The sequence below is a fragment of the Strix uralensis genome, chromosome 23, assembly GCF_047716275.1.
Source record: "Strix uralensis isolate ZFMK-TIS-50842 chromosome 23, bStrUra1, whole genome shotgun sequence".
Lineage (NCBI taxonomy): Eukaryota > Metazoa > Chordata > Aves > Strigiformes > Strigidae > Strix > Strix uralensis.
The window spans coordinates 7,786,299-7,842,104 of NC_133994.1; the positions used below are offsets into that span (position 1 = coordinate 7,786,299).

Below are 55,806 nucleotides of genomic sequence, written 5' to 3' on the forward strand. Positions count from 1 at the left end.
ACAAACCAAGGAATTAGTGGCTGTCATGCAGATCATACTTTATATTTGTGTGCAGATAAACACAGATTTTGGCACCCTGCCCAGGCTGGCGAAAGCTTTTATCTCCCAAGAAACACCAGGGACCGGGTGAACTTTAAAAAAAAAAAAAATAAAAAAGCAAGCATCATTTCCCACCTCCTCCTGCCATCTCCCTCCTCCAGCTGGGGAGCGTTGTTGTTTCTTTCTCTGTAGCAAGTTCATTGCTTAAAAACACCTTTTTTTTTTCCCCCAGCTTTTTTATTTTTTTCCCCTTCTTCTCCCCCCCCCCCCCCCCCCGCCAAATTCTTCATGCTAATTTATGGAAATCAAACGGCGCCTGTTCCCAGCCAGGGATAATAAAGGAGAGGTATTAAAAGAGGGAGGAAGCACAGCAAAGGGGGGGCTGTAAATACTAATTGTTCTATAAGGAGAAGGCGGTTTATTTTCTTGTTAAAGGGAAGGTTATGTTTAATTAAATCTGCTTGTTCTCTGCTTTTAAATGAGCTCTGAGCCTCCATTATGGGGTGGGGGGAGGATGCTGTGATGTGCCCTCCTTCCCCAGGGACTGTGGTTGCAAGGGAGAAGGGGGGGATGTGCCGGCTGGATCCTGCTCGCCCCAAGCACGTTGGTACGTGGGTGATCACCCACATGTGAAAGGGGCTGGATTGGTGCAGATTTGATGAAGTATTTTTTGCTGGGAAAGTCGAGCAATCCCCATGCTTAAGCATCATATTTCCCAAACACGCCACTTTTGGACCAGGCACCAGGATGCAAACATGCCCAAGGACCACTCAGAAAGGAGCATGGAGGCAAATCCAGCCAGAAATTGGAGAAAAAGCTCCTTTGCCAGCAAGTTTGGAGAGATGCAGACTATGAAAAGCTGGAGATGCTCCAGAGACCCCATTTACACGTTTCGGTTGCTGCATCCCTGCTCAACCCAGTATCACCACTGCAGATGATGGTCCCTCCCCTCTCATCCTCCTCAAGTCTGGATTTGGGGGGGGTGGGTTTATACCTTTTATTCTCTTCCAGGTAATTAAATACACGCTGCTTGGTGCTGCGAGGCGAGGCATTCCTGCCCTCTCCGATAACATCTCGGATCGTTCAATTCTCATTGCTCCAATAATCCAGATCTAATTTGCTGGGAGCCCGGCGCCGAGTCTTTCGGCACTTCATTAGGGCACGTGAGCAGCATTTCATTACTGCAACCCCCGCCACCATCCTCAGCAATTTTCCCTTTGGAAAAGTCCAAAGTAAAATCCCAAGGGCTTTGGCTGATTTCCCAACCTGATTCTTAGTTGCTTGGGGTGCAAAGTTTCCGCTATCCAGACCTGGATTTATCCTTCGTGCTCCCCCAGCTCAGGCTCAGTTCAAGCTTGTTTTAGCTTTCCCAATGGGTCCAAAAATTACCACACTTTCATCAGGGTAGTTTTTACTTCTTGTAGCTTTATGTGTTCATCTGGACCCAGCAATTATTTCTGTAAATACATATTCCCATGGGCCAAGGGACCCTGTTCATAATCCATGTGCAGCTATTTCCCCCCAATCTATTTGAACCAGGCTCTGTCGTGCACGGGAAAAGACTGAAAAGCATCAATACAATCATTTTCCTTCAGGAAAAGCTCACCTTCATGGGGTTTTTTTGGGGTGGAAAACCAGGCAATTACATGAATGGGGGGAAATCTTAAGGGAGGAGCTGCCTAGATTTGGGAGCATCTGGGAGGATAGAAAGTAAAGTCAATCCCATATACAAATTGATCGTTATGGGGGTTTGGGGAGAAAATTAGAGTGGGTTTTTCCGCGTATAAGCCCATTACAGGGTATCCGCTGTGTGCCTTAGATGCAGCTGATTTAAGGACTCATTGGGGTGTTGGATAAGACGAGTCCCCGCTCCAGGCTCTTACAGCATCTCCTCTCCACAAGTGAAGGGACAGACAAGGCAAGGAGAAAGGAAGATGGAGTGATATGAAGGAGGGGGGAGCGAGCACGAGCGCAGGCTGGAGTTATTTATAGGACATGGTTTTCTGCGGGAGGAGATAGTGATGCCAAAAAGAGATGGTAAAAATAATCCCAGAGACAGGTGCTGCTGCCTTGGGGAGGAGGCTGCTACCCGTGACAGCTTGGGGGAAGTACAAGGTAAGATGAAAAGTCAGTGGTGGGGGGGGGTGGAATAAAAATTTACATTTCTCTACATCATCCCTCACCCACGTACAGAGAAACCCCGTCCTTTGCAAAACTGTTGGGGCACAAAATTGGAGGCTGGACTTTATGGACTTTCCTTCCTGCTGTAAAATTGGGGTGCACTGATGCTTCTGGCTCGGGTTTTGGGGAGTCAAGAGCTCCCTGAAACCCAGACGAAGGACCCAGCAGAGGATTGGACACAGGGCACAACTGCCAACCGAGTCCCATGGGAAGGGCAGGGAAAACAACCCCCCAGATGCAACCGCGATTCCCAGCACACTGTGCCCCACGGATGGAAATCAGAGTCCTGGAAACCATTTTCCACAGCCAAGCTTCTGCTAAAAACTGTATTATTAATAAAAAAAACTTTATTAACTCAGCCTGCAAAGCTCTTACCCTCTCCATGGGGGCAAAAAAAAAGCAAAACATCCACATTATTTTAAGCAAAAGATCCGTTTTGCTTGGTATTTTGCCATCAGCAGCCCTCCCAGAGATATATTTGTGCTGCGTTAGGGCTGCAGGTTTGACACGGGAAAGGGACCACCCCAGACCCAGGTTTGTCCTTCCCCATCCTCATTGCATGGATGCAGCTGGCATTGAGATGACTCTTGTTTTTATACACATATATAAATATATATATAATATATGACTATATAAAAAATATATAAATAAAAACAGGAAAAACCACCAGAAACCTAGGAGGCGATTAATCACACTGCACAAGGAGGGAGGCGGCGCGCACTCCAGCTCCGAAGAGCCGCAATCGGATAATCAAGGCAAGCGCTGGCAGCAAAGTGGCATCTCGACATCTTGTTATTCCTTCCGCGACCTCCTCCCCTCCCCACTCTTCCCTTTTTTTTTTTTCCTGCACGAATCCATCTCCTCGCCCTCTTTCCGGAGCAGCTTTCATCAACTTGTCACCCAGCGACAACAAGCCGGGCTGTGAGTGCGATGCAAAAAAAACATCAGCAAGAAGAGGAAAAAAATAATAATAATAAACTAAACACACCCAAAGCTTGATGCTCCATCCCAATGACATGAAACCTGGGAAGATATCCCTAAGCTGGCAGCATTTTTGGCTGGAAGAGCTAACAGCAGCTTCTTGCACCAAAGTGAGCAAAGGCAAAAACAGAAGCAAGCAAGAATACGAGACAAGCCTTGCTGCAAGCGTGCAAGACATGATGGGCTCAGCTTGCATAAAAAAAAAAAAAAGCCAAGCCAGGCTCTAGCACGTGCTGGGATGGAATTAATTTTATTTGCAAAGTAAAAAAACAAAAAACAACTTGCTTTTATTTTCCTTTCCCTATTTTCTGTTGGCCTGGGAAATGCAGAGGGATGAGGCCATGAGGGATCTCCACTGCGTTGGCTGCACGGTCCCACGCCTTGGCTGACAAGGGGAGGACAAATGAGAGCGTTTAGGCAGTAATTAGGCAGTAATGACCTACTTGGAGGTCTCTACCGTGCAGGAAATAACCTGAGCCGGGACTCAGGCAAAGCGAGCTTGAGTGTACTCAGCAATTTATCAGGTTATTGCTGGCTCGTGGGGAACCAGCAACTGAGTCATTAACCCCATTATGGACTCCTGCTCCTCACAGATACCTCTTAAATAAAAAACATTTTTTATGAAGTCCAAACCCTCAGTTCCCCCAAACTGGGAGCTTCTGGGCTCCTTTAGCCTCTTACAGCAAAGCAAAGGAGCATCACCACAGGTACTAGAGGATGCACAGCCACCTTTGCAGAGCCAGTGTGCAAAAAAAGGGGTCTTTAGCCCCAAAGCTCCAGCTTTTCTTCATGCCTGGTGAATGCACCCACCCCCCAAACAGAGCCTTTTGCAATACTTAAGCATCTTCCTATTGCTATATATAGACGTTCTTACTTAGACTGAAGGAATTGATTGTACTTTGGGGGAAGAACCACATCTTTGTCCAAGTTTCATATTTTTATACTGCCAAGCTCATGCTATTTTAATGAGGGTTTTGGCACACTGACTGATCTGGAGCAAAACCACATGTCGGTTCCTTAAATCCCTCTCTGTCAGGTATGGAGCTCACCTGGCTCCGAGAGACCCCCGAACCCAACTGGAGATGCTCAACAAGGCTCTGGATGGTGGTGAGGGCGTTGGATGAGATCCCATCCTCCTGCAAAGGAGCTGGAAATAACATGAGCCTGTGTGAGGTTTCTAGTAATCCTGGAGGTTTTTTTGGCAGGGAAGACTGCAAAGACAAACCCCCACGCTGTGACAGAAGCAAGTGTTTCCAAGCCTGGCACCAACAGAGCTTGGTTTCTGCTTTGAATCCAAGTTCAAGATTTTGCTTCCTTCCAGTTGACTCACTCCTCAAAGATGCCAGTAGGATACAGACAGTTTGCAAGCAGCAAGGGGAGCAGACCTTTCACACACTGAATTTTTGGCCATCCTGCCATCCAACCAAAAGAGAAACCCAAGCCAGGCTTCACCTTCACCATCCGAGATGTCTTTAGATAGTCACATCTTGGCCATGACCTTCATGCTCTTAATAGTCAACCAGGAAAAAAGGAGATGTTTGAGCAAGAAAGTAAAGATAAAGGACACTAGCCCAAGATAACAGCACCCTAAAGGCACTTATTTCTCTCTGTTGATCCTTAAGAGAAGGTCCACAACCTGCTCTGCTACCAATATCTTCACTGCAGGTATCTAAGCCCAGGCAAAGTGAGTCCTCCTCCCCCAGCATCCCCTTTCCCAAAACTTCAGGGATCGGGTCCTCACCAGGATTTAACAGAGTGTGGCCATCAGAGATGCTTGCAGTGCAGAGCAGCCTTAATTACCTCTACACCTCATTTACTCTCGGGGGTGGTATCACCTTTGCAGCATCACTGCAATGCCTCATCGCAGCGTTAACGCGCTGTGACTTACACGACATCTTCTCTGCCACGCCGCCGTGCCCCACGCCCGTGTATTAACGCAACCGATCCAGTCCTCGACCTGTCACGACGCCTTAAAATCAACGGCAGGACGACTCCGGGTTGCACAAGGCAGCCTGCAAACAGCGTGAATAATTCATGGGCAAGACGCGGAGAGCGATGCGACATCGCTGGCGTGTGCGGCGGGGATCCCGTGGGGTCCGGCAGCAGTGTTGGAGCAGAGCAGGATGAAAAGCACTTGGCAAATAGATCAGTTGCCAAAGAAAATGGAAGGAAAAGATTAAACAATGATAAACTAATAAATATATATAATAAAGCAGGTTTTGGCATGGGGAAGCTTTCACACTGGTTCCCAGAGGTGCATCCTCGTGTCTGGAAGCAATGATCTGGGATGAGCAAAGCTTTCCCTTCTCACAGGGAAATCACTCTTATTTTTGTAGGATGATGAGCATCAAGTGCAGCATGGGGGGTGTGTGTGTTGTAAAAAAAGCTCACCCAAAACCCAGAAACAAGGGATGCTGCAGAGAGGAGAGACCCAGCACATGACGGGGCAGGACCCCAGGCAGCACAAGCCCCATACTGAGTGATTATTCACCAAAAATACAACATTTCACCCTGAATGTTTCCTCCCCCCAAAACCATTTCAATCCACAGCATGTAAAGCAAACAACCATGCAAATCCCAGCCACTAGAGATGGGAGGAAAACAGCCTTGCACAGGGGCTTTGCCTCATGCTGCTCATATTCAAGAGCCTCCCAGTTTAATTTTAATTTATTTTCCCCATTTTTTCAGCATATGCAACCAGGGGTTACATATAAAGCATCATTAATGACCACAGCGCAGGCAGGGATGGGGTTTGCATCACATCCCTCAAGCATCCCAGGGGATACTTGGGTCCTCCTGAAGCCTCCAACTGTGTTAATGGGTTTATCCCCAAATTACAGAGGATTATTTCTCCCCTCCTTTCCTTCCCAGATGCCAAATAAGAGGCTGAGCAGGAGACGGAGATGAACAAGGTCACCCAGGAGCCTTTCTAAGGGTTGAACATTAAATCAACGCTCTTGAGCTCGGTTGCACAAAGCTTTTTTCTGGGATGCTGGGACTTTGGGCAAAACACAAGCTGGTAGATCATTGAGTTACCCAGCTACACCTTTTTCAGGTGTATATCATAATCATAAAGGCGGCAGTTTCTGCTCTATGAGCACCAGGAAACCTCTTTCTGTTGGAAAAAAAGGAAAGGAGAAAGAGTACTGTGGGCAAAGTCCCAGCGGAGGAGGTAAGAGCATGGCTACCTCTTTGCCATGAGCAGAAGTGTCCCCAGACTGGGACATAAATAATGGGGCTGGTTGTGCAACCAGGAGCCAGCAGCTCCCTGCAGGCTCACTAGGACTTTCATCACCGGCACTGCCACCAAGGGAGATCAAAAGGCCATCACAGCTTTCGGGGTCATGAAAATCCCCTCATCAACTGAAGCATCCCCGAGAAGAGGGCAAGGGGTTGCTCCTGAGACAACAGGTAAACCCAGACTTGCATTAAAAGACCATGACGGATGATGGGTTTGCATCGGTTAGAGGCACACCAGCTCCCAGACGTGTTTCTGCTCATTCCTGATTTCAATTTCCTCCCATCACTGGCTTCGTTTTCCAAAGCAAATCATTTGCAACTACAAAGCTGCTCCATTTTGACAATTTCAGAACATAAAAACCTATTGCAATCACTCCGAAACATCTTCAAAGCGGCGCTGCTGTCAGTCAATCACCCTTCCCTACCTCCACAAAGGCAATCCACAGAAAAAAGGTTCATCCAAAACCACTGACAGAATTTAAGCTGCTCTTCTGTCTCCCAAATCAAAAGATCTTTTATGAAAACTGAACCACTTACGAGTCTATATTTGAGGGGGGGTTTTATATCAAGGGATCATTTGGCTCTGTAGCTAAACTTCTCCTTGTGACCACAAAGACTAGAAAAAAATCCTATGGCTTAAAAATCACCCAAAACCCAGGTTTTTTTTCCTCCTGACCACGTGCCATTGCATCTCAGCTCTCTGCTCCTGGGTTGGCGACGGAGAAAAACATCGGTCCCTGGAGCACCAGACAGGTGTAGAACAGGCTGCAAGCAGAGCCAGTCACAATCAATCCAATCTCTTTTTTTTTTTTTTGTATGAAAAATTGTGTTAAGCTAAAATTTGCGCAGAATTGGGAACCCTCCACGCTTGTAATTACTTACTTTAATGTGCTGTTTGACAGCTCTCGTGATTACTGTAGTTTTAAGGCTCCCGGCATCTCATCATAGCGCGAGCAGCTCAAGCTTTGGGAAGAGAAATGCCAATTTCTCCCCCTTGTGATTGCACAGAAAATCTTGGGAATTCAACCAAAATGTGCCCAAGCTGGAAGATAAACAGGGAGACCCTCCGCGTGCCACGATTCCTCCTTGTTATCTCCGAGCCCAGCTAATTCCCACCAAGCCGTTGCTAAACCATTTACTGCGTGAAACGGCACGTCCAAAGGGACTCTTTAGTTCTTTCCCCTCTAACCAGATTAGGCAAAGCAGTTCTTGGGCACGCCAGTAATCCCGGCTGGCATTCACCAGGGCTGGCACCCCCTGTGCCGAGCTGGTGACCCACAGTCGAGGACTTACTCCGGTTTTAGAAAGGGATATTTAAGGTTAAGAAAAAAAATGTGCATCCCCAGCTCTGAGCATCGAAGCCAAGAGGAGCTTTGTGATATCTCCAATGGGGCACCCAAACCCACTTCCCGAGTCCCCCGAGACCTCAATTTCTCCATCCAGATGGACAGAAGACCAAGCCACAGTGTCCACCACTTCGGTTCAAGCCCTCCAAAGCCCCTGGCCCCTTGCAAAACCTTTATTCCCTTATTACTTTTTCAGAGCACCAGGAAAACCCCATCAGGGGTCCAGCAAAGCACAGCAGTATGGAAATATCCATCTTTTCCCAAAGTATACAGCCCCAGCAGGACCAGCAACAGCTTCATCTAGTGCAATTCCCATTCCCCCGCCCCAGGCGCGTGCAGACCTCCAGATAAAGACGTTTTCATATTTAAAAGTCTCCTTTGCCTTGTCTGCACTTTTCCTACTGATAATGAAAATGTATTTACATTGGTGGATTTTAATTTAATGAAACGATGCTTCCTTTTCCCTCCTTAAAAGCCTGGTTCTTACATTTATTTCCTGCCATTGCCTGGTAACACTTGAAATGAGCAATTCAACCCGGGAACCAAGGACATTAGTATAAAACTCTTAAACTATAGGTAGGGGGAAAAAAAAAAAACAGACAATAATAGAGGATTGCAAGTTATATGGTACGAGCAAGGGAGTGCCAATAGAAATGCTCACGGTCAAGGGTGAGATGAGAAAGGCTGTCTATAAATTAACTCCACCTGTGTCTATATATACCTGTGCTGATCTAGCAGCAAGCAAAGTACACGGTGTTCTGGTGAAATGAAAGAGAAGATAAGGAAAGAAAAGTGCAGAGGGATAAACGGGCAGTGACGAGGATCACGATGGAAACGGGTCCGGCAGCAATTCTGCCGTCCCTTCCCAGCATCTCCCAGCTCCATGAGTTGGTGCAAGGATGGGAAGTAAGAGTGAAAAAGTAGCTATCTAACACAGATCTGCACAGCAGCTTTGGCAGGCAGAGTAGATGGGGAGATGCTTTGGGCACAAGAGGCAGCAGGTCTCCTGGAGCAATAAAAATCACACCCGTCCCTGCAAACTTGTGCCTATTTTCCCTGCATAACCTGAATTTGGGGTCTACAGCACCCCTGGGGAGGCAAGTATCCAGCCTTGGATCTGGGAAGCTCAAGCATTGGAAAGGCATCCCCCATCTCATCCCATCTTGGGACTTGGAGGAAGGAAAATCGCACTGCAAAGCCAAGTTGTGGCACGCTGGAGTGGGAGGTCAGTGGAGGACACACAGACAACATCAAAAAAGGATGGTTACCCTTTCAGAAAATCAGGATTTTTATCTCAAAATATCACCCCTAAGCCGGGCTGTGTAGCTTAGACACGTTTGGTGGTAGGTCCCCAACATACCCAGTTCCACACCAGCATCCTGCCATTTAATAGACCAACTTTGCAGCTATTTCAGGAAAAACAGCCCAATTTCACTCAAGTCCTAAATGAGCACATCATGCCATAACACCTCCATTAGCCAGCTTACAAATCCCTCAAAACTATCCCATTAATTACTCTTTCCTCCCGATTTATAGAAGCCCCGTGACTTTTCTGCTGCAAACCCACACCATTACGTTGCTTTCCATTTACCTTCACACCCATTAGCAAAATGAATTAAGCTTTTAGCCATGGTTCTAAATGGCACAACCGGTTCCTGTTCGTCTACTCCCCGGGATGTTTTGTATTTAGGAGGAACCTAAATTTGCAGAAAATGCATCATTTTCCTCCTTTGCAGCCCAATTCAAGCTTTTTAAAAAAAATTAGAGGTTGCATGGAATCTTTGTTTCCTTGCCCCGAGATGAGCTTCAGGGAAAAATTTTGCTCTACTAAATCTCCACCAGCACCAGTGTTTCACCCACATTCAAGGTGGTGGAAACGGGGCAAAAAAGGGCTGATTTTATTTTTTTTTTCCCAAATCTGGGGTTTTTTTGCACATGTTGCAAGCACAAGCTGGTGCAATGCAGCACAATTGGCTCATGGGAGGCTGCACGCAGGAGGCAGCTGAAGGGACATGATGCATCCTCAGAGAGCGGACACCAAGCAGCATTTCCCATCTCCCAGATAAATGCTCTAATTACAGAGAACACTAATTAAACTGCTTCTTGGGCCAGAGGAAGGATGAAATAGAGCAGAGCCCAAATCCAGGACATCATTGTCATGGGGAAGACCCCAAAAAGCAGGTCTGGACGTCAAACATGCCTCCAGGGATACGTCCCCTAAACCAGGCACCGCAGCTGATGAATTTATCCCAGCAGCTCGGAAAAGCTCCGGACCAGGCTGGGATATATGGAGCAGCTCAAACAGATGATTCAAATCCCCCCTCAGTGGAACACGCAGCCAGTGCATAGCGAGGAAAACCCGTGAGATAAGGCTGAAAAAACCCTTTTTGAAGCCCACCTTCTCCAAAAAAAACCTACAAAGCACAAATCCTCCTGAGCAAAAAGACATAATAAAAAAATATCTCCTTCTTAAAAATCATAATTTCCAGAAGAGCCCAGATTTAAATCACATTAGGAACATAACCATGCTTCCTTCAGTGCAAGAGGTGAAGAGCTGCAGGACAAGTCCCAGCTTTCCTTCTCCAAAACCAGCATCTGGGCTCCTCCAGGCACAAGCTGACAACCAGGCAAAGCAAACTGGTGAGGATTAGGTTCAGCTGAACCACTTTTTCTCTGGTTTGGGGGGAAAAAAGTCTAAAAGGACCAGCAGCAAGAACCCACACAACTCTCCAACCCAGGAACCCTCCCAGGTACCACCTGCTCCTGATAAACTGCAGGTGATGCCCCACCTGGGGCAAATAAACTCCTGTCTCCTCACTTACATTCGGCTGCAAAATTTAAGGGGAAACTGCAAAGTTTAAGGGGAAACTGCAAAGTTTAAGGGGAAACTGCAAAGTTCAAGGGGAAACTGCAAAATTTAAGGGGAAACTGCAAAGTTTAAGGGGAAACTGCACAGTTTAAGGGGAAACTGCAAAATTTAAGGGGAAACTGCAAAGTTTAAGGAGAAACTGCAAAGTTTAAGGGGAAACTGCAAATATTATAGGGAAACTGCAAAAAGCAGCTCTTTCTTGCAGGAGCAAACCCATATTTTTGCAAATGCCCCTTGGGGAAGGATTTCCAGCTCCTGCTGAGGTCAAACCCAGCACCTTAATCCAACCTAGGCTGAATTTAGCTCCTTGTCCCCCTGTTCATGCTCTTCCCCTGTTCTTCCTTATTGCATTTTAAAAAGATTAAGTTTAAAATGTTAGGGCGGGGGGAGCAGCATGGCACGACTTGGTGCACGTGTTCAAGGTGCCCATCGCCTCTCCAGAAGGGCCAGACCTCAGTATTATAAAAATCTCAGTATTATAAAAATCTCAGTATTATAAAGGGGAGGAGGGAAAATACAGAATTATTTTACAATAAATGGATTTTTCTCCTTGTGTTTCAAACCTACTGCAAATCAAAGTATACCATATTGCAGCATGCTGCTGAAATAAAGACAAGGTTTTAGCAGAGCTGGGCCATCCTCAGCATGCCCAGTGCTTTATTAATAAAGATTTTTTTTTTTTCATTTCCCCGGGCTGGCTCTGACTTGTGTCACCGCCTCGATGACACCATGCAAAAAGGAGAGGGATGCTCGCATGGTGCGATGGATGGAAACAAATAGGTCAGGCTGTAAAACAAGGACTGGCTGTCACCTGGGCATGGGGACGTGCTCCCACAGTGCTTGCTTCATCTCTCAGCAGCTGCAAAGGAGCTGGATCTGGCCAAAATTTAAGCACTTAGTCCTTGCTAATCACAGCAGCAATGTTAGCGTCACCACGGAGGTGCTTAAGTGCTTTGCTGGCTGGGTTTGAGTGGGATTTTTCTGCGTTTATGTGTCTTTTGGGAATTCACTTTTTTTTTTTTTTTTTCCTTGTATGTGTAATGGGAACATTACAGATGGGGTAAATATAGGGACAATTTAAAGCAAGTCATTAAGAAGAAAAGTCCTTGAAGTAAATAAATCCAGGGTGGGGGGACGAATCCGGCAGTAGGAGAGGCTCAGAGCGAGGTAAGGAAGGTAAAAACAGGTTGTTTGGGGCTGAGATACACCCCAGCTACTAAATATACCCCCAAAAAGTGCTTATTTCATCCCATTGCAGCATCCTGTCCCCTCAGGACTTGTACTGCTCTCTGTTGGGGTATTATAGACTTAGAGAGAGAAAAAAATGGGTTTTTCCCATTCCTTGCAGCTTCTCTCTTTCTCTCCTTCCCTGTTAAGGTCTCGGTTACAAATTTACTCAGAAAAAGGGGGGGGGAAAGTGCAGGAGCTCTTCCCTAATAGGAATCATCACAGAGTTTATTTTTTTGCAGAGGACCGGCCAACTCGTGAGCAGAGTGGAGAACCTCAATATCCCCTTTTTTAACCCACGAAGGGTTAATCCATCTAAGAAAGGGAGAGGAAAAAGAAGTCAAATAAAGCCATTACATCCCATCCCCACCCAGCCTGGGCAAGGCGGATAAATGGGGGAAAATTGCAAGAAGGTGCATAATGACCCCGAGTTATTTCCGAGCGATTATGGAGGATAACAGTTATTACAGGCAAGAACGGGGAAGGTCAAATGGCCTGATCCTGGCACAACGCAGCCGTGCTGCTGTGCTTAGTGCCGTACAGCTGTTTCACAGGGAATGGGGGATTTTGAGCCTCTGAAAATATCCCCTTGGTGAAGAGCAATTTTCTAAACCCCTGTTGGTGCGGTAAAAACCAAGCCTCGGTCATGCAAAGGGGAAAACTGCCTGAATTAAGGGTGTTTAGGGGCTTGCAGCGCTGGAAATGTGCTACCATGGACTGATGCTCTGCTACAGCATTCCCTGAGTGACCCTGGGCATGTTCCTTAACCTCTGCTGAAGCCCTGCTTCCAGCTGATTCAATAAAAATCATCATTTATTTTAAATCAAATCCCTTTTCCCATAGAAGATCTCAGCAAAGACACCAGTTTTTAACCTTTCTTTGGAGAAATATCTGAAAAACTCACTGTATCCAAGCCCATGGAGCAAGATGCTGGGAGGATGCAGCTATGGGAAAGGGATGAGCAGGGAAATAAGGGAAACCACGAGAGACGTGAAATCTGGGAGCACCGACCTCCCTCCCCGTTCCTGCCAATGACACGTTATTCAACTCTCCCATGAGAGACAGTAATTTTTATGGTGGAGCACACTCGTCTCCCTATTATAGGAATAATTTAATTAACTTGGAGAAATGTAATTAATTTTAATTGTTCGTGATAATTCATTGTTTAATACGATATTAATAATTATAAAAAAAATCATAATGCCCAGTAACTGTCCTATAATGTGCTAATTAAACTCTCATATAGGAAGCACTTAATTTAAAGCACTGGGAAATTGTTTCTGGCCTCCAGAGCCCGAGTCAGTGACCCAAGAAGCTGGAGGGAGGTGAGAAGGGGGGTAGGGCTGCGCCCACCGCACCCCCAACCCCAAATCCACCTGCAGCCATTGGGTTGGGCGGCGATGAACCTGGATACTCCTTTTCCCTGGGATTTTTGGTTTCCTGAAATTATCTGCGTGGGGTTCATCCCTCTTCTCCAGCAGCTCTCTGCACCCCAAGAACAATGCTCTGTTGAACTTTACAAGGTGGAAAATGGTTGTTTCCGCGTCCTCTGCTGTTCTCATAACCATCTTAAGTACTTAAATATACAATTTCCATCAAGGAATTACATGCTGCTGGCAGCCTTTTAAACCAGAGAAAGGACCCCCCGTGGAACTGTTTGCTTTCTTGGAGTGGTATCATCTTCGGCGAAGGATTTGTCCTCTAATTGCACCATCTGTGCGTTGGGAAGATGCAATTGCATCCCTTGTTTTGCTAATTTTTTTCCCCTCTTTCTCTTTTTTTTTTTTTTTTTTTTTCTGCTTTGGAAAAAAGCTCTGCAATTGCAAGTCCCAATATCCCCCCCAGCCCAGTTCAGACCCACCATGTTCCAATGTCCCCTCCAGTCCCGATGTCCCTCCAGCCCAGAACTTTGATGCTCAGACCCACCAGCCACAAGACTCCCACTTTGGGGTAGTTTAGTGGGAAATAGATAATGGGTACCAAAGCAGCACCCAACAGGGTGTGGGACCCTGTTACACCAACTGTGTGTGTGTCCCATGCACATGATCCCCCTGTGTCACACACAGACCCACAAACCCATGGAGATGATCCCAAGCTGCGAGGTTAAAACAGGGACAGAAACAGCAAATCTGGGTCAAGGAGGTGATGCCTGATGCCAGCTGGGCACACATTTGCTCACAAAGTGCCCGGCTCATGATGGTGATTGGAAGATGGAAGAGTTGGGGGGCTTTGCTGCACTCCCAAGAGTCGCTGCTCCCAAAAGCATCAACTAAATCCTCAGTGGAGGTGACAAAAAGCGCCTCCATCCTCCCTCACCCACAGCCCGCAGTGGCAAAGCTGCATTTCTCCGGATGGCGCAGTTAGGACCTCAAAAACCTTTTTTTTTTACCCATTAAGGGCTTGATCTCTGAATATCCCTTACAAAAAGAGCCTTGGGGGGGGGGGGCGGGGAAGACACGCACATCTCTTGTTCTTCCCACGATGTTTCAGATGTTTCAGTCGCAGTGCCAGCTCAAAACCTTTGCTAAAAATACCTCCGCCTGCTTTGATGAGGCAGGAGACAGCGGCTCCCCGCGCCTTCGGCAGCCGTCATTAGCAGCTCGCATCTGCCTGGCTGGCAGCAAACGGCTCCTTTTCCATGTGGAGGTGTTAAAAAAAAAAAAATTAAAAAAATAAAATAAATAAACCCGCGTCATTTGTTTTACTTGCCAGCCCCAGAGCAATGGGAGATCTGCTGCAAAGCACCTGTTTGCTGCTTTCCCACCTCCCTTGCAGGTGGGTTTTGAACGGCTTGGGGAGAAAAAAAGAGCATGTGGGAGAGGAGAGAGCTGCCTCTGTGTAAAATAGCAGGGGATGGAGCTAAGCAAGGGGAGAAAAAACCCTTAAACCAAGTGGGGTGGTGGAAAAGCAGGACCTTGGATATCTGCAAGCTGGAAGAGGCTCATAGGCACCACCAAGTCTCCATCTCGGCATGCAGAAGGAGAAAAAATTAGATTTGATGGACCAGACCAGTCTTCAGCATGTCCCCAAGCAATCCACCGTCCCACATTTATCTATTGCAACGACAATTTTGGCGGAGCAGATCCTCATGGACGGTCGCCTCGAGAAGACAGCAATGGGCTGAGGACCAGCTGCCTGCAGAAGCCAGTTGCCCCCCTAAACATTCACAGCATCCTCCTATCCCTCCGGCACATCATCGGCAAGCAGCAATTAGCGCCAGAAGAAGAAGAAGTCTCGCCGTAATTAGTGTCATTTACTTAAAACACTCGACCTTGAGGAGGTTTTGCATCGATCTTAGCTCAGGCGTTGGAGGATTTGATAGCAGCGGCATCTCCCACGTGCGTATAAACCCCCCTGTCTTGCTACCAACCCTACAAAACCATATTGAGCTACAAGCGTTGGGTCTCCAAATTAATTAGGGTTTTTTTTTTTTGCTTGGGGAACAGGAGGAAAGCGGAAGCAGACGGCTGCTGGCCAGGCACCAGCTTTACAAAGGGGACTCGGAGCCTTAATTACTCCTTTCCCTTAACCTCATTGCACCTTGAGGTATTTCAACATCCCTGTTGCTGGCGGTGGGGATTGATCGATCGTCCCTCCTTTGGCGTCCAGACGGCCTGATTAATGTAAAACTAACCAGTTGCTTCCAACCCTGGGGAATTAATCACTTAAATGTGGGAATTACTCAATAAACTGTTCAAACCCACAATAAACCAAGCCATTAAAAATTAATCGCTTGACATCCCTGCCATATAAACATAGCTAATAAGACTGGGGTAGGGAGTGGAGAGGGGGAAACAGTCCCACATCACCTGTCTTTCCCCATTCTTGCCCTAAAAACATCATCAGAAAGCCCAGCAAAGGACTGGTCTCTTCCAGCCATGTTCACAGACTCAGCCAAGCCAACGACCGGCAGCTCAACGCCGATGAACCGGCTTCATCTCCCACAGGAGAAAGGCGAGGGGTTTTATTTTAAATCCCTTTCCTCCCACAATACATCTGACACTAATCAGGGTTCCAGCCCCATGGGAATCAATGATTAATGATGTTAAATATAGCAGGAGATTGCGAGGGTAAAATTAGGCACCATGCATAAAACATCACAGCTCCTTGTTAGATAGTCAAATTAGACTAATGGTTTGATGTTCACGCGGGCTCTGGCCCTGTAATTATGAATGGACCGGCTAACCTCCTCCCCAGCTGCACATGGCTCAGATGCTGGGGCTGAGAAATAGCCCTGGCTTGAGCCTTAATGAGAACACCACAATCATAATTAGAGCACAAGGGTGTGCAAGGATGGGGCTGAAGTTGGACCTGGACATCCTGAAGGTCGAGGATGTGGTGAGGACAACATCGTCCCACTGACCAGCTGTTTTGCATCCCTGAGGGTCCACTGCTGCACATGGTCCTGTGCCATGATGGGATGGTTGGGGTCAACACTGTTATGGGCTTGCCATGGGGTCAGCTTTGCTATGGGTTGGCTTTGCCCAGCAGCATGGCCATCGATCCAACATTCCTGAGGCTTGGAGTGAGGGTTTGCACATGATCCCATACCCCAGTGGGGTGGTTGGGGTCAGCATCGTTATGGGTTTCCCATGGGTCAGCATCATTATGGGTTGACCTTACTCATGTCCATCACTCCAACATCCCCTACCAGCGTGACAAAAGATTTTGCTCAGCATGGTTTGCAAAAACACCCCCCAGCCCCTCCAGCCCCCAGCCTTGCAGATTTACACCATCATCTTCCACCCTTCTGGTCACTAATTAGCTCCAAGCAAAGCTATTAAGGAGTCCAAACCCAGGAAAGAAGGAGGGGGAATGTTCCTCCAAAACGAGTGCAAAGAACACAAATCTGGCTGTAATTAATCTCATTATCTAGGAAAGAGAGAGTCGTGAAGCAGTTGCGTGGCTTGAAAGGGTTGTCAAAAATGGGAGTAGGGGAGGGATAAACCTTTGTGAGAGTTTAAGCTCGGACAGCCACCAGCGTTAAAGCTGGTTTCAAGGGAGATCAGAGCGACAGGAAAATAAAGATGGGAGGAAACCAGCCTGGAGGAAGGAAATTCAATAACGTCTTTTTCCACGGCCCTTTTGCTTAAAAAGTGAGACAAAAATAGCCCAAAAAGGTCAAAACAGCCACTCGTCACCACCACCACTGCATCGTTGCATCCCCTGCAAAGCCCAAGCAAGCGGCCGGGCGTGGGATGGGAGCATCCGCGCTCATCCTCCAACCCAAAGGGCCGTATCCTGCCCTGCAGAGCTGCACCAGGACCCCATCCAAAGCATCCTTCAGGAGAGGCATTTTGGGGCAAGAGAGCCTTTCTCAGCAAGCCAAAGGGGCTGAGGTTGGATTCCACAACCCAGAGCAGGGCTTGGAGCTGGCATTTACTGACTGATACCCCCCAAACCCATTATAAACCAGTTAAACATCCATGGGACAGCGGGTGCGTCCACCTCCCCAGGCTTCAGTGCGCAGCAAGACCCCTTCCAGCAAACAGCCATTTTGGGGGAAAAAAGGGGAAAATTCCCCCTCCTGGCACTGGCAGCAGCTGGCAGAGGAGAAAAAGCCCCCCAAAAGTTGCAGATGGCTATTTTGTGCCGTTTCGGAGATTGTCAATTGTTTGGAGAAGAGGAGATTATAGCCTGTCAGGCAACCTGAAACCAAGCCAGGCGGGATCTTTGCAGTCTTAAACTCCTGAAAACGAGTCAGCAGATTAAAGAAGGCAGTTACCAAAAAAAAAAAAAAAAAGCACTTTTTTCCCTCCCCCGGCTGCAGAGAAGGGGGAGACAGAGTCCCAAACCCAATGCTGCCTCCACCATCCCCATGCTGGGGAATTAACACCAGCCTTGATGAGTTTTTTCCTATTGCATTAGCGTCTTCGTTTGCTCCTCTGGCTTTAATTGCAGAGCGCTGGAAGGAGGCAAAGCCACGATGCTCAGCCCTGGGAGCAAGTTCCCATTAACCTCTGGCCTGAACGTAGGTTAATAGGAAGCAGAAGGAGATATCAGGGGTGCAACCCAGGCACGCTTCAACCCCAAATGTGGGCGCTGCATCACCATTAGCAAAGGGCAAAGGATCTGGCCACTCGCAAATGAGGTTTTTTTCCCCCACCTCGAGCAGGATTTGACCTTCCCAGGCTTTCAAATCCCTGCCAAGGAGGTGCCTGCCCTGCTGCATCCCAACTCAGCCTGGGCACATCCTCACCCCCAGCTCTCCATGTTTTCCTGGGGATTGCTTTTTTGTGTGTGTGTGTCCCCCAGCCTTTTAAAACCGCTTTTCCCCCCAAAATTCCCACCACACAGCATGACCCGGTGTCACTGGCAGCATTTTGCTGCGGCGAAGGCGTTCGGGGTTCAGCGCCGGCAGCAGATCAAAATGGTTTTGTCGAGGCGGATGGGAAAGGACATGTCCACTTGACAGATTGGGGTTTGTCGGAGGGGGGTTTTGGCTAACAACCTGAAAATTGTCATTTTTGACAAGGACTTCAAAAAAGCTCTGACACAAAGAGCGTTTAAGCCATGTTTCTGCGAGAGGCTCCTGTGAGAGCACTCTTTCCCTCGCCGCTCGCAGGCTACAATCCTATTAGGACAGTTTACATCCCTGAGACGGGGATGAGCAACCCAGGACCCCCAAATCTGCACCCAAGGGGGTTACCCCCACCACGCAAGGCACTGCGGTCCCCATCCCACCCTCCCCGATCAGGACCATGCTCACCCCCTCTCCACGCAGACCCCCAAAGCTCTGCAGCCCTTTGAATCGGCACCACGGTGCAAAAACAAAGCCACCGCCACGGCCACTGCGCTCCCAGGGGACAGACACATCCAACCCAGCGAGGAAGAGCAACCGATTGACTCTTATTAAGAGTCCAATAATGTCTGGGAGATTGCAGCTTTGATAAGTACTCCGCTGCACAGCTGGGGTCAACTGCATTAGGAAAATGTAATTAGACTAATAAATTCTTGAGTTTTTTCTTCCTTGTCGGGGGTACCAGGAACTCACTGAGCCTCGTTAGCCGGGGAAGCCACAGATCCCTGTTACCAGCCGGGAGAGACTTGGCTTGGGTGGATTTAAGACCTCAAATCCAGCGTTTTGGGGTTGCAAGCTCAGCAATCAGGGAGTTATCACGAAGCTCTCCAGCCCAGTTCTCCAGCCTTACTGGTCCCAGTTGTGTCCATCCATGAGTGCAATGACCCCCCACGGGGTTAAAGCACAGGAGCTGGTCCTGCAGAAGATGCAACCAGTCCTGCCACACATCCCCAAACATCTTTGCACCTCTTTGGGTGAGATTGCCAGGACCCTGGGTCACATCCGCACCCCCAGCAATAGAGGAGCTCACCAAGAGCCATGCTGAAAGCAAGGGTTGGCTTCACCCTCCCCGTTGCCTCCCTTCCCATTTCCCAAACATCTGCCTGTAGCAAAGCTCCCCAAAAGCAGCAGCTACTTCTCAGCTCACCCAACTTCTCCTCTTGGCAACCTTTGCTGGCAGAGCCCTATCACCAAGAATAGCAATGCGTGCAGAGGTCCAGCTCTTGCAAACAATGACGCCTGATTAAGGCAGCTGCCTAATATCCTACCCTGGGAAGGAGAAACTTTTCCCAGCAGCTCCAGCTCCCGTCGAAACAAGATGTGAAGCATCTCCGGTCCGTCTTTCCCTTCCCTGCATGCCCACTGGCACAGTGGATGGCGTCAGAAAGGTGTTTGCATGGCAAGTGCATCCTCCAACAGAGCATCCAGGAGCACGACAGCCCTTGGACTCTGCTCAGCATCCCCGGATCGCTGCTAAAAAAAGTGCAGGATGAGACCACACAAGTTGCATACGCTTCGGCTATTGCACCATCCTCCAGCCCCCTCCTTGCATGGAAGGTACTGAAGCAACTGCTTCATAGAGACATCATGAATCAGCCTTTAATATAGCGTACGTTGCATTATTTTTAGCCGGGGACACTATTGTATTGTGCTTGTGCGCAGGAATCAGACCATGAAATTGGCTGGATGCAGACTAGTCGTGTTTGTCAGCATGAACGAGCAAACAAGCAGCTGAGCCGTGCCAGGGTGAAATGTTAAAAGCGTTTAAGTGCCATTTAATGGCACCTGATATTAGCAAGCTGGGCATTCAAAAAGATGCGTGGTTATTAAACGGCATCCTCGGCGGCTGGCCCCGATAGCCCCGGTCAAGTCAGGAGCAAGGATTGCCCTAAAATTAACCTGCCAACCCAAATTCAGAGCCTGGCAGGGCGCCTATAGCAACTCCACAGTATACAGTGCTGTAGGAAAGGCAGCGCTGCCCTCGTAGCGAAATACAGACAGCTATAAGCACTCAGCCCCTAGCTCAGCAAATCAGGGCATTGCAAGCAAGCACAGGAGCAGGAAAACCTCTTTTTTAGGATAATTTAAGCCCCTGGGGCTGGATCACCCCCTTTGAGGTTGCAGTCACCACCGATGCAATTAGTAGTTGCTCGATCCCAGTGATACTGCGAGAGGCATCTCCCAGCCATGCAAGGGCTGGGGACAACGTTAAAGCAGGGTGGAATATCCCTAATGAGCATCCAAGATGGTCACGGAGACTTCAGCATCTTTATTTGTTGGCTAAAGAGGGAAGAAATTGGGGTTCCTTTCCTCCCCCCTCCACAGTTTCAGAGGAAGAGGAGTTCGAAACCAAAATCCTGCTTGGAGGGCATCGAGCCAGGAGGAAAAACAAACCCATCCAAGACATCTGAAGAGGGCAATCACGGCTCTTCTCGCAGCCCAAATTGTTAGTTTAGCAAATTACTTTTGAACAGCCCGTGTTTTGACATTTCTCAAGTGTTTTGCTTCCTTTCCGCCCAACCCAAGGTGACTGTTTCCAAGCTCAAACGCTCGGCCAAGAGCAAAATCAGAGCTTTGGAGCTTGGCTTCCCCTTGCTTTGAGAAGCAGCTGGTCAAGGCACCAAAAATGATGGGAATAGGAACAACCCCATCACCCTCCTCATCTCCATCCCTCCCTTGGAGCCACTTATGGGGCTGCAAAACCCACATTATCTGGGACAGGAGAACCAGAGGAGCAAACCACCAGTGCGCAGGATGGGAACTCATTTCTGCCTCTGTTCTGCACCAATTACTGCACTTAATTAAATTAAGACCAGCTGAAGTCACAAGAGCTGGGGAAGGGTTATTATTGGCAGTCAGGTGTCTCTAAAAATTGATGGTGAGGGATGAAACAAGAGCCATCAGCTAAGGTCATGCTGAAGATGCTCCTTCAATGCCTTATTTATGGCAGGAGTCAACTGGGAGCAGAGGTCAGGTCTGTCCCGCTGGCTCCAGCGTTAAGTCACTTCATTAAGGTTTAGATACAAGTATTGAACTGCAGAGGCAATTAGCAGATTATATTTATTTTGCCTGCAGCAGAGGATGCTTTGCTGCAGGGCACCTAGCTGAAAAATGGGCGGAAAAAGTCAAGATTTAGTGTCTGGAGCCCCTATCTCCATCTGTGATGCTCTTGCAGTGGATCTGTATGGCAGCTTTGCTAAGCCTGAACCCAAACTCAGCTTCAAGCTTCACAAAAGCTTATTTCCTCCGCTCCGCTCCTCTCTGCTGTTATATTTGATGTCTCTCAGTCGCCAGCTCCCCAGGGGTAGAGCCTGGAGGAAAGCTTGCGAATGAACATGAATTTCTGGAGGTTTTTTTTATCATCACTCCCAGGATCGAGATGGCTTCTCTCTGTGCCAGAGCCATGTAGCTGGGCTTTGATACGGAAAGCCGCAGCCCGGCGGGTCGCTAGCTCCCCTGCTTGCTTTAGAAGCCCGAGACAAAGATACCACAGGGGATATTTTGTGTCTGAAATTCATCTACATTTGCTCCCGGCGATGCCTGCGGCTGGTTTCGGTGGGCGGCACTAGGAGAGCACACTCACCCTGTGCAAGCTGCACTTGGCCTTGCCTTAACCCTAACAGCAGGCACAAAAGGCAGCAAGAACTGCAAAAGTGTTGAGCAAAGCTCCGGGTCATCCCTCTGCAAAGGGGATTTCGGTGTTCACAACACTGGGGCTTGCAAACGCTGGTGATAGGGGTCAGCTTTTAACAAAACCTCTTCCAGTCTGGCTCCCCAGCTCCGGTCCACCTAAAAACCAGCCTCTGCCTTTGCTCCTTGCCCCCCTAAATTGCTCCTTGCAGTTTCCCACCGAGCAGTAATGCACCTCCACACAGGGAAACACCCCCATTGCCCACGAGGAGGTAAATTAAAAAATAAAAAGCTTGCCTTAAACAGGTTTTGGAAATGTCCCTGTCAGGGCAGTGGTAAGATGAAGAGCCATTTGGGTGTCAGAAGCATGTTAAAGCTCAAATAAATACCTTGCTGAGATGCTGGCAGGGCTGATAGCTCAGCAGGGAAGGTGGATGGATTTTTTTCCAAATTTTTCCGGGGTTTATTAGCCCTTTTTTTCTCTTTTCCCCAGCTCCCTTTGGGTTAAAACCTCAAATCCCAGCCTGGGTTGAGCCCCAGCTGCTTTCCTATCCCCAGCAAATGCAACACATGTGGCACAGCCAAAGGAGACAGGGCATTTTGGGCAGGACGTGGCTCCTTTGGAGAAGCAAAGCCCAGCTCAAGAGGGAGGATAAAGCCAGTTTTGAGGCAATTAGAGCACGTTGAGCAGGGTCTGAATGCCATCCCAGCTAAGCTGGGCTCTGGGCTGGCAGCCAAACCCAAACCAAGTTAACGCCGAGCCACAGCGTGGCTTTCGCAAGCCTCCAGGCTGCCAAAATATCTCCTAGGCAGGGTTGGGGGATGAACCCCAAATCCCACACCCCTTTGCTGTCCCCCTTGCAATGCCAAACACACCCCCCCAGCCACACTGCGTGGATGCCGCCGCAGCATCTTTGCCCTTCAGCAGTTGCAAAGGTGAGAAAATAAAGGTGTAGATGTAGAAATTGCTCCCCATCGCAGCTAAACCTCAAGGAATAAACAGCATCCTGGGGAATTTAAGCATCCCCAGGTGAGCTGCCACCCAGCTCCTGTCTGCTAGCAAACTGAGATGCAACATGCCTACTTTGGAGATGCCCTGGGCAGGGGAAAGCCCTCGCTTGCCCGGCTGAGGACGCAGCCAGCCACCGGCTGGTTAAGCATTCGACAGCATCGGGATTATTACCTGCTGTTCAGTTGGGTTTAATCCTTCCAAATTGCTGAGAGAAAATTCTCTTGGAGGAATTAAGAGGGCACAAATATTGCTTGTTAGCCGCGGGAGGTGACTCCATCCCGCTGCTCTCTGCCAGTGTGCGTCCCCCCACCCAGCTTTGTTTTGCTGAAGGTTTTTTGTGCAAACACCCCCGATAGTTTTTTACAAGCCGAAACGATGCAACCTGGGCACGGCTCGACGTTTGCAGCAGCCGGCCGCACGTGTGAGGGAAAATAAGCCGGAGATGCAGCTGCATTTTGAAATATCCTTTTATTTTTCGGCAGGGCAGCAAATCCCCCTGCGATACAGCTGGGTTTAGCATCCACCCACCCACCTGCAACAGGCTCTGCACCTTGGCACCCACCCTGCTGCATGCGATCCTTCCTCCTCCCTTAAAAAGGCTTTACAGGAGCATCCAGTCACCCTTCTGGGGCATCACATTTTGCTACCCAGCTAGTTTAGAGCAAGAAGAGATTGGAAAACCAGTTCTGCATCCCATCTTTTTTAAGCAGGCAGCCATTTCCCCGCCGGGAGAGCGTGCAAAGAGCCGCAGCCGTTAACCCTCCGCTTCAATTAAGAGAAGGGGGAGGATTTGCACGTCCAACCCCGGCAGCTTCAATCACGTCAGATAAGGGATGAGCGAAGGACGCCGGCTCCTTGAGTTGTTTTGAAGGGAAATGAGATTTAGGGGGTGAAATGATGCTCGTGGGCATGGTGTGTGAGCTCCGGTCCCAAAAGGCGCCGCATCCCGAGGGAGCCCAGAGCTGCAGAAGCATCCCAGCACCCAAAAGCTCCTCCACCAAGCTGGAGCAATTAATTCCTCTCATTTATCCAGCCCAGCTAACCCGGGAAAGCTATTCCCAGTGGGATTTTTCCAAGAATTTAGGGGATGCCCCTTACAGGGCATCCAAAATGTTTTTTTTTCAGGCTCATAAGGAAGCCCATAACCTTATTTAAAAGTCACTTTTGCTTGTAATGGAGGCACTTACCCCTCAGATACATCATTCGCCTCACATGGGTTTTATTGCTGGTAATAACTCCCGAAAAGTCCTCGACAGATGGAAATTTTATTTGGCTAAATCATTGCAGTTTGAGTTACGGTAGGGAAGACACGGTGGGTGTGAACAGCTCGGGGGGGTCGGGGCTGTGACCCGCCAAAGGAGCCGGACGAGGGCATAAATTAGGGATGCTGCAACTTTCCTGACCTATTTTTATGAGATTGAGAATGAGGGAGAGGAGAGAAAATGCTGTTTCTTCCTGTTCAGCAGAGCTCCCATTGCAGGAAAAATAAGAAAAAAAGGATTTAAATTTTTTTTCCCCTAGTTAAACTAGTCTGTCTGAGGTCTTCTGCTTGGAAATGACAATTACCAGCCTATTCATTTGTGCATTATGGCCATGGGACATATATATTTATATACATAGAGAGGGAGGTAGTGCTGCATAAGCCTTTCTAGCACTGCTTTACACATGTCACCACACCTCAGATATGCTTTTTTTAAAAAAAAAAACAGCTGGTTCCCATGTAAACCTCTCCCAAATCCCCATTTCCCCGTGCGGACCACACGTGTGACAATGTCCTTACCACCACGACTGCAGCAAAAAGCAGGTTGGAGCCTCTGTTGCTGCAGAGCCCAGCCCAAGGGGGGTTTAGGGTGCAGATCCTGAAGAATTTGCACCAAATTTGGTGAATTTTGGAGGAATACATCCCAAATGGAGGTTTTTGCATAAATATATATAATTATAGATGTGTATATACCAGCTCCGGGCTCCTTGCCCTGGGCAGGATGGGGGAGAGGGACTGGATGAAAACCAGACCCAAGATGAATTGATTGCTGTAATTAAGGTCTAATTAGTGCGAAGAGACCCTTGAAAATAAAGAGATGGGGTTGCACCCCCCAAAAGCAAAGGGACAGGGGAAAGTGGAGCCTCCGCTGTCCTATAGCCTAGAGAGGGGGCACGCAAAAAGCAAAAAAAAATAATAAAAAAATATAACCAGAAAGGATTTTAATAGCAAGCAAAGATCTTAATCCCTAAATTCCTTCCATGCCCAGCAAGGGGGAAATACCATCCTTCAGAGGGTGCTCGAGGAGGTGGCATCCACCGAGTGGGGAAGGAAACAACCCAAGGGACTTCACCGCTTGCTGCAGCAAGAAAAACATTTACAGATCGGGTCTGGTTTGTCAAGTATTTATTTTTAAGCAAAGCTTATTTCATCCCGCCTGGCAGCCACTTGTTGTGTTTGATGGAATAATTTCCACTTCGGAAGCCCTCCGGTCACCACACTTCCTCAGGACTTAATAACCAAACACCTTCAGAAAGACCCTAACTTCATCCCATGGAAATAATACTCTTCTACCCTGCCGTGCATACACATTTATACATACACACATATATAATTTTATATATATATGTATAGATATAAAATATATAATGCATATACACGCAGTATTTGAGCGCTCCCAAACTCAGAAGCAAGGAACATTGCCAGGGATGCAGCACCCAGTGCAGACCCCCAGCCCTCTCCATCCCACCCCAGCTCCTGCACCCCACTTTTCTGCAGCAATTTAATTGCTTTCCTCTTTTAATTGCTCCTTTCAAGGCAGGTTTCTCATCCCAACTCTCAAGCGAGCCCATCTTCAGAGCGGTCTTGCCTTTGCAGCTCAAAGCAATTTCTTCTTTGCTCCTTTCCCCCCCGGGCTCCCACGCTGCTTATTATGATGATTATTATTATTATAAATTTATTTCTATGTTTTTTTCCACCCACAGCTTGCAAGGAGGAGGGGGGAAAATCCATGAGGAATCAAACCGTCTTGATTAAAGGCGACGGAGGGGAATGATGGGCAGCGAGGAAGGGAATGGGCTTTGCTTGAGTCTCCTGGGGAAGAAGCAGGGGGGGAAAGCACAGCGAGGCTTCTTTCCCTTTGCAAGTTCATGGCTGGACCACGTACCCCTCCTAGAAACCTTTCAGATTTGATTTTCACACCCAAATATCAGGGAATAAAGGAAATTTTTCCTCCTGTGGCTGCAGCCAGCTCAGGCACCTCATAACCCAGCTTATTCCCCATGCAGGCACCATCTGCTTGAAGGACACGGCTGCTCCAGCCATGCTTCTTCCTTTGCAGTGGGACATCCAGTTTGCAGAGCAGGTTCTTTGAGGAAAAAAGCCACAGAGGTCCCATCAACCACAGCCTGGCATGTCTATCCTCTCTAGGCACCTTCTTGGGACATACCAACATGGCACATCTGTGGAGATGCCACCAGGGCACCTCTTTGGGACATGCTACCATGGAAACCCTTGGACATGCTACCACAGCACCTTTGGGACATACCACCACGGCAACCCTCAGAGATGTCACCATGGCACTTCTGAGACACATCAGCACGGCACACCCTGAGGACATGTCCTCCCCACAGCAGTTCTCCAGGACAGCCAAGGGACCCCACCTAGCTCTCCCCATCTTTTCCCACAGCAAGAACTCATCCTGAGGGCCTACAACCGCCCTCCAGTCTGGTGGCCAAGCCACAGTCCCACCACAGGACCTGGACCACAGCACATCCATGACCCTATGCCCACCTACACCTCACTCCAAGGTGGAAAGCATAGCCAAGCATAATTCATCCCCTGACCTTCAGCAAGGAGCACGACTGGAACATCTTTAATCCCCTGGCCAGTGAGAGCCACGTGGTGTTGGCCACCAGCCAGCCCAAACCAGGAGGAGCTTTTCAATCACTCGGAGGCGTTTTAGGACAAGGGCTGCTCATGGAGCCATCGCTCTCTGTCCTCTTTGCAACACAGATGAGGGCTGAAGGCTATCGGCCACCAAGGTCTGGGCAGGACTTGGTGGCAACCAAAGAGGATGGAGGAAAGTGGGAAAGAATAATTTAAACTGCAAAGAGCCTGATTTGGGTGGAGGCTTCTGCATCCTTAGGGGTTAAAAGCACAATGGAAGCAGCTCTCCATTGTCTGTACCTGGGTTTGGCCATGCTGGCACAGCAAAAGCCTCTTCTCCTCCTCTGTGGACCATTGCAAAAGCAACTACAAGGATGCTTGCATGTGAGATGCTCTGAGCATGAGGCATCCCCCCAGGACAAGGGTCATGAGCCTGTTTCTCCTTAAACACATCTGATAGAAAAAAAAAAACAACACCCCCCAACCAATTCTAGCCCTTCAAGGTAGCAAAAAAATCTCCATTTTAAGTCCTAACTACCCCCCTCAGCAAGTTCTCTGAAGCCAGAGGACTGCCCCAAGCCCCCTGCAGCCCCCACCCCCAACCCCAGGCAGCATCTTTCAGAGAATAAGCAAAAAAAAAAAAAAATCATCTTTCCCAAACCAGAGCCCTGGGGTTTTATATATTCCCTTTTGTCATCACAGTCGTTAAAGACAGCTTTCTGCTAAATAGCATTTGCTGGGTGTTTGCAAACATCGTCTGCAACAAGCTCACCGGCTGCCCTGGCACATTAGCATCCGGGCGAGATAATGAGGCTGGAGGAAGGGATCGATACAGGGAATAAAAAGAGTGAAAAGGGAAATAATAAATAAAAATAAAAATATAATACCAATAATAAGAAGAAGCAGAAGCGTGGGAAGATGAGTCTTGGTGGAGGACACCCATCCACAGCTTGTATGAGGAGGAAGGGGCTCAAATCTTGCAAAAGCATCTTCTAAGGGGCACCAGCATAGAAATATTTGCATTTAATGCACTTTGTGGTTGAAACAGAAAAGATTTTCCACCTGCACATAGAAAAAGGTGGTGGCCATGCCCAGGGCTGTCCCCAAACGGGGTGGGACTGGGGTCAGACTGTACTTGGGTTAATAACATGGCTCGTTAACGTGGCAGCAACAAACCCCTTTGATGGTTCCCCTCTTCTTTCAGGAGTGCGATACCCACCGTTAGCAGGCAGAACAAGAAACATCTTCATCAGCTAAAGGACATTAATTTGGGACAATTAAAAAATAAATCTAAGGGGGTAGAGCAGACTCCCAGTGCCGTCAGGCCATGCACGGGGGGAAAACATCTGCAGTGGCATCTCCTCCAGGCTTCAAAAGCAGCAGCACCGCTCAGTGTAGCATCCTGATTTTGGGGTATTTCAACTGAAACTGTAGCTCCAGTGGCTGGTGAGCCCATAGGGACAGTGCCTGGGGTCCCACAAATTGATTTTATAACATCCTTTTGCTAAATACAATGCAAACTCCACGGCTGGCATTACATACAGAATTATTTTTTAACTGTGCGGTTGCAATCACATAGCGTGGGAACGCCCTACCCTGTCATGGAGTGATATCCCTTGAGAACCAGCTGCTTTCCCACACGCTGACCCCTAAAGGTGGCAAAAGCACGAAGGAAAAGAGGAAAAACAGGTGGAAAAAGCCACGAGCTCCTCAACCCCCTTCCCACAGGCATCACTGATGCACGTGAGGATGCTCACGATGCTTCGGCTGCGGCGTGTCCCATGGCTGGTCCAGAGACTTTGCCACCCTCTTCATGCTGTTTCACACGGCTGAGACGAGGAGAAAACTTAATCAGAAAAGACTTTAAGGGCAAAGAAAGAAAAACCTAGCAAAGCACATTTGATGGCTAATTAGAAAAATACGCAGAAATTGGTGCAAGGCGGATAATCTTCGCTCCCCGGCAGCAGGAGCCACGCCGTCCCATTTCAAGGTTGAGCGGTCGGGAATATCAATCTGATAATTGTAATGCTACAAATGAAAATCAAATTGAAGCCAGTTAGAGGATCACATTATAAATTGATTTAGTCCTCGGACAAGTTTCCACCTCCCTGGCCCCAGGATTTGCCGCTGTGGATGGAGAGCACTCCACGTGCCGGAGATGCAGGCGATGAGTTACATCCTCCTGCCCATTTTCCCTCCATCCTGCATCATTTCTGCGGGGGAAAAAGGGCATTTTGGCACTTCCTATTGCTTTTTGAGGATGTACAGCTCCAAGGGCGTATATTAACCCCTTGGGATGCTGTCACCGAAGCAAGGGAAAGAAAACATTTGCACCCAAAGCCAAACCCAGTGATAAAATACTGCGAGGAAACACACTGATTCCTATAGGATTTATTTCCACGCTCCCAAAATCTCCTTTCCTCCAGAAACCGCATGTACTCAGCTCCCCAAAACAGGGGATTTTTGTACCAAATATCCTCGATTCACAGTCAAAAAAATGTCTATTTCAGCAAAATCCCTGTTTTGGAGCAGCTGGCACCCACTGAGTGCTCCCACCACTATTTCTGCATCTCCACATGCCTCAATATATACAGATTCCTTCTTTATACAGGTAATAATATACATCATATTTATATATATATTTATATATATATATAGATATTCACACACAGACACACAGACTTCTTCGGCCAAAGAGCCAGCACCTCCAAAGCCCGCAGGGAGGTCACTGTTCCTGCCGTTAAAAACTCCCCTCTCCCCATGCACAAAGCTGATTTCAGGGGGGAAAAAAAAAAAAAAAAGCTCATTTTTCAGTTTTTTCCTCCTTAAAAAAAATAAAGGGTGCTGCACCCAGTGCAAGACCACCCCCGGCAGCTTTTGGGTGGCTTTTTGAGGTAGGTGCCGGGTGGGGGGGGGTCCTGGGGTGCTATAGCATCAGTGGGACCTGCCAGATGAGCAGGGTGCTGTCGGCATCGCTGCCCCGGCGCGGTGATTCGGTGTTGAAGTTGCGGTAACCCCGACCCCCCGAAATGATGGCCACCGAGGAGATCTCCTTGCGTGGGGTGTCACGGGCGCAGGGTCGGCTCCGCACCCAGACGTCGGGGTCGTCGGCCATCTCATAGATGGAGCCGTCCTCCTCGGTGTGCGCCGGCGTGCCACCGACCGGCGCTTCCCGCACCGACAGCAGCTGCCCCGGGAGGTGGGAGGTGGATCGGAGGCGATACTGTAATAAAATCCCTTTTTTTCTCATTTCCCGAGGTGGGGGGCCATCCAGTTCAGGGGGTTTCTCTTCCTGACCCTCCTCTTCCTCCTCCTGGTCGCCTTTCAGCACGTCGGGAGCCAGGGTGCTCAACGCCACCGCCAAAAACTCCACGGGGCCACCATGCCCATTGAGGGACACCATGCCTTTTCCTGCCAAAAAAAAAGAGTGGCTTTACTAAAAACAAGCCCAAAAATAAGGTTGCATCCACATAGGGATGGGGTTTTTTGGGTGCTCACCTGTGATTTTGGGGATGCCCTCCAAGCGGGGCACAGGCAGCAGCACGATGATGCCCTGGTCGGTGCCCACCCAGAGCGAACCCTGGCAGATGAGGAGGCTGGTGACACGGACATGTTTTTGACCTGCAAGAAGGGGGAAAAAAAGAGGGTGAGGGATGATTTTGCAGCAGCATCTTCCCAGATAACCCACCACCAGTGCATTTTTCATGGGAAACACACTCCAGAGCTCCCCCCAAAACCAAGCAGCATCTTTGCACAAAGGTCTCCGTGCCAGGGAGCGCGCTACAAATATAAATAAATAAAAAGAAGGGGGGGGGGGGGGGGGGGGGAAGTAGTGAGACTTCTAATGGCAAATGAATATTTTATCGCCGGGACTTAGCGCTGCACGGCGTCGGACTCAGCGAAGCAATATATCTGTGGAGATACAACTCCAGTTTCTCCGGGAGGACTTTATTAATGACCTGTCGAGTTAAAAAGGATGAGGGAGCGCAAGTTCAAAAACGCATTAATACCCAACGCTCACTCGCCCAGGAAGAAAAGGAAGTGATAAATATTTTAACATGCCCTAAGAAAAAAAAAAAAAGAAAAAGTGACTTACATGAGTATCGTGCTTATAACTAATTATGCAATTATGTTGCTTGGTAGCTGGAACAAGGGGGGAGACAACCTGGCAAACCCACGGTGGATAAGAGCTGGATAAGATGCGGCTGGGAGATGGTGCTGGGAAAAAGGGGGTGCACGGGGCAGTGACAGTGGGGTGCAGGCATGGATGAACGCACGGGTGCAAGGACGCACGCATAGGGATGAAGAGAGGCGCAGGGATGGGGTGCAAAGATGCATGAATGGGGATGCACATGGGTGCAAGGATGCATGCGCAGTGCAAAGATGGGGTGCAAGGATGCACACGCCTGTGTAAGCACGGGGTGCACAGATGGGGCGCATAAAGCAAAGCAGCACATCTATGGGGTGATGCCCCGATTTGCCCATTAATCACAATTAAGAGCCGGGGGAAAGCGGAGCTCACCCGGGAGGACGAAGGTGGTCCTGGTGGCGATGTTGATCTCCTGCAGATGCTCCAGCGTTTCGGTGTGGAAGAGGCGGATGGAGGAGCCCGAGGAAAAGGCCATCCAGACCCCGCTGCCCGCCTTGATCATGTGTGTGACGCTGGCCTCCGCGTCCGGGTGGGCCTCAAAGGTTTGCTGCCGAAAGGGGAATTGCAAGAAGGAAATCAAAGGGTTGCTCCCTAAAATTGTTGCTAGCTCAGGCTCTCTCCAGGAGCTGCTTTAGGGCTGCAAAGCTGCACAGGGAGGGGACCAGAGTGACCTTGAGGTCTCATCCCTCCTCACCAGCTCTGGCTTGGGCAGAGGACACCAAAACCAACCCATCACCAAACCCCTCTTGGGTTGGTGTTTTTGGATAACACAGCCTTTCCCACCCCTCCAGGGTTTTTCTTCTTGTTTAAGACTCATTTACTAGACCAGATACATCTGCAAAATCCATCCCAAGATGGGACGAGACCTTCCTGTTTCTCTCCTACCCTAGAAATCAGCAATCAAAAGCTCAGCCCCCCTGCAAGAGCTATTTGGGGATCACAGACTGGTCCATCTGCTTCCCAAGCTCCCTGCTGGAGCATCTTCCTATCAGACACAGGATGCAAACTGCAGGAAAAACACCTTTTTGCACAAAAAAAAAAAAAAAAAAATCACCCCTGCTGCAGATTTCCCAAAATAAAAACTCATATTTAGCATCGAAGGATTAAACCACTGGGGGAGAAACCTGCATGAAGCAACTTCACCTTCATTTCTCCTATGGCTTTGAAACCTTACTTTTTTTACTTCAAAATTTGAGTTACATTAAAAAAAAGGAAAAGAGGAAAAAACAAAAAAGAGGAGGGGGTATTGATCCCCTTCCCGAAGAGGACCAGCATAGAGCATCCCCCCCAAAAGCTTGTACAAAATGGGGGTGGATTGAGACTTTTAGGTGATCTCCCCCTTGTTCCCCACCCCACATGGGGTTTATTCCCTGGTGGTTTAGTCCCAAGTCACTGGTCCCATCCAGGCAGACCCGAGACCATCAAATGCTATTTATACCATCCCCCAGCATCCTCCCCCTGCCTGTTTTTCCTCCCCCATTACTTTTCTTCTGCAAAAATTCCCACCCGGCTCCTGTCATAAATAAAATCAGAGATGGAAAACGAATCCAGTCCCTGATGCATTATTCATCCCCGGCACCGCCGTTAGGCTGGATTTACGACAGCTAATACATGCAAACTAAGTTTGGGCACTAAATGTGAAAATTAAAGGTGGGAGAAAGGTGTTTGGTTTTTTTTTTAAAAAAAAGGAACTATTCAGCATTCCCTGTTTATGCAGCTGCGGGAGATGTCTCGGCATCCTCCTCCTGTGACCCAGTATCAGGGGGAAGGGACCCAAAAGTGATGAAAGGCAGCAAAAAGCAGCAATAAAAGGTTGGTTTGGGCATTGCACAGCCAGGGATGTGTCTGTGCATCTTTTGGGGCTCAAACCAGTGTGACCCCCCCAGAGCCAACGCTGTGGCCTCCCATGGATGCAGCACAGGGGTCCTGGTGATGCTCCCTACCTGGGCACAGAGGCTGGTGGCATCAAGGACGGTGACCTGGTTGGCACAGCTGGCCCAGAGGGTCTCATCCAGCGTCAGGAGAGCTCGCACGGGGCTGGTACCCACAGCCAGGCGGGTGGGCTGCTCCGCCAGGTCCCACAGCCCCCCTAGAGCAGAGATGCCAGGATGGAGCCAGGGGGGGATGGGGAGGGCAAAAAGGTGCTCAGCAAAAAGAAGCAGCATCTTTTGATGCAGCTGAAACCACCCTAAAATGGCTGCTGGGGTCAGCTGCAAACCCCTCGTGTCCCCAGGATGCCTCCAAGCACCTTAATGCCACAATCAAAAGAATGGGGGGAGGACACACCCCCAACTTCAACCCCCGCAGAGCCCCTTTGCCCCCGTACAAACAGCTTTATAGCAGCAGACATCTGGCCACCTGCAACGCTCGGGCATGTTCCTTGCTGCAAAAGCCAAAAATTCCTTTTTTTTTTTTTTTTTAATTTATTTGCTCTTGAAGCCACACTCCAGAGCCGATTCATCCAGGGCCGATCTGGAGTGTCTCTGTGAAGAGCATCCAATCTGGATTTGGATGAATTCGCCACCAGCAGTGGCTGAGCAACTTCAATAGATAATTGCTCTCCTTTTCTTATTTCCAATGCAATTTTTTAAAAATAAAACCATAGGATCAGAGGGATAAAAGAGCCCTTTGGGCACTCGGACCTCTGCTCCCATCAGCAGGAGTTTGCAACCGAGCTGCCTTTCAGCAAATCCTAATTTTCACGTAAAAACGAGCTATTTTGGGAAAGCTTTCTCCTTCCAAAAAGATGGGGATAAGATTAAAAACCCCACCCCGCAGTCCTGCCAGCAGCTTGCTGCCTTCGACGTGCATTTATGCAATCGAGATTAAATTAAAGCCACTTTATTAATTAGTTTGCACGGTTGCTATAAGGTGGGAAAGGGGATACGCAGCACCCCAAAATGCAATTTAAGTGGCTTTACTGGCTCTGGGTTGACTTGGGTGCTGCTCGCTGCAGGGTATCTCAGAGCAAATAAGGGGTTTTGTCCAAAAATAGGCCAATGCAACACATTATTTGAGGCTCTTTCCTACCCTCTAGCGATGAAGCAAAGGTATTTAACAGCCCAGGCGAGGAGTCCCCGGGGGAGGAAGGCTCTCAGCAAGCTGCAGCCTTGGCCTGAGCTGGAGCCAGGGAAAATAAACCCCAAATCAAGCTAATAAATGAGAGGGCTTTTGCACGGATGGGGTTTGGAGGGGGTCAGCTCAGTTTATAGTACCAAAAAGGTGATTCTTTTGAAGCCAAAAGCTCTGAGTCCTTGTGCATCCCGGCAGTGGACTCTTCCTGTAGCCCCTGAGCGCAACCACCCTCCGAGCAAATCCTTTGCTGCAGCACCAACCCCTCATCACGACGGTTTTCCACATATTTTCCCCAAAACCTCTTGCATTCATCCTGGCAATGTAAAATTATTTTTTTTTTTACCCTTGGGCTGCAAGGGAGGGATGAAATAATGGGGGGAAAAAAATGAAAAATGGTGCTTTTATCACCATTTTATCAGCCAGCATGTCTTGCTAGTGTGAAAAACCACCTGTTCCATGGTTTTTAGGGTGTCCCACCAAAAAGCCTGTCTGAAAGCATGCACGGGGGTGCCCTCACCATTGCTCCTGGGGTAGGCAGCCACGGTCCCATCCTGCAACCCCGCAAACAGGTACTCAGGGCTGTGCCTCAAGCAGAGGACAGGCTGCATGCCCGGGCTTTTGCAGGTCAACAAGCACTGCGTCCCCGTGTCCACGCTGCCATAGACCGCGATGCTGGGGAGGGAAGAGGGAGGAGGAGATGCAGGAGATTGTGCCGGTGCTCGAGGTTTGGTGCTGGTGGTTGCACCGAGGGAGGGATGCAGAAGATGAGGGCTCACCTGCCATCCCGTAAGCCCAAGCACACGGTGGGATGAGGGGATGCAGGCGGCTGTTCGGTGGTCGGTCGGGGCTCCTGGGTGCCTGCCAGTTCCCCCTCGCCCGCCTCGGGGATGTACTCCATGCACAGCACCGGCGAAGCCACCGGGAAGGATTTCACCGTCCGCGGCACGGCGCGGTTGAGGGAGAAGATCTCCACCTGCCCCCCTGCGCCTTCCTGTCCCCCCCCAACCTGTGGGGACCAGAAAATGGGTGTTAGCACCAGCCACAAGCACTGGAGAGGGGGGTTGCAGCCAGTGTGACCCAAACCCGGCAGTTTTTGCCCCGTTTTGGGGCCGTTTTGCTCACCCAGAGGTAGCCCTGCGGCAGTGAGGTGCTGACGGCGGAGAAGCCCAGCAGCGAGGACTGCACGGGGTTGTGCACTGCGGCGCCGAGCTGGGGGAGAGACGGGGGTACTGGGGGGTCCACAACACCCCCAAATTACCCCAATGCATGCAGGGTATTGGTGCACGCCCCAAAAATCAGGATCCAGCCCCAGCCCAGCTTGGTTTTGCAGTTTTCCAGGGTGAATTGCACCAATTTCTGCAACCAGCTTGGCCATTCCACCCGGTCCATCCACCATAGGATTTCTGCCTTTATTCCCCAAAATGATGGATGTAAAGGGGAAGGAGGTACTGAGCGGGCTGAAGAGGTTGGCCGTCACCCTTACCTGCAGATCAAGGGCCTTGGAGGAGAAGGCAGGCATGTGGCAGGAGAGGATGGGGCACCAGAAAGGAGCTTTGCTCTTCTTGTCTTCGTCAGGACAGAGCCAGCCTGGCTGGTTCTCCTCCCCTGCAGTGAGCAGAGGTAATCAAGGACAGCCAAGACACCCCCCCAGCATCCCTCCCCTCCCTGATGGGACCCCAAAATTAGTAATTTGAGGTGCAGGGCTTTTATCTCCAACCCCAAACCACCATCATCTGGTGACCTGGGGTACAACTCTCCCCTTTCTTCCAAACTATTGCACCCCACCGCAGCATGCAGCCAAGCAACCGCCTCGAGCAGTGGCAAAAAGAGCCCCAAAAAAACACATAAGTTTTATATATAAGGGGAAAAAAAATACACCCTAATGTGTTTCTTCACATTAGGCTTTAATGTGTTTTCATTTCTAACTCATGGATACAGGATTATCCCCTAGGCATCCCAGATTAAAAAAAAAAGCCACATAAACTGTTAAAAACAAGAGAATCAAAAATTGTTCCAGCCCGGGGGGATCCAAACACTCAAATAGGATTTCAAATGATTTTTTTTTTTTCTTCCATTAAACTTTTTTTTTTTTGTGCTGCAGTGGCTGGTGGAGTTAAATAGGAATAGGGAAACAGCAGGAGAGATGGCTCCTCCCTTGCTTATTCATCCTATTTCACAGAAAACGGGTCAGCTCCAACACCATCAGCACGGGAGCCAACAGAAATCCATCACCACACGATGCCAACCTGGAGATGCCACCCAAGAGCAGCAAAATGCAAAGTATTTTGAGCCAGAACTACTGATTCCCATCATTTCCAGCATGAAAGCCCCCAAAATGTTCTCCATCGTCTTGCTCTGAATTTCTGCTCCGTTTCGTGTCAGGATGCTTGGAGCGATGCAACACCCCACCCCCTCACTCCCGATTTTGGCTTTTCAAAGCAAGGGTGATGGCAAACAACGCGCCGCGGGGCTACTCACGCAGTCCTATCTTGGCCAAGTGCAAGCGGTTCACCCAGGAGATCTTGCTCAGGGGGTTTGGAGTGATGAAGACCACCATGACGCTGATGGGGCGGCCAGACCTGCGTAGGGAAAGAAACAATCACCAGGTTGGTCTTCAGCCTCCTCCTCCCCAGGGTGGGAAGAACCCACCCATGATCCACAAACTCACTTGTCCGGCTTCCCGGGCAGCAGGAGACGGAGGCGGCACTTGTTGGCGGAGTGGATCTCCTCCTCCTTCACCTTCATCATCCTCTGCAGGGCCAAGCACCAGTCCTGAGCCACTGTCATGTTCAGGTTCTGGGGGAAAAGTCAGAAATCATGGAAACGCCTCCAAAACAAGCCTGAATCATCCCCAAATTTCATCCGTGGGGCGCACGAGGATGAGATATCCAGCTGTCCCCAAGGAACCGCATGGTCATTGCAAAGCGCCTAAGCTTGGTTCTAGCCAAATCACGAGTTTGGCCACGCTTTGGCATGTAGATACCTGGTAGGTGCCATGCAAGGTGCTGATGAGAAGGGTGATCTGCTCCACCACCGCCAGGTCCTTCTGCAGGTCCTGCAGCTCCTGGAAGAGCCGCGGTGGCCCCAGGTAGACTTTATCTTGAGTAGAGAAATGGAGAAATGAGGTCAATGGAGAGTGCTCCATCCAAGCCCAAAACCAGCCCAACGCTGGATCAAAGGATGGGTGCTCACTGTGCGAAGCCTGCCCGGATGGTGCGTGCTTCTTGGCACCGGCGTTGTGGATGACGACGTTGTCCTTGTCGTAGGCGCCGCTCTCCTGCCCCACCTCCACCACCTGCACCTGCGGGAGGGCCGTGCTCCACTTCAGCACGTATTTGGGACCCAGGGGCACCAGGCTGCTAATTTCCAGCTGGCCTCTGCCGAGGGAGGATGCAAAAATATATATAAATAAATCAGCAGGCACCATGGCTCGCCCTGCAAGCCCTTGCAAAATGCATTTTGCAAGCCAGGCCCCATTTGCAACCCCACACCATGCCTGCACCCCCAAACGTGGGGCACATAACCACAGCAGACCACACTCAGCACCTACCCTGCGTTCACTGGCCTGGAAGAGGGGAAAAACAATTAATAAAGAGGTGTTATGAGGAACTCAAGAAAGGTTTTTCCCATTTGCAGCATTAACCTCCACCAAGCCCTGAGGTTCCAGCAGGCTCCCAGACCCCACAGCACCAGGGGATGGAGGCTTTGCATGGAGGCATGCCAAAACAGGAGGCAAAGCAACCCTAACCCAGGTGGGTTCTCCCTCTGAAACAAGGTGAGGTGGTTTTAAAAGTCCTTGGGGTAGAGACAGAAAAACCCACTAAGCCCAATAACTGAGGTGGGGAAGGGGGAAGGTCGCTACATCAGCGCTTTGCAAAGTGATTTTGGGGTCTGGGGCCATCAGCACGTACTTGAAGTTGATGTTGGCGCAGACCAGCATGTCATTGAGCAGGAAAACCTTCCGTTCCTTCGACTTGATGAGCTGCCCCCGGTCGCCATACACCGTCTCTGTCAGTGTCTCGCAGAGCAGGAGCTGCTGCTGCCCCGAGCTCAGCAGCTGCAAAGGGGATGGAGCAGGAGAGGGGCTCAGCCTGGGGGCTCCCACAAGCCTCCTGCCCCAAAATCTGGGTTCCTTTTCCCTTATTGCAAGGATTTTCCTCTGACCAGCCCCAAGTTCTGCAGACATGCAACATGCTTTGAGGCTGCACGATGAAAAAATCCTTTGCCCCCTATGTATCCAACCACCAAGAGAGCAGAGCCCTGAAAGACCAACGTGGCCCCTTCACAGCCCCTTTTGGGTCTCTCTTCATCCTCTGGCCCTAAATCCTAATCCCAGGGCTGAGGCTGGCGGGTGCCCCACTGCAGTTTTTGCCACCACGGCCATGCCCAGCCCAGGATGTGTCGCAAGAGCTTCATTTAAGGTTGGTTTTTTCCACCAACGGTTGCAAAATCAGACACATGAGACAAAGCAGCTCGTCCTTGCTTTTGCCTGAAGGGGAATTTCCCTGTGCCAGCCTCCAGCGTTGTTTTCACTCAACATCCTTTCAGAGAAAACAGGGATCTTGGCTTCCCGAAACCCTCGATGCGGAGAGGAAGGTGGAAGTTGCAGAGCTCAACCACCAGCTCCAAAACCCACCCATCATGAGGATGAGGAGGTGAGGTTGAAGGACGCACCTTGTTGAGGCTGCTGCGGTCACTGATGCTCTTGCTGAGCTGCTGGATTTCAGCGACTTGGTCGGCCAAGCGCTTCTGCTCGTTGAGCTTCTCTGCCAATGTCTCCAGCTCAGTGAGGGCCAGCTGGAGGGACAGGCGGTCCGCGTGGCCCTTGGGGGTGTTTTTCAGCATGTCCTGAGGTGGGGGAAGGGATGGGAGGCAAAAGTCACCCCAGGAAAATCAGCCCCGTTGGGGACGTTACAATTGGAAGTGCTTTCAGCACCTCCAAAATCAAAGCTTGGAGGATGATCCTTGGGATGGTCCCCAAAGCTGCAACCAAGCTGCCAACCCAGAAACGTGTCCCCTGCTAAACCCTTTCCTGCAGCACCCAGGCTGCAAAAAATAAGGTGCAAAGGTGGGTACAGGTACCCCTCGCACCTACCTGCAGGAGCAGGATGAACTGAGGGAACCTCTGTATGGGCTTCACCATCAGCCCGTAGAGCGTGACCCGGTCGGCGCTGGCCATCTGCCTCTTCTGCAAGGGGAAGAAAAGAAAAAAAAAAAAGAGGAGTTTTCATCCATAGTGGTGACCAGCAGCACCACGCACCCGCGTTTGGGTCCTCCTGACCTTGAGGAAGTCGAGGAAGGCAGGTTTGGTGAGACAAGCCTTCTTGATGAGGGACATGGCAGTGGTGAAGTTGTTGACGTAGTCGCTGTAGACGTCCAGCACCATCGACTTGGAGAACTGGGGAGAGGGCAGAAGGAGAGCCACAATGGCATGGGGCTCCCCCAAAAAGGGGGGGTCAGCAAAGCATGGGGGTGCTCGTGTATTTTTGGAGTGATGCTGAGGATGCTGGTGGTACCCCAGGTTGGGGCTGCATCACTTAAATCCTCCAAACCCCCCCTGTTATCATCAAGAGGGGTTCAGGGGGAAGTTTGGTGGTGATCCCCTGACTTTTCCTCCTACCGAGGCCACGAAGAGGTCCCCAATCTTCTCCGCTGAGTCCCACTCGGCCACGCGGGAGGCGAGGGCAATCTGGAACATGGAGTGGCACTGCAGGATCTCCTTCAGGCGAAAAAACACCACCTGGCACTTCCTAGCGCTCAGCACCTTTGGCTCCATCTCCATCAGCGGGTTCCTGTAATCCTGTGGGAGATGCTGGTGCATCAGCATCCCCGCATCCCTGCCCCCCACCCAGAACCCCCTCCAAAAAACAGGGGGTCCCCCACCTGCAGGATGCGTTTCAAGGAGTCCACGTAGCTCCGCTCACTCTGCACGATGGAGCCCAGGATGTGCCGCCGAACCACCTGCAACGATGCCAGGGCTCAGCTGTGGTCCCCCCCACTCCTGAGTAATGGGATTAGGGTGGGGGGGACAATGCAGGCACAGCGAGCTGCAGAAGTGCTGACACGGCAGCATCGCTTTCTGCTGACTCGCCTTTTTTCCCTGGTTGCTCAATCATGGGACCAAGGGGAAGCCATGCCCCTCCCTCCCCAAACCCCCATCCAAACCCCCAATCCACCCCACACCGACCTGCTGAGGGCTCAGTCCCTCGGGCATGGGGCCCAGCTCCGGTGGCGGGTGCTTCATGTCAGAGACAGTGACCTCCAAAAAACCCGTGTCCTCCTCCTCCGAGTCCCCTGCAGGAAAAAAACCAAAACCAAAAGCCAAAAAAACCCCAATTTTAGACTCTATTGGGTCTAAAGAAGAGCCCGTAGCCCCAACAACTGCTTGGCTGGGGATGCATTTGGGTTTGGAGCTGCGACCAGAGATGGACCCCAGCGTCCTCCCAGCATCGTGTGTCCCTCCTGGAGCCCCAGCCACTGTCACCGGACACCAGCATGAGTCAGGCTGCAAGCAGAGACCGAGCCAGCTCCCCGCGGTGAGGGGACAAAAAGGGTCCCCGTTCCCAAAAAGCCACCCTGGTTGGGGGAAAAGCCCCCTGTCCTCGCTCCAAGGGTGGGCACAAGCAGGGAAAATGGGGAAAAAAGGAGCCAAAAGCAGCACGCAGAAGAAAATGGGGAAGGAGAGAGGCGAGCACCCGTCGGGCAGCGTGGCGATCCCTTACCCGAGGCCGAAGCAGCTGAGGAGGAGGAGGGTGAGCGAGCCAAGGCGGACTCGCAATGCAGGGACGGCCGCTTCTTCCACATGGCCGCAACGCCCCGCTACGGCCACCCCAGCCCCATCCCCGTCGCCTATAAACAGCCGGTAACAGGGAGGACCGGCCAGGCTGGAGGGGAGGGCGCTGGCAGCTGGGTGACCTTTTTCCTTCCCTAATTTTGGCAGGGAGGATCGCGGCCCTTGGCTGCCAGCTCTTCGAGCTACTTCTCCCCATCTCCATGCCCTGGGGATGGGATGCTCTGCAGCACCCTGGGGATGGGATGCCTTCCAGCACCCCTGGGAACCCCCAAAAGCATTTAAGCCCCCACCCCTGCAAGGTTAAGCTGAATTGGGGACATGCAGCAAGGCCAGGACACACACGCCGGATCCCCCGGGCAGCCCCGGCCGAGGCCACCCGCCGGGATCCTACCTCCCCCGTGATGCTCCAGGGAGACCCTCGAGCTCCAGCGGGCAGGTGGCTGCTTTTCCGCCTCCACCGCCCTCCTCCTCCGCTCCCCATCCCCTACGTGACAGCAGCAGGGTTAGGAAAACACCCCAAAAATCGGTATTTCAGGGCAGATCCTGCTCTGTGTCCAAGGGGAGCAACCCATTGGTGCTGGCGTGGTGGGGTCACTGTCCTGCTCCCAAAAGGTGCTTGGAGCAAGGAGCAAGCTGAACTGACAGAGCTTACACAGGGATGCAAAGAGTGAAGAAAAAAAAAAAAAAGAACTTAAAACGCAGAAAATAAATCAGCAAAAGGAAAAGCTGAAAGCCATAAGGATTCATAATGATTTTTTTAAAAAGGCCCTCAAAAAGACTTTTTTTTTTCCTCTCAAAAGCAAGGTGGGGTTTTTCCCCACTTACCCGGCGCTTCTTTCCGGTGTAGGAATGTCACCTTCCTCATCACCGCGATCTTGGTCTTCTCCAAACCGTCCTTGGTGCCACTTTTGGCCGCTTTCATCAGCTGCGTCATCTGGGCAGGGGGACAAGAGGGACCGGGAGGCTCGAGGCAGCACCAGGACCCCGTTTTGGGTCCGGATACAGCAGTGACATCCCTTTGGGGTCATGCCCTCCGAGCATCATCCCTGGTTTCTCACACAGCCCGACGGGGAGGAAGAGGAGACACGTGGCTGAGGAAGAAGGATGCTCCAGCATCTCTCCTTCCTCTGCAGGGACACGGCCACAGGCAAGCAGGTGCGGGCAAAGCAGGAGCATGCAGCAAAAGCAGATGAGGGAGCGAAGGGAGGTGCAAGTGCATCCATCCCCTCCTCGCAGTCAGGGCTTTACGTGTGAGAGAGCAAAGGGTGGGGGGTGTTGGCCTTTCACACCTCAAACCGCAGCATTTTTAGCCCAAGCTGACATTGGCGTTGCCTTCCCAGCCCAAACTGACCATAAACTGCCGGCCTGGATGGTTTGGGGCTGGGAATGACTTTGCACACCTCCCAAGAATCTCCTTCCCCACCTGATTTCCACCCTGTATCAGGGGAAAAAACTTCTCAGATCCATCTATCCCGCGGGCAACCTCGCTTCGTCCAAACGCCCCTTAAAAAAAACAAACACCCAAAAAGCAAATAGATTGGGCAGCTGGAGGACGGGGAGCTGCAAGACAGATGGACATGCAGCTTTGCGGTGCTTAACTCAACTTTTTTCTCTTCTGGGGATACAATGGGATGAATTCAGCCTGGATAAACTCCAGGAGGGCTTTTTTCCCCTCCCTGGGAAATGTGGGGGGAAAGGGACAAGCGATGGAGGAGGGACAGTACCTTCCAATCGTACTTCTGCTTCAGCTCCTGCATGTCTCTCCCCCCAACTCTTAAAGCCAGGATGTCCCTCTTAGTCCTGGCGTATCTCTCCTTTAGTCTATTCAGGTCTGGAGAAAGCTGAGCCCAAAGCAAACCAGGCAGGAGGAGAAGGCAGAGGAGGCGAGAAAAGGCAGAGAAGAGATCCAGGTAAGCAGCAAAAAAAAAAAAAAAAAAAGAGGAGGAGAAATCATCCCAAAGCAGCACAGTACAGGCAGCATCTTCCCAAAAATCTGGCTTTGCTCGAGCGGGGAAGGGAGCAAGCGCAGGGAAAGGCAGCAGTCATGCTCCAGCAATGCCAAAATGCAAAAGGAAAGGGGGAAAAATAAAAAGGGGAAGGAAGAAAAAAAAAAAAAACAAGAAAGAAATGAAACCCCCAAGGTTTCGGGCTGGCTTTGCACTGGGTGACCCCACGAACCGCAGCATCCTCTCCTTCACCATCTGCAGGAGCAGCTGGGCTTGATGCTCTGGTGCCTTTACACAAGTAAACCCAGGGGGAAAAAAAAAAGAAAATAATAATAATAAAAACATAAATTCAAGTGTTACCTTGGGCTGGAAGGATGCCCGCTGCTTGGCTGGCTCGGCCTCTGGCTTGGTTTCCTCGCCTGAATCCTCACTGTAGCTCTCAAACTCACTGGAGCTCCAGCCCAAATCCTCGCCTGCCCGCGGCCCCTCTCCACGCTGCACCTCCTCGTAGATCAGGCTGCGATCCGTCCCCGGGCCTAGCAAACAAAAACCAGCTCCTTTTCCTTCCTGAAAGGCAATTTCCCTGCCCCAGGGACCCACAGGAGAAGCCCCAAATCCTCAGGGTCTTGCAACCCCTCTGGGAACGCATCTGTCCTCATCTCTCCCAAATCCCAGCAGTTTTTTTTCCCTCTGCATCCTCTTCTAGGATGAGCGTCTCCTTCCCAGAGTGTGCCTCAGTTTGCCCTGCTGGAAAATGGGCTCGTGGTCCCTGGGGAAGCAGGGAGGAGGGGCAAGGTCTGTCCCTACCGTCCTGCTCAGCATCGAGGGTTTCACAGGGGACATCGTCATAGATCACATCATCCTCCACTGCCGGGAACTCGAAGCGCTCACCTTTGTGGGGGACAAAAAAACCCCCCCCAGGGACTCACAGGTCAGCACCCAAGGATCAAGCCAGGATGGAGAAATCCTTCCCAAACCTTGGCAGGGATTTTTTTTTTTTTCTGGCATTCTAACCCACCTTGGTGGCTGCTTTTCCTCTTCCAGGTCTGGGCACCGATGTGGGGGTCTCCACCAGTCTCCCCATTGCTCACCCCCACTGGCAGCCTGCAGGGAAGGGGGTCAAAGAGCACCCCAGGGTGCAAACCCCCCAGGACTGGGTGCAAATCCCCCAGGATTGGGTGCACCCAAGCCCCTCACCCCCTATCACCCCCAGTTCCTATTACCTGGGTTCACAAGCACAGAATAAAGTTGTATTTGTGCCCCCTCCCCCCCATCATATCTCTGCTCTTCATGGATTTGGGGGGTCCTGGGTTTTAGGGTCACGATGGCTTTTTTAAGTGGGTCCAGGCAATGCACACAGGGATGATGTTAAAGACTCAAAAATGGCTTTTTTTATCCTCAAGTCTGCGTGCCGCTGCAGGGCAAGAGGATGCGCCAGCATCAGGGAGCACAGGGAGAGGGTCCCCAACCCTGGTGGGGGTCCTGCCCCTCTCACTGTGCCCTGTGCATGCTCTGCTGGGGGGGGACAAGCCCTCCCTCCAGCCACATTTGCATCTTTTCCCCCCAAATCTGCAGCTGGGGCAAACACCAGTCCCCTTCAAATACCCATCCCAGGGGGTTTCTCCCTCATCTCCTCAGTCAGGGGCTGGAGGAAGCCCCCACCACCCATTTAATGACAGACCCCGATGGTACTCAGAGCCTCCACAGATCCCCAGGGCTGCACCCCAAAACCTCAGGGCTCTGCTGCTTGCAGCCCCTTTCACAAGCAACAGGGAGAAGTTGGGGAAACTGAGGCACAGCACCAGGCTGCAACATGTCAAAGAGGGGGGCACAAACCCCAAAATTGTGCTTTCTCCTTCAAGTGACTCAAAACCCCCAAAATCCCCCCAAAACCCCACATACCCTTCCTGGGTCTCTGGCACCAGCCCGTCTGTGGACAGAAAAAGCAAAAAGAAACAGCGTTGGCGTCTGGACTTACAGTGGTGCCACCCTGGGCACCCAAAGGGCACAGTGGGGACATCAGAGACACTGGGGACCCCCCGCCTGCGCTCCTCACCGACGCCGGAGCTGGCAGCACGCCGCCTGCGAGGGGGTGCCCGGAGGACAGCTTCACCACCTGGCTCGGCCGCCGAGTCCTCTTCCTCTTCCTCCTCTTCCTCGCTGTCCTCAAAGTCAAAGGCTTCGCCGAGGTCCTCCTCCCCGTGGGGCAGGGTGCTGGGGGTCTCTGGGGCGAGATGGTCACCTGCGAGCAGAAACCCTGTCACTCAGTGTCCCCCCCCCACGCGGTGCTGCTGTACCCCAGAGGGATGGAGGGATGCAGGGGAGGGGACAGAAGAGAGCATCCCCCCAAAAAACTGCAAGATACAACAAGCCCTTCGTGTTTTCACAACCCCAAGAGGCTCCAATGGGGATGTGTGGGATGCCCCTAGGTGATGCACCCCACTTGCTGCCCAAGGGTGGGTTCCCCCCCCCTAAAAAAAAAACAAAACAGCTCGAGCAGATTGACAGTACCTACTGCAGGGGGGGGAGGCAGCTCAGACGAAGCCATGGCGCGGGGGGTCCGGATGCTCTGCCTGGGCCCTTCCCCGAGGCTTTCCTGCAGGAGAGAAGGAGAAATGGGTTGAGAGGGGAGATCAGCCCCTTAAATCCATCCCCAGGAGAGGAGGCAATGTGGGGAGACCCCAGGTGTGATGGATCCAGCTCCAGCAAAACCTTGCAAGGGAGCAGAAAAGCTGCTCCCAGGTCCCAGTTTGGCACGGCAAATCCAGCTCGTGCACAGTAAATCCACCCTGTGCATGGCAAATCCAGCCCCTGCATGGTAAATCCAGCTCCGAGCATCAAGCCTGAAGGTCTCGGAGGGTGGGAAGCACCAAGCATCCTCCTTCGATCAATGGCTCATCCGCTCTGGTAACCAGAGACGCCCGGCATGACGCCCTGAAAGGTCGCCAAGAGGAAGAGGAAGGACGGAGCAGGGACCCCCCCCCATGCCCAAGGGACGATGCAGCAGAGAGAAACGACACCTGAGAGGCTGCAACGAGCAAAACGGGACCAAACTTTGTTAATTTGGTCCTGCTGGAAGCAGCAACCGGCACATGACAGATGCCACCACCCTGCTCCAAAGAGCTGTGACCCCCCCCCACCCAGTGACCATTTCTCCCTCATCTGGATCCTCATGTCCCCTGGGAGGTGGATATAGGGGATGCACAGACCTTGGATGATCCCAGAAATAAAAGATCTCTTTATTCCTCCTGTACCAAAACCCCTCGGGGCTGCAGCACAGCGTGGGTGCACCTGCTCCACGTGGGTTTGCAGCCAGTCATACAGCTCCAGGCCCACGTGTATATATATACATATATATATATGTAGGTCTAGAGCACAGCAGGAGGGAGTTGAGGTCTGGGATCACCTCCCAGATTTGCATTTATCCCTGGAAAGCAAGTTATAAACCACTTGCAATCACAGCACGTGCACAAGCTGATGCTGCAACCCAGCCAGGCTGCAAAGTGCTCAACAACCCCAACCCCGTCCCGCTGCAATATCCCCCCTAAAGCATTGAGCTAAAACCCATCCAACCCCTTCCCAGATATAAAAAAAAAAAACAAAATAAACCTCTTCTTCCCCTCCTTGTCCTGCATTACCACCACAAATATCCTCTTCCAGCCACTTTTGCAACGAGCCTCCATAAACACATTAATAGGGATTTATTTGGGGGTGGAGAACCTGGAGACACTTATTTTTTCTCCTTGAACTCTTTTCCTGGCCCTCAAAACAGAAAGCAATTGGCAGCCAAGGCTGCTCTCACATGTCACCTAATCTGCTTCCCATTAGCATGGGAGCAGGCGATTCCCTTCTCTCCCTCTTTCGCAAGCTCCGGGTTTTATCCCTACAGATGCGATGCCAACCAAGCCATAAATCCACCAAAAACCAGCCCCACCAGGAGATGCGATGGACCTGAGGACCACAGGGAAAAAAAGCCATATTTCTGCAGCGATGCCTCCAAAAAAAAAAACCCACAACCAAAAGTAAGGAGAAAATAGCAACACCTGGGTAAAATAAACCCAGCAAAACGATGCCGATGGTTTTATCCAGAAACCAGTTTGCTCGCTGGTTTGCTTCACTCTTCCAGTAATCTCATGGCTTCTGCGTTTGGAGAGGGAAGCGGGAGGATGATGCACAGCCAGGCCCTGTGGCTCGGTCCCGATTTTAGCAGGGCAGGAGAAGGTCACTTCCCATTTTGACAGTTGACATAAACTCCCATCCACCCGATTTGTCCCATGGCTGGTTATTTTTCCAGCTGCAAGCACGCCTGCCGCCGAAGAGACTTACCAGCTCTCCAAAACAACCACCGCAACCTTTGATTTGGTCTTGCTAAATTTAAAAAAAAAAAAAAAAAAAAAAAAGGGGGTTATTTTGCATAATTTTTCATAGCAAAACTGCTATCAGGGGTAGGAGCATCCCAGTAGCAAAATGCATCCCGTGGGATGAGGGAAAAGCTGGTGGGGACGAGCCCTACCAGGGAGATGCCCCCAAACCAGACTGGGATAGCAAAACGGGGATGCAGAATAATCCAAGGAGGAGACAGGGATGCGATGTAATCCCAGAAGGATGCAGGGATACAATATCCTTGGAAATACGGATTTAAAGCCTGCAGGAGCTGCTGGGTCCTCACCCTGCCACCAGTGAACAGCTTGAGGCAGCATCACGAGCCACGGTTCAGCCCCGTCTCCCTCCCAACACAGGCAGGGAGGAAAAATAAATAGAGCTCGATCTAAATAAAGGCAGAGAAGCAGGGCCATCTGCTAAACCCAGCCCGACCCTTCGCCTAGCAAGCTGGCAACTATTTGGCTTTATTTTGTTTATTTTTAGCTGCTGCGATGGAGCGACAGGTCCCAGCTGGAGGGGACGGCTGCCAGCCCCGGGGGACGGGTCCCTCATTAAAGCATCCTCCGCCCCATCCCACCAACCATTCTTAAATATAGGGGTTTGCAAGAAAAAAAAAATTTTTAAAAGTCCATAATATCACAGCAGGGCTGCAGCCAGGATTTACACTGGGAGTCCCTCCTGCTCATCTCCACATCCCCACCATGTTAAATCTCTCCTTATAAATAACCCTGGTGCTATTTATAGGGGATGGGAAGGTGTAGAAATAAGAATTAGCTTTTGTCTCCCAAGAATTTCCTCAAATTCCTTATTAACTCCTCATTAACTCCTCCAGCCGACGGTCCCACATCCCAACTGTGGTTTCAAGGCGTATTTCACCACCTGGATGTTTTTCCACCATCACTTTGGCCAAAAAATAGAATTAATTCAGATTATTTCCAGTGCGCAGGATGCCAGGGAGAGTGGCACGGTCCCTGGAGAAAAGCGCTTTCTCCCCCAAAGCCCAGTCCTTTAAAATAATAATTTTTTAACAAATATTTGCTGCAATGTAAGGGTTTGGGTTTTTTCTAGCCCTAACTGGGTCTGTGTGGCGTGTTATCAGCGTTTTAAGGGCCAAGTTTATTTCCCAGTTTTCTAAGGAATTAATTGCAGATATTTGAAGGCATCAGTGCAGGAAAACGAGGGCTCCAATGAAGAGAAATTATCCTGGTGAAAAATTATCCCACATCTTCAAAATTCCCCCAAATTGGGCGTTTTGATGCGGTTGCGGTTGGAGGTGGCAAAAAGGGGCGGCTTGGCAAGCTGTGGGAATGAAGCAATAGCAAAAAGATGGAGGTTTTGCCCTAAAAAAAAGCCAAAAGATGGATTTTTTTTCAAAAAAAATAATTTTAAAAGGGTTTTCATGGAAAAAAAGCCAAAAGAGCGGGTTTTTCCCCTGGAAAAAATTCCATGAAAATTCAAAATTCAAGTCAATTTTTTGATTATATTTCAAATAAACTCTTGCCAAAAGGCATCATCTTATAGGAAAAGCTTTTCCTGAACATGGTGTTTCCCTCTTTCACCTCAAAACAGCTCTTCTGGGCAAATATCCCACAAATATTCCAGCTAAAAACCCAAGACCTGGAAAACTGCCGCCGTTTTCCTTTTTATTTCCCTTTTCAACAGCTCTGACGAACCGGAAAAAATCCATCCCTTGTCCAGCTCACACCGTGAGAAGTGCAAATGCAGAGAAAAAAGGGGGGAAAAAAAAAGAATCAGTTAAAAAAAAAAATCAGAGTTATAGCACTTGAATTAAAAAAAAGACCCTGTTCTGCAAAGATTCCTTGCAAAGAGACCCAAAAAGCAACAAAAAAGCCGTATTTATTGCCCAAAACCTCCCCAATTCGATGCTTTCCAAAGCAATTGCAAAGTTCACCCACTGCAAAACTATCCTGGAAAGAAATTTGAAGGGAGAAGAATTTTGAATCAGAAATAACAACAAAAAAGTTTAAAAAAAAAATGGGTTTTTTTTCCCCATTAGTGTTTCCAGCTCAAAATTTCCAACAATTTTGGGGTTTTCTTTATTGCAAAGCTCCAAATTAAAACCTCTCCCACCCTTGCGAGTGATTTTTCCTCCTGCCAGTGCTCTGAGGTCACCGTATTTTGGCAGAAAAGTGACTCAGAAATCAGCATCAGGTGGTGACACCGATGAATTCGGGATCACCCTCCCCAACATTCTTAATTTCTCTCCCTGTTTTGCAAACATCTCTTCAAGCGCTCCATAAACGACTGCTTTTTTTTCTACCCCGCATATGTATCACTTTACTTTTTTTGCTGGTATTTTGGGGCAAAAACCTGCTCTTTGCAACCTGGCATCTCACTAAAACACACTTACTACGTTAAAAAAAAAATAAACTGGTACAGAGGGGAAAAAAAAATTGCAGCGACTTCAGCCCCTTGCAGCATGCAATGCAACCTCACACCCCAATGCAACCCACGTCTAAAAAAAAAAAAAATCACTAAAAGGGGGAAAATTGCCATTTTTTGCTGTCAAAATTATCCTGGGGGAAGCTCTCACCCCTCCACAAGAAATTATAGTTTCCTGCAGGTGCTGCAAATCCCAGCCGGGAAAAGCCAGGAGGGATTTGCAACCGTCACAGTTCACAAGAAAATAGGGTGAAAAAGGCCAGGAATGGGTGTAGAATAAGCTCGATGCACCGAAGCCCACCTCCTCCCTCCCCATTGCTTCTTCTTTTTGCTTATATATTTAAAAGCAATTTAAAAAAATATAATATATATGTATAACAAAAGCCCTGATCGGCCCTGGCAGCAGCGGGGTGGCGAAGGGCGACCTCTTCCCCCTGCAAGAGGATGCGATAACCTATAGATATACATTATAAATATATAGATGGATGGATTTATGGGCAAGGAGGGGAGGGGAGATGGGTTTCTGCTGACCTGGGAAGGCCGCGTCTCCTCCGGCTTTGTATCCGCATCGGCCGAGCAGGCCCCCGGCGGGGAGGCAACGTCAGGAAAATAAAAGCCAACCCTTAACCCGATGGGAATGAATCCCACCGTCGGCCGCAATGGGGTGCCCAGGGTGGGTGACACCCAGCTGGCACCCACCCACCCACCCCGACACCCCAGATCCCGGCGGACGAGGGCTCGCAGCCGGATGGGAGCCGCGGTCCAGCGGCTGCACCGAGGGATGCCGGGATTTTGGGCAGCATCTCCCCCGCCTCCCCCTCCTCCTCTTCTTCTTCTTCCCAAGCAGCTCTGATTTACACCCCTGGTGTCCCCAATCCTAATAAATAACCCCCCCAAGCAGGATTTGGCCCCCTCCTTGCCTTTTAACCCCCTGTATGCCAGGGCGACCTGTTAACCCTCTCGCCGCCAAGAGCATCGCCCGTACAAAAACAGCCCCAGGATTTGCAGCAGGAGCTTTCAAAATATCCAGGCAAAGAGGATTTTCTCTGGGATATTTTACATCCAAGCCACTGGCTGCAAGGCCAGCAGCCCCAAAACACAGCTCCACGTCCCCATTCAAGGGTATTTCCCCCACGCCAGCTTTTCAGGCCCTAAACCCACCCCCCCACACCCCCCTAAAATACTCTCTACAGCAAAAAAAAAAAAAAGACAAGTTAAAGCAGCGCAAGGACCCCATGCGTGCATTTATTTAAATGCAATATCCTCACTACAAAATGCACCCGTCTTACCTATCTCATCGGTGTTTGGGACTGTGTTTTTCTTGCTGGGAAAGAGTTTTCTGTCCCTGTCACGGCTATACCTGCCGGCACACCCAGGCTGCTGCCACCCAGCCCTGCTGGAAAACACCCCTTGCAAATAAACTAAATAGCTGCCAGGTTTATTCCAGTTCAAAACCCGCCAAACAAGCCCGGCAAAAGAAAAAAAAAATCTCCCAGTGCCCTTCGGATGACTCGCAGGCAGCTGAAAAAAACCCACCTTTTCCTTTGCGTAATGGCATTGCTGCCCTGCCAGGTATTGCTGCCCGTGGAGGTGCTGAGCCCTGCCAAGAAAACCTCACTGCAAGAAGGAACAGGACCCGAGCATCGTGGTGGAGAGGACTTTATCCTCACTGCCCTGATATGTGGAAGGGGGAGACCCTCCACAGCCCGTTTCAGCCAAAGCATCTCAGCAGCAATCACGGAAATTAAAGTTCTTTTTCTGGTTTTTCAGATCGCATTTCAGTCACGAATCGACCCCGAGTTCCCCACCCCAACAACTTCACAGCAAGGAGTTAAAGCCCCCCTGCAAAGACTGAGGGGTTGTTGCACCCCAAAACCAGCTCTGCAAAGGCCACAGCAAGGAGAAAAGGGAGCAAAGAGCACCCAAACACCCACCCCTTTGCAGGCTGCTTCCATTTTTCTTTGCAGCCAAGCAGAAATGCATCCGGGGGGTGCAGGCAGCACCCAGCAGCAAGGTCCTGGTGCACCCACAAGCGGGGCCTTGGGACCCACGGCTGGCTCTGTATAGCCCCACCATACATCCGCGTGGATGTATAGGGACTAACCCTCCCGGTGAGTCAGTGCTGGCTGGCGATGACACAGTTTGCCGGCACGGCTGCGTTGGCAAAGGGGGTGAGTTTGTCCACGTGCCGAATGACACGCACCGGGCACCCAACGGCGATTTGCAACCCCCCCCCTTGCAAGGGTGCACCAATGTACCCCTGCGTATTAACCTCCCTGGCACCCATAGGGTGCCCCCGGCCCCAAAAAAACTCACCCTGCGCTCAGCAAAAATAGGGAGAAACGAGAGATTTGCTCGCTCGCGGCCGGCTGTTGGCACCGGTGCGGGGCCCAGCGTGGCGGCGGCACTGACTCAGCCGGGGCTGGGTGCCGGCGTCAGCAGGGCTGGGCCACCCCGGGGTCCTGGGAGTGGAAACAACCCCCAAAAAGTAGTAAGTTAAAAATAAAAATAAATTAAAAATAAAGTATCACTCCGTAGACCCTCTCCTCTGAAAGTCAAGGGGGCTCCTGGCTGCAGCAACCAGCCAAGAGCCCCCCCCCAAACCCTCCGTGCAAGGTGCAGGGCTGCATTTTTGCAGCAGGATTGCAAACACCTGCAAGGGTAAGGGATGCTTTTCCAGCTCCTTGCTTGGAAAAAATTTCATGCACCTCCTGCTTACATGCAGGGCAACCTCCATTTAGCCAAAAAAAGTCCATCAACTCCAGCAACGTGGTTTTATTCACCCTCAAAAGACCAGGGATGCAGGATGGGGGTCACCCACCCTTGGTCACGGTGATTTAATCCTGCCTGCCAGAGAGATTTTTTTCCATCAAGGATCCAGACCTTCACCCCTCAGGGAAAAGACCCAGGGGATATTTGGGCAAGAAAACAGCTTGTACCCCTGCTCAGCCCTTAAATAAGCAGCTGCCTCCTCTCCTAGTGATGCTGATTGAGCCCAACTGGTCTCATCCTGCCCCACCCCCTGCAAAAGCCACCGACACCGTGGTTTAAAATGCAAACCCCAAGCAAAACCCTGCCCTGGAAAAAAATTAAAACCCCACCCTGTGCAGATTTACGCCCTCCCCATAAAGCTTTACAATATGTAAAGCAGCAGGAACTCAATAAACCTGTTTTTATGGGCGTGAAGGGAGACTTTTTCAAAAAACTTTAAATATTTGCAATTTAAATATCTGTATAATTATTTATATTATGTATATTTGTTTATATTATATGAGACGGGGTAGAAGTGATGTGCATGGAGGGTGTTTATCTAAATACAGCCATTCCATGTGAAAATATCTATATATTTATAGACATCTATGTAACTGGGGTGATGGAGCCGGCCCGGGGATGCCCTCTGCTGGCATCCTCCTGGGGAAGGCTTTGGGACACCTCCAAGAGCTGTCCCAACTTCTCCACAGATTTGGGTTTTTTTTTTGGAAAAGACCTTGCAGGGAGGCACCTAAAGCTGCTGTCCATGGCATCTTGGCGTTGCTAGAAACCCCGGACAAAGATGCCAGACCTCTTGGTGCATGATGCAAGGACGATAGTGAGCAGCTGGGCTGGTTTTGCTCACTGGTATCCTGACCAAAAACCCCTCAGAGGTGCACAAAGCCGCCCACTGCAAGCATGCAAGCTTTTTTTTAGCTCATCCTTTGCTTCTTCCGCATCTCCCGGCCATGCAATTCCCAGCAAAACAGGGCTCTTGGCAGCAAAACCCTCCCGAGACTCCATCTGCCTGCAACATCCCGCCGGTCGGAGGCAAGCCAGACCTTAAATTCCCCTCTCACTTGCACCAAATGCTTGGGAAAATTCAATGTATTGGAGGATAAACTCGCTTAAAAACTCTGGCGGCGCAACTGGGCTGCGAAGAGCATGAAAAGGAACTTGCATTTATTGCAGCGAATCTCCTGCCGGATGCACCAGCCGGTTTTTTGCTCCCTCGCTGCAGGCAGGGCATGCAAATACCCCCAGCACCCATTCCCACGCTGCACCCAGAGCCGCCCGCTCCCAGGGACAGGGTGATTTTTGCACAGGGTCTTGCTGCAAACCCCCTTTTTCCAATTGCTATGGGTGCATCCCAAATATCCCCATCCCCAGGGATCCCCCCAATATCCCCATCCCCAGTGATCCCCCAAATATCCCCATCCCCAGGGATCCCCCCAATATCCCCATCCCCAGTGATCCCCCAAATATCCCCATCCCCAGGGATCCCTCCAATATCCTCATCCCCAGGGATCCCCCAAATATCCCCATCCCCAGGGATCCCTCAAATATCCCCATCCCCAGGGATCCCTCCAATATCCCCATCCCCAGGGATCCCTCAAATATCCTCATCCCCAGGGATCCCCCAAATATCCCCATCCCCAGTGATCCCCCCAATATCCTCATCCCCAGGGATCCCTCAAATATCCTCATCCCCAGGGATCCCCCCAATATCCCCATCCCCAGGGATCCCCCAAATATCCTCATCCCCAGGGATCCCCCCAATATCCCCATCCCAAGGGATCCTTCAAATATCCCCATCCCCAGGGATCCCCCAAATATCCCCATCCCCAGGGATCCCCCCAATATCCTCATCCCCAGGGATCCTTCAAATATCCCCATCCCCAGGGATCCCCCCAATATCCTCATCCCCAGGGATCCCTCAAATATCCTCATCCCCAGGGATCCCTCAAATATCCCCATCCCCAGGGATCCCCCAATATCATCGGCCGGGGATTCAAACCCCACGGCCAGATCCAGGACTGGGGAAGGCCAAGCAAGGCCAAGGTTATCCAAGGTGAGTCTCTCCCCATCCCAGACGCCCTCAGGAATTAACAGGTAAGACCAGTTTTTCCTTATCCCAAGAAAAACCAGTTTAACCCACAGCCTGACGCAACCTGCCGAGATCGCCTCAAAATTTTCCCATCCACCCTGGATAACCCAGGGGGCGTTTTGAGGGAAAAAAATACATTTTTAGGGCCAACCCGCTGCGTTCCAGTGCTGGCAGCATTTTAATTACATCACGTTGCTATCGGTATCATGGAAAACCCCTCAATAAACCAAGCCCACCCCCCCTCCAGCTCCTGGAAGTAATGCTTTAATTTTTCATTTTTACCAGAATTAGGGTAAAAATCTGCAGAACGTTCCCCCCAAAATACCCCAAATTTTAAGGGAAAACCTGCCATTTACAGGGCCAAGCAGGTAGATGGGAGGGGAATTTGGCCCGGGCGCTCGGGCTGCACGCTGAAACCCATCCCGGCAGCGAGGGGAATCGTCACCGCCAAATTATTCCTCCGCAGCAAAAGGTTTTAAAACCCCAGCGTTGCACCAGCTTTTTTTTTTTTTTTTTTTTTTTGGGTGCTGATGGTCCGCGGTGCCTCTTTCCTTCCTTCCCAGGCGTATTTTTCTCCATCCAACTTTTGATCTCCCAAACCCAGCCGGTGCATTAGCAGGATGGGAGGTCGCCGCGCCGAGATGCTTCGCGGGTGATTCAGTAAGTCCTATATTCATATTTTTTTTATTCCGTTTAACCCCCCCCAAAGGAGGTTATTTTTCTTAAATAACGCCAAGGTTTTGCCAAGAAGTTTGGCTTTTTGCGCTGTTTTCTGCCCACCAGCATCCCGTGGGCTCAGGTCCCCACATCGCAAATGCCTCACGTGCTGGAATTGCATCACATTATTGCAAACGCATCAAAAATGGGAAATGCATCAAAAAATTGCAAATGCATCAAAAAATTGCAAATGCATCAAAAAATTGGAAAAGCATCAAAAACTGGCACATGAATCCTATCCCGGTGTGCCTGGACGGGACAGCACGGGGACAGCAGAACCTCTAAGGAGGGTCGGAGCAAACACACGCGTCTTCCCCTCCTGCAAAAAAAAAAAAAAAAAAAATCTCTTTTTTTGAGACGGAGCGCGTCTCCCCTCTGGGATAAAACTTACTTTGCGAGAAGGGGAGCGTGTCTGCTCCCGCAAAAATCTTGCTTTGCAGGAAGGAGAAGGAGCGCACCTTTCCTTTGCAAAAACTCTGCGCGCTAAAGGCGATACGTGCGTTTATTTCTTGGGGAAAAAAAAAAAAAAACACTTTGCAATAAAGGTGATGTGTGCGTTTATTTCTTGGGGAAAAAAAACTGCAATAAAGGAAATATGCGCATTTATTTATTGGGGAAAAAAAAAACTTTGCAATGAAGATGATGTGTGCATTTATTTCTTGGGAAAAAAAAAAACTTTGCAATAAAGGAAATATGTGCATTTAGTTCTTGGGGGAAAAAAACTGCAATAAAGGCGATATGTGCATTTATTTTTTGGGAAAAAAACCACAAACTTTTGCAATGAAGG

At 50.2% G+C, this 55,806-nt stretch overlaps 1 protein-coding gene across 11 annotated transcripts; it reads right to left on the reverse strand.

The window, feature by feature from the left end:
* Positions 1-29,070: 29,070 nt before the first annotated feature.
* ARHGEF10L (Rho guanine nucleotide exchange factor 10 like) lies at positions 29,071-50,753 on the reverse strand. Of its 11 annotated transcripts, XM_074892680.1 has the most exons (31): positions 49,976-50,216; positions 46,985-47,026; positions 45,170-45,254; positions 44,715-44,900; positions 44,561-44,588; positions 43,677-43,762; positions 43,466-43,549; positions 43,019-43,194; positions 42,437-42,553; positions 41,538-41,646; positions 41,104-41,196; positions 40,107-40,213; positions 39,803-39,880; positions 39,540-39,719; positions 39,201-39,317; positions 39,015-39,107; positions 38,594-38,767; positions 37,831-37,976; positions 37,470-37,484; positions 37,112-37,296; positions 36,903-37,018; positions 36,588-36,715; positions 36,398-36,498; positions 35,403-35,524; positions 35,042-35,128; positions 34,696-34,925; positions 34,437-34,591; positions 32,788-32,933; positions 31,217-31,391; positions 30,193-30,315; positions 29,071-30,105 (listed from the first exon to the last, which is right to left on the reverse strand). In XM_074892680.1, the coding sequence occupies exons 3-31, from the start codon at positions 45,204-45,206 to the stop codon at positions 29,621-29,623; spliced, it is 3,879 nt and encodes a 1,292-aa protein (XP_074748781.1). In that variant the 5' UTR covers positions 45,207-45,254; positions 46,985-47,026; positions 49,976-50,216; the 3' UTR covers positions 29,071-29,620. The 11 variants fall into 11 exon arrangements, with proteins under 11 accessions (XP_074748781.1, XP_074748773.1, XP_074748775.1 ...); XM_074892672.1 differs by lacking the exons at positions 46,985-47,026; positions 49,976-50,216 and adding an exon at positions 50,734-50,753; XM_074892674.1 differs by lacking the exon at positions 46,985-47,026 and having other exon boundaries at positions 44,775-44,900; positions 49,976-50,174.
* Positions 50,754-55,806: the final 5,053 nt, after the last annotated feature.

Bases quoted from the DNA above. Each gene is read 5' to 3' on its own strand.
- ARHGEF10L (XM_074892672.1), bottom strand. From the start codon at position 45,206: ATGGCTTCGTCTGAGCTGCCTCCCCCCCCTGCAGTAG. The intron at 41,197-41,537 runs GTAAGTGGGGAA...GCTGTCACGTAG, and splicing joins ACACCGGAAAGAAGCGCCGG to GGGATGGGGAGCGGAGGAGG. The intron at 35,525-36,397 runs GTGAGTAGCCCC...TGCTCACTGCAG, and splicing joins CTTGGCCAAGATAGGACTGC to GGGAGGAGAACCAGCCAGGC.